Source organism: Silene latifolia, chromosome 3 (genome assembly GCF_048544455.1).
Source record: "Silene latifolia isolate original U9 population chromosome 3, ASM4854445v1, whole genome shotgun sequence".
Lineage (NCBI taxonomy): Eukaryota > Viridiplantae > Streptophyta > Magnoliopsida > Caryophyllales > Caryophyllaceae > Silene > Silene latifolia.
Window position 1 is genome coordinate 79,761,483 of NC_133528.1, and position 72,089 is coordinate 79,833,571.

The 72,089-nt window shown below is 36.7% G+C and overlaps 4 protein-coding genes and 1 non-coding gene across 9 annotated transcripts; 2 read left to right on the top strand and 3 right to left on the bottom strand.

The window, feature by feature from the left end:
* The first annotated feature begins 792 nt into the window (after window positions 1-792).
* On the top strand, window positions 793-899 carry LOC141650555 (small nucleolar RNA R71). The gene has a single exon (XR_012546580.1). It is a non-coding gene; the product is annotated as a small nucleolar RNA R71 (small nucleolar RNA).
* Window positions 900-7,619: 6,720 nt separating this feature from the next.
* Window positions 7,620-8,456, bottom strand: LOC141649253 (uncharacterized). Its single transcript, XM_074457948.1, has one exon. The coding sequence runs from the start codon at window positions 8,454-8,456 to the stop codon at window positions 7,620-7,622; it is 837 nt and encodes a 278-aa protein (XP_074314049.1).
* Window positions 8,457-8,523: 67 nt separating this feature from the next.
* On the bottom strand, window positions 8,524-9,557 carry LOC141649254 (protein FAR1-RELATED SEQUENCE 1-like). Its single transcript, XM_074457949.1, has 2 exons — window positions 9,120-9,557; window positions 8,524-8,907 (listed from the first exon to the last, which is right to left on the bottom strand). Exons 1-2 carry the CDS (start codon window positions 9,555-9,557, stop codon window positions 8,524-8,526), a joined length of 822 nt encoding a protein of 273 aa, XP_074314050.1.
* Window positions 9,558-12,545: 2,988 nt separating this feature from the next.
* On the top strand, window positions 12,546-16,703 carry LOC141647741 (uncharacterized). Of its 2 annotated transcripts, none has more exons than XM_074456053.1 (7): window positions 12,546-12,766; window positions 14,358-14,412; window positions 14,487-14,792; window positions 14,881-14,929; window positions 15,004-15,098; window positions 15,660-15,784; window positions 16,234-16,703. In XM_074456053.1, the coding sequence occupies exons 1-7, from the start codon at window positions 12,615-12,617 to the stop codon at window positions 16,292-16,294; spliced, it is 843 nt and encodes a 280-aa protein (XP_074312154.1). In that variant the 5' UTR covers window positions 12,546-12,614; the 3' UTR covers window positions 16,295-16,703. The 2 variants fall into 2 exon arrangements, with proteins under 2 accessions (XP_074312154.1, XP_074312153.1); XM_074456052.1 differs by having other exon boundaries at window positions 12,548-12,766; window positions 14,358-14,415.
* Window positions 16,704-16,775: 72 nt separating this feature from the next.
* Window positions 16,776-51,710, bottom strand: LOC141647739 (transcription factor BHLH42). Of its 4 annotated transcripts, none has more exons than XM_074456049.1 (8): window positions 51,332-51,710; window positions 50,382-50,639; window positions 47,256-47,352; window positions 26,928-26,942; window positions 21,384-21,440; window positions 20,664-21,165; window positions 17,502-18,280; window positions 16,776-17,105 (listed from the first exon to the last, which is right to left on the bottom strand). In XM_074456049.1, exons 1-8 carry the CDS (start codon window positions 51,439-51,441, stop codon window positions 17,019-17,021), a joined length of 1,905 nt encoding a protein of 634 aa, XP_074312150.1. In that variant the 5' UTR covers window positions 51,442-51,710; the 3' UTR covers window positions 16,776-17,018. The 4 variants fall into 4 exon arrangements, with proteins under 4 accessions (XP_074312150.1, XP_074312152.1, XP_074312151.1 ...); XM_074456048.1 differs by having other exon boundaries at window positions 16,815-17,108; XM_074456051.1 differs by lacking the exon at window positions 26,928-26,942.
* Between the last annotated feature and the right edge of the window lie 20,379 nt (window positions 51,711-72,089).

Sequence of the window (72,089 nt, forward strand, 5' to 3'; positions counted from 1 at the left end):
TGTGAGCTCGAAGATGCTAGTTGGGTCAATTGTGTTTCCAACATCTTGGTGTGAGCTAGAATGTTGTTGATGGTGGTATCCTTTGCTTGGCTATCTTTTTGCATTTGAGTGAAAAATTCTTGTTGATTCTTTTGCATTTGAAGGACCGCTTTTTGGACATCAAAACTTTGGTCATTTTGGTGGTTGTATGGATTTTGATTTTGATAACCTTGGTTTTGATTGTAAAAGGGTCTTTGATTTTGATTTCTCATGGGTGGTGGAGTGTATGTTGTTTGAGGGTTTTGAACATTTTGGCTTTTGTATGAGAGATTTGGATGGAATTTGGTGTTTTCATTGTAAAAATTTGAATAAGGGGTACCGCTTTTGTAAGCTTGGAAAGCATTGACTTGCTCGGTTGTTCCCCTACATTCACTTTGATCATGACCCAAAGTTCCACAATTCTCACATATCCCACTTGGGATTGATGAGGATGCCGTCATGGCATTGACATGATGTTTTGATTTTGAGTTTTCCTCAAGTCTAGCCATAGCTTGTTCAAACTTCAAGTTGATAGTGTCAATGTGAGCACTAAGTTGAGCACCCAATTGAGTAACGGTGTCCACTTCATACTTTCCTCTAGTAGCCTTGCGAGGCCTACTATATTGCGAATTATGGACCGCCATTTCCTCAATCTTGTTCCATGTTTGATTGTCATCAACTTCGGTGAACATTCCATTTGATCCCATATTGAGAATGTTCCTTGAATCTTCATATAAACCATTCCAAAATTGTTGCACTAAAAACCATTCGCTAAGTCCATGGTGAGGACATGAGCGACAAACACCTTTGAACCGCTCCCAAGCTTCATACAAAGATTCTTCATCCCTTTGTTTAAAACTCGTGATTTGAGCTCTTAGCATATTGGTCTTTTCCGGTGGGTAGAATTTTTTGTAGAAAGCGAGAGCTAACTTCTTCCAAGAATCTATTCCAAGGGTGGCCTTATCAAGGCCCTTCAACCATTGCTTTGCGGTGCCGATTAACGAAAAAGGAAATAAGACCCATCTTATTTGGTCTTGAGTCACGCCCGTTTGAGAGATAGCATCACAATAATCGCAAAAGGTTTCCATATGAGAATGAGGGTCCTCACTTGGCATGCCCCCGAATTGGCTCCTCTCAACTAGTTGGATGAAGGCGGACTTGGCAATAAAATTTCCGGTAAGATGTTGTGGGGTAGGAGTACCGTTTGGTAGATTCTCCTCGGTGGGTGTAGAGTGGGACGAAAATTTAGGCATTGTAGGTGGATTTTGTGTGGTATTGTTTAATGGGTTCTCTTCTCCTTCTATTGCGAAAGGATTGACAAACTCACTAGTGGGTTGAACAACTTCACCAACACCTCCCAAATTCCTCCTAACAAGTCTCCTATTATTCGTCAAGGTTCTTTCGATTTCACGGTCAAAAGGTAACAAATCTCTTTGTAACCTTCTAGACATGCAAAATATCAAACAACTAGAAAACAATTAGAACAAACCTTGAGGAGTTTTACTTCCCAAGGTGAAAAAGACACAACTAAAAATAACAAAAGAAATCTAAAATCAATTAAACACCGTCCCCAAACAACGGCGCCATTTTTGATCGGAGCCATTTAGTTCACAAATTAAGCAATTGTGGTCGTTGGTCAATGGTCGATACAAAACACAATTTATACTTCACAAACAACTCTACAAATTAGTAAAGAGGCAAGTAAAGGTCGGATCCCAAGGGACGGGTATTGAAAACGAAGATTTCTATTGCTACTAGTGGTGTCTAGGGGTGTCACAAGTTGGGTTGATGTAGAAGGTTACTAAACTAAAATAGCAATGAAAATAAACTAACAAGGTAAATGGAATAAGGGTGTAAACAATTGATTAAAAGCACTAGGGTGTCATGGGTTCATAGGAGATTCATGGGATATGATCATACAAACATGTTCTCAATTTATAAGCAAGCAATTATTGTTGTGATGGATTGAGTTGGGTTATATCTTACAATCCTAGGAAAGTTTGGGTCCGGAGCGAATCACATAGATTGTACAACACCTACAAGTCGACTTAATCTTTCCTACTTAACACATGCATGATCTAACAAGACTCGAGTTGGGTTATGTCTTACAAGTCAAGTTGAAGAGATAGTAGATGATAATAAATGCAAGGATTCATAGGCTTAGCATTTCATCAAACATAACATGTGCATGTATTAAGATCAAAACAAGCAAGCAAATAAGATATGAAAGCATATTGATTTAAGCATGAATCATCCCCATGTTGGTTTCCCTTAATCACCCATTAAACCCTAGCTAAGAGACTACTCACTCATTATCATATTGATCATGCTAGAAAGGTTGTCAATCATACTAACATAATGAAACATGATGAATAAATGAAAGTAATTAGCAATAATTAAAAAGGGATTAAGAGATTATACCTACTAATGATTCCAATAATAAAGCAAGAATAATAGAAGTACTTGAATCCTAGATTGAGAGGTTGTCAATCTCCCAATAATAACCCAAATAATCTTCAATTACCCAAAATAAAGTAAGAACAAGAGAGAGATTAAGGAACTAAAACTTGGATTAAAACTTGATTAATATTTGATTACAATATTGAAGAGAGATTTGATTGATATTAACTACACTAATTATTGATTAGAAGAACATGCTCCTCTAATTAGACTAATGGGGTATTTATAGTGAAAATTAGGGAGGATGCATTAGGGTTAACTAAGGGTTAAACTAGTAATTACACTTTTAAGTTGAGCAAGGAGACTCCGGTATTCAATGAGAGAAGGGCGTCTCCATTTTGTAACTTGAAGGATGAAACCATGTTGTCTTGTGATCCGAGCGGATGGAGGTCGAGACGGACGGATGGGGCATGGACGATCCGAGCGGATCAAGGCGTAAGACGCTCGGATTGGGCCTGGGGATCCGAGCGGATCACGGGTAAGGACGCTCGGATTGAGTGGGCGGACGGACGGATCATGGATGATCCGTTCGGATTCTTCTACAGCGTCATTCCTTCTTCTTTTCTTTCCTTTTCTTCATAGAATCCTTGGGGATTTCCTTGGGGACTCAAGGATCCTTTCTCAACATTGATCTTCTACTTAGCTATGTACAAAGGCCTTCTAGTCTTGTCTCTCCTTGATGCTTGGTCATTGAATACGATCCATTTAGCCTCGTTTTGCCATGAAAATGCAAGATTCTTACTCCTTTCCTACCAAGGGATCAAAATCTCAAAGAATATGCAAAACAAAGATCTAAAGATAAGAAATGACCCAAATAGGCACTAAAAAGCATAGAAACAATGGTAATTCGGGGGCTTAAATATGCGCCAATTATGGTCGCATCAGGCGGTCCGCCTAATCCAACCCTAAACCCTTTCCCGTCCCGTTTTAGGATACCCGCCTCCCGTTTAAACCCTTTTACGTACTAGGTACGTTTCGAAATAGCCTTGGGTTCGTTTTACATATATTGTGGGTACATTTCGTCTAAATAACCCATTCCCGATAACAAGGGAAAGGGTTTAGGGTTGATTAGGCGGACCGCGTTAGCGGTCCGCCTAATCCAACCCTAAACCCTTTCCCGTCCCGTTTTTGGATACCCGGTCCCCTCGGAAAGGGGTTGGCCTTCCCCTTTTAGGGTTTGATTACGGTTCCGTTTGATAACAAGGGAAAGGGTTTAGGGTTGGATTAGGTGGACCCGCGTTAGCGGTCCGCCTAATCCAACCCTAAACCCTTTCCCGTCCCGTTTTAGGATACCCGCCTCCCGTTTAAACCCTTTTACGTACTAGGTACGTTTTGAAATAGCCTTGGGTTCGTTTTACATATATTGTGGGTACGTTTCGTCTAAATAACCCATTCCCGATAACAAGGGAAAGGGTTTAGGGTTGAATTAGGCGGACCCGCGTTAGCGGTCCGCCTAATCCAACCCTAAACCCTTTCCCGTCCCGCTTTAGGATACCCGCCTCCCGTTTAAACCCTTTTACGTACTAGGTACGTTTTTGAAATAAGCCTTGGGTTCGTTTTACATATATTGTGGGTACGTTTCGTCTAAATAACCCATTCCCGATAACAAGGGAAAGGGTTTAGGGCGGTCCGCCTAATCCAACCCTAAACCCTTTCCCGTCCCGTTTTAGGATACCCGCCTCCCGTTTAAACCCTTTTACGTACTAGGTACGTTTCGAAATAGCCTTGGGTTCGTTTTACATATATTGTGGGTACATTTCGTCTAAATAACCCATTCCCGATAACAAGGGAAAGGGTTTAGGGTTGGATTAGGCGGACCGCGTTAGCGGTCCGCCTAATCCAACCCTAAACCCTTTCCCGTCCCGTTTTAGGATACCCGGTCCCCTCGGAAAGGGGTTCCCCCTTCCCCTTTTAGGGTTCGATTCGGTTCCGTTTCGATAACAAGGAAAGGGTTTAGGGTTGGATTAGGCGGACCCGCGTTAGCGGTCCGCCTAATCAAACCCTAAACCCTTTCCCGTCCCGTTTTAGGATACCCGGTCCCCTCGGAAAAGGGGTTCACCCTTCCTCTTTTAGGGTTCGATTCACGGTTCCGTTTTGATAACAAGGGAAAGGGTTTAGGGTTGGATTAGGCGGACCCGCGTTAGCGGTCCGCCTAATCCAACCCTAAACCCTTTCCCGTCCCGCTTTAGGATACCCGGTCCCCTCGGAAAGGGGTTCACCCTTCCTCTTTTAGGGTTGATTCACGGTTCTTTCGATAACAAGGAAAGGGTTTAGGGTTGGATTAGGCGGACCCCGTTAGCGGTCCGCCTAATCCAACCCTAAACCCTTTCCCGTCCCGTTTAGGATACCCGCCTCCCGTTTAAACCCTTTTACGTACTAGGTATGCGTTTGAAATAGCCTTGGGTTCGTTTTACATATATTGTGGGTACATTTCGTCTAAATAACCCATCCCCGATAACAAGGGAAAGGGTTTAGGGTTGGATTAGGCGGACCCGCGTTAGCGGTCCGCCTAATCAAACCCTAAACCCTTTCCCGTCCCGTTTTAGGATACCCGGTCCCCTCGGAAAGGGGTTCACCTTCCCTTTTAGGGTTGATTCACGGTTCCGTTTGATAACAAGGGAAAGGGTTTAGGGTTGGATTAGGTGGACCCGCGTTAGCGGTCCGCCTAATCCAACCCTAAACCCTTTCCCGTCCCGTTTTAGGATACCCGCCTCCCGTTTAAACCCTTTTACGTACTAGGTACGTTTTGAAATAGCCTTGGGTTCGTTTTACATATATTGTGGGTACGTTTCGTCTAAATAACCCATTCCCGATAACAAGGGAAAGTGTTTAGGGTTGGATTAGGCGGACCCGCGTTAGCGGTCCGCCTAATCCAACCCTAAACCCTTTCCCGTCCCGTTTTTGGATACCCGGTCCCCTCGGAAAGGGGTTCACCCTTCTCTTTTAGGGTTGATTTACGGTTCCCGTTTGATAACAAGGGAAAGGGTTTAGGGTTGGATTAGGCGGACCGCGTTAGCGGTCCGCCTAATCCAACCCTAAACCCTTTCCCGTCCCGCTTTAGGATACCCGCCTCCCGTTTAAACCCTTTTACGTACTAGGTACGTTTTGAAATAGCCTTGGGTTCGTTTTACATATATTGTGGGTACGTTTCGTCTAAATAACCCATTCCCGATAACAAGGGAAAGGGTTTAGGGTTGGATTAGGCGGACCCGCCTAATCCAACCCTAAACCCTTTCCCGTCCCGTTTTAGGATACCCGTCTCCCGTTTAAACCCTTTTACGTACTAGGTACGTTTCGAAATAGTCTTGGGTTCGTTTTACATATATTGTGGGTACGTTTCGTCTAAATAACCCATTCCCGATAACAAGGGAAAGGGTTTAGGGTTGGATTAGGCGGACCCGCCTAATCCAACCCTAAACCCTTTCCCGTCCCGTTTTAGGATACCCGTCTCCCGTTTAAACCCTTTTACGTACTAGGTACGTTTCGAAATAGTCTTGGGTTCGTTTTACATATATTGTGGGTACGTTTCGTCTAAATAACCCATTCCCGTATTATAATGTCGTCTTCTGATGTTAATATGATTTACCCGACTATTTTGTCGAAGATAAAAAAAAAATACTCACATATCGAGAAAAATACATGGCCAAATGGGTGTGTAAGTTGCTCTTGATATAAATCACAGAGAAACTATTCCGCCCTTTTCCAAACCAAGAAAACAGCACTGAAGCGAAAATGAGAAGATGGCATAAGAAGAATCGACTAAAACTTGAAGTATCCAAATCTATCTTTGAACACGATGATTTCGTGTATCATTATCCCTTGTATTAGTTGCCCTTGGGAGTATTAGAGGTCGACAGCATAACAGAGCAAAGAGCAACTCCACGACAAATAACATCATGCTTAGCCACACAAATTTATCCACCGAAAATGAGAATAATGATTCAAATTGAAACGTAACTAATAGACGTGACAACACACGCCAACAGCTAACATTTACAAAATACAATATCCATTCAAATCAAAGCTTCCTCCTACATTTGGACAGTTACAAAATATAATATCAAGGTCCCTAAACAAGACAAACTAACTCAGAAGCTGGCATCGTAGGCAATGGAACAATTTATCCACCGAAAATGAGAATACTAATTCAAATTCAAACATAACTAATAGAGGTCAAAACATACGCCAACAGCTAACATCAACAAAATACAATATCCATTGTAGTTTTTGTTACACCCTTCCTCGCTACAATTCTGCGCATCCCAATCCCAATCCACAACTGTTTCATTGACAATACATACATCATCAAATCATGTAAAATATCATTAATACTTTGTATATATGCCCTCTTCCACTAATATGTAAATTTTTAAAAAAACAAGCAAATCCCTAGGCAATGAAATGCTAACTCTTGGAAGGATCTCGGGCCAGTTCCAGTTCGAGCTGATATACGCAGAGGTTGGGGTGTGGCCTTCAAATCCCTAGGCAATGAATTACTAGCTATAGGAGTATCGAACATGTCTCCCTCAGGACGTGGAATGACTACATTCACTTGTTGCCCTAACCCTAAACTAGAAACAATGGAGTGGAAAATTCTGGATGACGGAAGAAATAGCAGAAGCGCGTTTGTTATGAACTGTACTGTTATGGTAGCTTAATGTTCTTGCTGCTCTTTATCTGATAGTCTGATGATAACATTTCCTGTCGTTCTGATCGTTTGATCCGAAGTGTTTTCTCATTATTTCGAATAAGTAATTAACCTCAGTCTTTTTTTCCCGATAAAGTTTTGTTACGGCATAAAGGAAAGCGCGTTCAGGGAGGTCGGTGAGTGCGCTGCGCGCACTCGCAATTAGGTGAGTTATGAGCCATTGCTTTTTCTCAGGTGCAACTTCATTCTTACTGATTTTTTTTACTGCCAGCAGTACATAAACATTCCTACTGGTTAATGCAGTCCCTTCTAAGTCCCTTCTAAGTTCTAACTGACTAGCTTAATGTTAATGCAGTCCCTTCTATGTACTGCCAGCAGTACATAAACATGCTCTATACGGGTTGTAATGTAAACATTCCTACTGCCAGCAGTAAATAAAATATCATTAGCAGTAAATAAAATATCATTAAAGTACCTGATTATGATTATGAGATTAATTGTTAGGAAGTTGACTCGGGCAATTTCTACTATCATGGCGTGCCATTTCTCCACAAGCACGACATTTTCTAAGAGGCTTAGCGTGCTCCTCCATTGCCTTTTCTTTTTCAAAAGTCATCCTTCTACCAGATCCCTTATTTTTTGCTTGATTTGGAGGAAGAATATGAGCTTTAGTAGGGATTTTAGACCCAAGAAGCGTCTCAATTTGAGTTTTCTTGCTTTTTGACTTCCCACCACTACTTGAAACCAACAACTTCTCATTGAAACTCTGAAGCAATTCGAGTAACTCTTTCTCCTTCTCCTCATCATCCTCCACAAGTGACACTGCGGTGAACACCCCTGACCATAATTCACTGATAGTGTTTTGTCTTGTGTCAATTGACGCACAATCAGCTTCTAAGGACGTCCCTACAACATTAAAGATAGGACGAAATGTTGCATAATTGCTCCACCTCGGCAATAGATATTCAGAAGGTATTTCATCAAACCCCTTATTATGCAACACCCATACACAATGTCTACAAAGTATCCCAAATCTCTGAAACCTCTTGCATGAACACACTAAAGTTTTCCCATCAACATCGACTTCATAGACTTTCTTGCTCTCACGATCCATAACAAATAAACGCTCCACGTCCCTTTCTTTCGTGCTTTTGTTGGCCTCATTACAAGAGTAGCATGCACCTTTCAACTCTTCTTGAAAATCATAAAACACCGGTGGTGTGTAAAATTCAGCACATTTCTTTTCTATAGAAAGGGGAGTTGATAATATAGGAGAGGAGTTTTTAGAATCAGCAGTTAATTTAGAATGCTTCGAGCGTTGAGCATCCATTTCGATCGAAAGCGCATCCAAAACTCGAACAAGTGATAGGTTGGGGTTGGTGAAGTTCCCGAAGAAACTATTCTCTCGATTTCGACCTTGAAGTTGTCCTTAGAAGCCCACCCATATAAGTGTCCCGAAAATATGCAGGAATCCATAATTTGCGGTCCTCAAACATGGATTTCAGCCACTCATTTCCAGACAAATCATGTTTTTCCATAATTGAACACCAACTCGACTCAAATTCAGTTGGCTCAATATCTTCATTCCAAACAATAGAACTTATTTCTTTTAGAAAGTCTGTGTCTTTGTAAATGGTTGAACCAACTTTGTCAGGCAATTTTTTCATGATATGCCACATGAGAATCTGTGTGTTGTGTTGCTGAAAACACATTTTTAACCCCGCTTTAATACCCAGACATTGGTCAGTAATCAGAGTAGTAGGATAACACCCACCCATTGCCTTCATAAAATTGTCAAAAAGCCAGGTAAAAGACTCTTCATTCTCCCGCATTATCAAACCAGCCGCAAAAGTGACACATTTTTTATGGTTGTCAACCCCCGTAAAAGGACAAAACACCATACGGTATTCATTAAAATCGAATGTGGTGTCAAAAGACACAGAATCACCAAAGAGTGCATAGTTCTTAATTGCAATTGGATCGCCCGGAAAACCTTAGTGAGTCTTTTGTCGTCATCAACATCAAAATCAAAGTAAAATGAGGGACACCTAGCTCTTTTTTGCATGAAGCCCTCTATCAGCATTTCCGCATCATATTCTTTGATGTATTTCTTTACATCCCTTGAAAAATTCTTAAAATCTTCTAAGGAAGCCCCTACGTTTTTATATCCCCTAACGTACTCTTTAAACATTCGAAATGTCTTCACAGGCCCCTGGTTAACACGTGAGTTATCCATTATCATTTTCTTATGCACAAGGTTGAGCTTCCTATATGACTTTAAGTGAACCATTGTGGCTGGAGTTACCATTGCATGTGAGTGCACCTCGATAAATTCATACACCTCATACTCACCAAACAGGAAGTCTCTTAAACTTAATCTTGGCAAAGACACCCAACTCTTGTTATTGCCCTCCTCCTTTTTGCCCACCATGTCTGCCTATTACCTTCTTTGTTACACACACGGCTCTTATGTGTAGTAACTCCTTGAATGATTTTACTTGAATCCAATCTCGGAATAAAGCCACAAGCTTTGGCATATGCTTTGTAGAAATCCAACCCTTGCTCCAAATTCTCAAATTTCATTCCAACAAATGGTTTAAGCTCTTCTGAACAATGAGGCACTCCGTGAATCTCACTACTAGCAACAACTTAGGGCTATCCGGAAGACTCAAATTAACAACAATTACTTATAAACTGCCGTCTTGCTTCACACTAACAAAATGCAATAAATAAAACTAAATGATTTACCTGGCACATCATTCACTAATGGCACATCATTCACTAATAATTGATCTGGACAATTAGTAAGCAATAATATATCTTCTTCTGGATTTGTTGAAATATCCATGTCATTAGTATCACCAACTATAGCTGCAGAAACAACGAATGGCCAAATGAGCACTTATTCGCTAATAATTTTGAAATAGTCTTAGGTTCATTTTAAACCCTTTTACGTACTAGGTACGTTTTGAAATAGCCTTGGGTTCGTTTTACATATATTGTGGGTACGTTTCGTCTAAATAACCCATATTTTAGTAGCCTCTTTAAGCTGATTACAACTCACCAGAAGCCTAATACGTGAGCGTAAAATAAGAAAAGACGGCGATTAAAAGAGCTAATACGTGAGGTTCATGAGGGTACGTTTCGAAATAGTCTTAGGTTCATTTTACATATATTTTACTAAGAAAAGACGGCGATTAAAAGAGCTGAAAAGACGGCGATTAAAAGAGATCTCAATAAGAAAAGACGGCGATTAAAATTTTTCAGATTTATCATGAGGATTATTTTACGCTCACGTATTAATTCGTTAATCTTTCGGACATAAGAGCCGCACCGAGTTGTAATCGGCTTAAAGAGGCTACTAATGGTACGCCATCGTCTGCGTAATTCGACGCTCTTGGTCGCACCGAGTTGTAATCGGCTTAAAGAGGCTTGGTCCATCCGGGACTACAAGTCCCATCTTGATGAACTCAGCAGTGTTGTTGCTACCGTTAAGAAAGTGCTCCTTGACGCGGAGGCCAAGTATGATGAGTTGTCCCACGAAACACGGCTCTATGTCCAGGAGCTCGGGGATGCTCTATATGATGCTGTTGATTTGCTTGACAAATTTGTCACTCTTGCTAAGCAAAAACAGCTCATGGAGGATGATAAGTTTACTAAGAAGGTGCGACTTTTCTTTTCCCATTATAATCAGATTGGTGTTGCATATAATATGTGTCAAGGGGTTAAAAAAATCATGCATAAGCTAGACGGTATACAATCATGAAAAGATCACCCAAGCATTTCCCCTGAGGTTATGGGTTTTGTCTCGACCATGATCAGTCAAAATTAGATGTGAAAACAATCCTTACACACAACCAAACAAAAAAAGAAGATCTCTTTTTTGATTTTATGAACCAAATTTGCAGCCATCTCTTTTTAATATAAAATGCAGAATCAATGCAAAAAGAGTGAAAGAATTCGTACCATCTACCATTTGGGAATCATCTTCATCATTTACGGTTTGATTATTGAGGCATGTTCTTGAGTACAAACATCGCAATTAAAATCACAATAGTATCTTAGTAAGTGCATCTAAAAATCTGCAATTAAAATGTTAATCGCACAACAAAATGAAGAATTTGTACATGAAGTTGAAGAACAATTGGTTGAGACTGTTACCATCTTTAAAGAATTTAACCCAATTGAAACCCTAAAAAAACGATTTGAATTTTTCGGTTATTACAAACCCTAATTTATCAAACAATTTGAAATTTCTTCATAAAATTAACCTCATAAACTACTCTACAATCCATATATGTGCATTTATCTAAAATACCAAATCAATTAAATGTAAAATTTTCGATTAAATTATTTTATGAAAAAATAACAAAGAATTGAAGCTAACCTTGTTTGATGAATTAATGATGAGTGAATGTTGTAAATCTAGAAGCTTGTTTCGTAGAGGATAGTGATGGTAGAAACTAGTTTACCAAGAAGAGAATCGCGAGAGGTTGAAGAAGAGAACCATGGAAGCTGTTTCTTGTTTTGTGGAAGAAGATTGAAGCGCGTAAGAAAACATAATGAGTGTATAATGGGTTGGTTAAATGCACGGTTCGTACCGTAAGTTAGTTCGCACGGATCCCGCCTATATATATATATATATATATATATATATATATATATATATATATATATATATATATATATATATATAGTGTTGATCTCATGATATTGGTGATCCATATTCTGGCTATATTACTAAATCAATTGGTCTCCCTTGTGACGGGTCACCATTTGTGGCGGATATTTTGTGAGTTAAAATGGTAACAAAATGGGTTAGTGGAGAAAGGGGACCACATGAATAGTGTTGCAGAGAGAGAAAAAGTGGGTACTTTGTGAGATAAAATGGTATCCGTCACTCAAGAGTGACGGATATGTGCCGTCACAAATGAGATTTTGTGTTACTAAATTGGGAACAATTTCTCAGAGCTAATATTATTATCATAACATGCCAATTTGAAATGTTACCTTGTGAATTTGGAGCAAGCTCGTGCATGTAACGTGTTAAAGATTATGATGATTGGGAGAAAAAATGTTGAGTATTATCTCATTTATCATATACTCAATTTATACAGCGTAATACACTGCATGTATATTTAATATACTGAAAATATTTGTCATATTTACTAGTGTAAATATATATTTTGGGGGAGGGAGGATGAGTGAATCATAGGTTTCGGTCCAATTAGGTCTAAGATCGGACCGGACCGGACCGAATATTTCAGGTTTGGTCTGGGTCAAGACTGAAACTTTTAGGTTTGGTTTTCGATCCACAAAATTCACGATTTTGGTTTTTGGTTCCGTTCGGTTTTTGGTCCGATTCGGTTTGGTCCGGTCCGTCCGGTCTTGAACTGATGCTCACCCATGCGGATTTTAGAATTTTAGATTGAGGTAGTGGCGCTGCAAATCAAAATTTGAAAGTTGGATTAGAAGGGCGAAAGAAGGGATGATGAGAAAATCAGAGAAGAAGAAAACAATGGCGGAGGAGAAGTCCACAGAGATAGAGATGACTACCGACTCCATTGACGCAGCTCTCATATTCCATGTCGTCTATGACGTCTTAGCCTTTCTCCTTTACATGCACCAACAAATTCCCTCGTATGCGCGCCCTCTCTCTCTCTCTCTCTCTCTCTCTCTCTCTCTCTCTACCTTCTTTCGTACCGTTACATAATTTTGATTCTGAATTTGCCGATTTCATTTGATGAAGCTTTAATCAGCTTTCATTCATATTTTTTTATTCATTTACTCCGATTGACTTTTACACTGTATTGATCTTACTGCCCTTGATATTATAACTAATTCTTAGGGGAATTGAACCCGGGTATTGAAACCCTAGATTTTGATGTTGTAGCTGGATTTTCTAGAGCTATAGTTGGAGTCGTAAAACCGGAATAGGCCTTTGTTTGGATGGAAGGATATCGAGAGTAAGGGAGCGGATCAATTTTTTCTTTAGCTACTCAATTTGGGTTGCAAGGGAGGGAAATAGAGAAATTTATTTTCCGTCCTACAAGTCAAATTGAAGTCGTCGCAAAAACGAAAAATTGCTCCATTTTTTGTTCCTTCCTCCTTCTCCATCCCTTTCCTTCACCCCGTTTCCTTTTTCATCCCATCCCTCCTATTATTGTATCCAAATAAATCCTTTAAGATCGAACAAACTTGTAATTTTCTATAGCCGAAGGCAAATCACAAAGGTTTGCTTTCCCTTCATTAGAGATGCATAAATGCATAATAATATATACTCTCACAAAGAGGAATGTAAATCGACATGGGGAGTGCAATTACTATTTTCAGTTATATTGTAGACTTGTAGCTCCCTTATAAGTTGATTATCAGTCTCGTGTACTCCGTATTATTATGAAGTATACACACTCCCCTTTGGGTTGATTTCAGGGATAATTTGGGTGATGAAAACACTTAATTTGAAAGCCACTTTCTATCTGTCTTTGTCCAAATCTGTTTAGAGTCCTGAATTGCATTTTAAAGTAATATGAATGCTGGAATGCTTAACATTAAAATAGCACGACTTCTTTGAGTTTGTGGATACTTACACTGCTTCCAACCCTTTCTAGATGACTATGGCATTATTGGTTTTTGTAAATGGTAATGTTAAGAACAAGAAGAGACATGTCGGCTGTGGTCTATTGTCATGGTATTGACATAGGAAATCCCTTTATTACATTTGAATCATTAGTCACTGGTCATTACCTTTCCCTCATTTAATTCTATTCTATTAAGTAAGCTCTGAATGGAAACCTTTTTAAGCAAAGCTAGCTAGAGAGTCAAGTTACCAAACAATCATGTGAATGACAGGAAATGAATATAAGATCCATAGGCAAGATACCGAGGACGATTGAAGTACTACTTTTCTACAGAAAGGGGACTTGAAAAACATTCTATTTAAATCATACTTTGTGTATGAAAAAAAATTCAAATCAGAAGTGTTATTGGTAACCTATAGAAATTAATGCAGTACAACGGTATAAAATGCAATAGTTGCTCTTTGTGGATTATTCCATTAAGGAAACTAATGAAGAATTACACATTTAAGCAAATATCGTATGGGAATGGTATTGCAATGTTCTGGTATGAATTGTGCAAAATAAATCTCTCTTTATTTTTTAGGGGGGGTTTAGGGAAACTACTTACAATGGCATTCAGTGATCAGTACTCTTAAAATTTCTTGTGGCAGCATGCTGCAGGATATGACTTTTCAATTTGATTCCCTTCAAACTGAGCGCAAGGAGGTGGTATGTTTCATGAGACACATTGGTTTCATTTTACGCTTGAATGATGGCCACTGAAGACGTTTTGATTTTAGGAAATAGTTCTTACACAAAATGCCCACGATGCTTCATTTAGAAGGAAGAACCTTGGGAGAAAAAGAGACATCAAATTGGAGATTAAAAGATTGGAAAAATTGATGAATACAATCTCTGGCCTCCGGACTGCTTTTCAGTATTTGCTTTGTGCAGTTCCCAATGTTGAAAACATTGTTTTTGTTTTCGGAGCAAGTCCAAGACGGCCACATCATGTTTATGAGATTTGCTTTTCTAATGGAAGCAAAAATTTCCTTGCTTCCGAAGTGATGACCCGAACCAGAATGATTGAGGTGGTCTCAAGAAAGGTGGGTGTTGCTATTAAGTATTAACTCTTTCCAATTTCATGATACTTGAGTTACATTTTTTATTTTTAACAAACCTACTGTTTTATAGGTCATACGAGCTCTTATCTCAAAGGGTGTAGGAACTGTGTCTTACTCTGGTACACACCTGATTTAAAGTTTTCTGTGTATGTACAAAGTTGTCAGTGCTTTGAACTCTGTACAATGTCTATAGGTCCTTCCAAGCTTTTTTTGCTCGTCAAGGCTCCAACTTCTTTCAACATGCCTCTTCATTTCCTTCCAAAACGTGAATTTCAACACACAAAAAAGGTACGCGACAAATGCATTTCTTCTAGTTGGCTATTAGAGTGCCATAAAGCCAGTTCAATCTTGCATTTTCCTCTCAAATCTGTCTGACGATAAGATAATCACGATACCAGTTACTTAGAAATTTAATTTGACACTATATGTATTAATATCACTCTTTTACTATAGCCGGTCATCCTTTTTGTTAGTGATCTTTTTTTCTTATTATTTGTGAGCTGTGACCATAGTATCACTGACAATGATCATTTTACTCCTTGATCCTTTTATATCATTAGTGATCTTTTGACAAGTATAAGTGACCATCTTAACTTTCGAGTAAGGCGTTGTTGCTATAGTCTTTTATCTTGAGACCATCTTATAAAAGATATGCTGATTAAGCAAAATGTCCAATTAAACTTTGTGAACTGTTTTAAGTGCGTCATAGAATTTTGTTCTTATTGTGACGGAAACTAGTTAACTCGGAGTCATTATTTGCAATTGTTGTTTGTGTTGCAGCCTTGCAGGTCTTTTTTTCCTTTTTCTATTTTTTTTTCACATTTTACATTACATGTTTCATTTTTGCAGATTGTGCCTTATAGGCTGAAGCTGATATCTCGAAATTCTCATAAGGATATTAGTGCATCATGCCCTGTTTATAAGGCAGCCACTGGCTTCCAACAGCAGCAAAATGTGTCCAGCGATCTAGTATGGTATGAGCAGACTGGCCATATAAATTATTCCCCTTTGAGCTTACAGAATTCTAATTCTAGTTCAAATTATGGAATATTTTGAACGTCTTACTGACTTTTTTTTGGTGGTTATCTGAAGTAGTATGCTATTAATATATCTAAAAACAACGTTAATGGAAGTCACCTGGCTTGATGAAGAAAATTGTGCACAATCCATTTTTTTATCAAAGCAAGAATGAGGGTACTCTCGGAATGTATCTAGAAGTCATGTCGTCATCGGCGTACATCATATGTTTTCATTGTCTGCTATACAACACAAGATTATGTTATTAACAAGAATGTTCTCACTGCTTCGTGCCTAAGTGCTAATATTAGACTTCTTTTATCATCTTAGGAACTCAAAGGAGACCAATTTATGTCCTTGGTATTTATGCAACTATGAAAGTGATAAGCTGAATCTGATCTTGCAGGTTTCAGTGTCGACATGTGATAAAGGGCCTTGCTTTAGGAAATCCTACACCTGAAGAATGATCTGTCTGATCAACATCTTCTGATTGCCATGATGGGTATTTGGCTGATGAAAAATTGTACTGTATGTTGTTTCTATGTTCTCTAGCCTTAAAATTTAGTTGGATGCGCTTGTATGATTTATCAAGTAATCAACCAACAGCCATTTGCAACATCTGGTCAACTACCAGCTGAGGCATCTCGTACAACTATCAGCTAAGCCATCTAGCTATGTTTTACTGATACTTCGTGTGTACCATTGTGCCCCTATCAATTGTCCTGTAGTCATTCGTAAGCGGTAAATTGCTACTGGTACTGCTCACCTCTGTTTGTGAAAGAGTATCTTCTACTTTTCAGATCTTGTTGAATTCTGAAAGAGCTACATCATGTGACTGATTTCAATTTTTGAATAAAATCTAGTATAGTTGTAAGGTATGTTATCTCATATGCCAAGAAAAAAAATGCATATATGATATATGAACAGATTGCTCAATTTTATTCGATGATGGGTAAAATAGAAATTGTATTAGATTATTGTTTTATACATCACTTAAATTAGATTATTGTTCATGCATAAATCATTTATGCTGTTTAGCACATAGACAAACGTAGTTTTACTGCCTTGAGTCTTGAGTTTGGCAACTAGTACTTCATTTATATTATTGTTCTATACATCACTCATATACGAAGTATATGTGTAACTAACCTACAGGTGGGTATACGCATTTGATTGGATGTACTTGAAAGCCTAGGAATCGGTATGTGGTACTATTTGATATACTGCCTTCTTGACTTCAACTATGCTGGCCTTCTTCCCATTGACATTCTCTTTAACCTGCTAATACAATGAAACATAAATGTAATGAAAGTGCCTGCTTCTAAAGCAACATAAATGTCACTCTGTGGTACGGTTTTACATCACATGATATTATGCTACGTAGATTCGATGGCAACTTATATGGGATGGTCTTACACGTAAGACCTAGATAATAATACCATTGGAAGCATAAAACCTTATACGGGAGCAGAAAAACTTATATGGGATGGTCCTACACGTGAGACCTACTGTTGACCCTTAAGGATTACGTTTTTTTTTTAAAACCATCCATATAAGATTCTCCAGTCTAAGGTAAAAATCTCATTATCTAGTGTTATTAGTGTCATTTCTGACTTCTGCTGATCAATTTTATAATTGTGAAATAAGGCATCATAATAGTTGTAATTGTGGTACCTTGCCCCGTAGTTCTGCCTGAATAAAGCCGTCATTCCAGGAGCACTGCACTGAAGTAACTTCCATACACATGTCTCTCAGCTTTAACATAACATCAAGCAGCAATCCCTCCTTGTATGGGCACTGAAGCTCGACTAGAGCATCATTCTCAATTATAGACACCTGTAACACGTCCCTTGTCTCCATCCCCTTGGGCTCACCTTCCACTAACTGCCCCTTCCTTTTCTCGACCCCACGCTTGTTTGTGGGCCCTGTAGGTTCCAAGTTCAATTGTTTTGGCCAAGCCTCGAGTTCCTGTATTTTTTTACGTAGCTGTTTGACATACTCGATAGTGTCCCCTAGAATAGAAGCCTTATCCATTTTGGTCACAAAGGGAACCAAAGACCTTAAAATGATAAACCTTTCATTCAATTTCTCCCTTCTCCTCCGCTCTGCCAGTACGTGATTGGCCGATAACTCCACTTGTGAGGGATCACCCTTTCCCAACCGGTACTGTGGACCTGATTTGTGGATGTCAATGTTGCTCCCCCCTTCTTCACGGTGCTTGGCGTGTAGGTAGGGCACTGTGAAGAGAATGTATTTAAGAAGCCATTGGGATGTTCCTTCCACTTGGTGGTGGGGCCAGATATTCTTGGAACTTGAACTCCATCGAGAGAAGGCGGAATTGCAGGAGTAGGAGAGGTTAGTGGATGGCGGAGAGGTCTGGAGTTGGAGAATGATGGAGACTGTTTGAGAGTAGTGTATGTCTTCCTGGGATAGCTCTTCTAATACAGGGCCATCTGCAAAAATAAAAACTGGTTTACCAACTTTTTTCTTTCGACAATGATGAATGTGACCATCTAGAGACCCGTGAATTGTTAACGTAAACCCTTTTTTACATTACTTACCCTTATTTATTCACAAGGTTTCAGTAAATACATCATAGAGCCGGAGTGTTTAAGGTTTGTGCCTTTAATGGCCTGGTAAAACAAATGTTTATGGTTGGTGTCAGGATCCTCTTTAGTTCTGGTGGTCGGGTACTTCCTTTAGTTCAGTCGATGAGTTATTTGGTTATTCCACCAGACCTCAAGTAACCGGACTCGTATGGTTGAGCCTAAAATTCATATGGAGGTAAAAGCGTAAAGTTCACAGATCTTCAATGGTCTAGGGTTCAATCTTGTTTTGCCCAAATTGAAAAACTAGCAGCAAGTTAGACGAGGCTTTAAGCATGGATGTTAAAAACATTTGACTAAATTTTGGTGGTTTTCCATAACATCCTCAAAATGCTAAATTGAGATGGAATAACACAGCTATGTTCCGAATTGTTGTATTTGTCCAGACCTAATTTATATTATGCCTCAATCTGTGAAAGAGTTTGTTTGAGTGTTCTAAATCATAAAACTAAATTGGATTTGAAAGACAAGAATTGTCAAAAGTATTTTTGGAACCATATTCAAATAGAAAAACATATGTTTAGTATATATACTACATTTAATTTAATGGGATTTTTGATAATTTAAGATGTATGGCGCTTTAATTTGGCCTTGGTGGGAGAAATATGATAATGGTTTTCTGAAGAATTATTGTCTAATCATAACAGTTGTTTTAATAAACACTTATGATGACGGTTTCTATTTATAGCGTTGTTATAACTTTGTATTTTTTTGAAGGGTCCTAAAACTCATACTCCCTCCATTCAACTCCACACTACACATATTTTATTTTCATCCATTTAACTCCACAAAAATTTATGCATTTATGCATTTGATGAGATTTTTGATAGTTTTTATGCATTATACTTTTGTGTCATCTATAATGTTTAACTTAAAACAAAAATTCATATTCTCCTTTATTTTTCTTTTAATTTATTTGAGGTAGAATACTGTCGCCCCCAACTAACCCATAAAAAGTAAACTTATGTTGAGAAAAGCAAGTATATACAGACAATTTTACTATTGCTAAAAAAAGAAGAATAAAACTTGTGGTAGTAAACCAAGTGGTGTTAGTGCAGTGGTAGCTGGGTTAAACCTTGAAGCTTGCAGAAATGTAGGAGTTGAGAGGCCCAGGGTTCGACTCTGCATTTGATGATCGATGATCACTTGGCCATCGCAGCCCGAAGGGAGTGGACATATGGCCCACGCGTGTGGTGGTGCGGGAATGCATGGGCCCGGGGGGACTCAACCCCCTCGTCATCAAAAAAGAAAAAAAAAAAAAAAAAAAACTTGTGGTAGTAGACATGCAAGAGCAAACAATGTGTACGTACTATGTAACATGCATTTCGGAATGTTTGGCATGCGAGACTACGATGTAAACAAAAAGTCAAAAAGGTTATTTAACAGTTGACAAAGAGAAGTAATATTCTCTACCTTTAACTTTTACTGTGTCACCACTTCATAACTCCGTAAATAGGAAACTTAATCAAGTCAGTAGGCCATCAATTCGCGCTTCCTTTTGTAAGACACTCCCACATTCCTTTTGTCTTTGGACCTTATGCCAGTTTCTTAGTAGTACTAAATAACAAAAACAAATTAATTTCACTCATTCTCATTTCAAACGGACTATTCCGTTTAAAGATAGAATTTATGTGACTATTTTTATGATAAAATGTGACCATTTACGACAATTTATTGTTTAGGTAACTTTTTGTCAAAAAACAGTCACATTTAACTTTAATTGAGTCACATTACACATATAGCCCGTCTAAAAGTAGACCTTTTAAATTAATTTATTCTCTTAAACACAACCATTTTTATCTCATTGTCAACATTGTTGCCATTGACAACATAAAGGATTTTTATAGGATAATGCTAAATCGTCATTGGATGGTACAAAACATTTTCATAGACCTTTATATATATATATGGTCCATCATTTTAACACAAATTTTAAAATAAGACGACCTCATACGGTTACAAAATTTGTTCATTTAATGCTAATAATTGAGTAAAGTATAAGACCATCTCACAAAAAAATTACTATCATTTTAACGACCTCCTAGGTGTTGTAAGTGATTTCCATTTTAGTTGCACTTTTGTTGACGTATCTAAAGGAGTTAAATAACGTCATTAGTTAATTATGTTTAGCACGAAGACTTAGTTGAGTTAGATAACAAATTAATTCTTACTTAATAAATAAAGAACAATAAAAGCGCGATTTAATTGCTGATAATACACTAGGGAATACCTGCTTGGAAGCTGCTGTTATTGCTGATTGACGGCCACCTGCGACTCGACTCGCCAGCTCGGTTGTGAAGGTTAGTTTGAGGTAGAACCTGGTGAGTGACTAAGGGAGGGAAATCAGAGTCAAGGTTGTTGGAAGCATCTTCTGGTGACCCAAGACGTATGTCATCTGGCATTTCTAGCTGCATTAACTCGCTTGGTTGGGCTGGGACCGCGTTGGTTTGGGCTTCCGAGTCAGACTCAGCCTCAGCCTCAACATCATCTTCTTCCTCGGCTGCTACAGCTGATGGTGCTGCTGCTTGGAGGGTGTACATTGTGGCGGTTGTTGGGGAGTGAAAGTGGGACCGGACTGAGGAGGAGGGTGTCGGGTTTGAGGTCGAGTGTTCCGAGACCGCGGGCTTTGATTGTATAGGCAGTTGTTTGTTAGGGTCGCGGCTGTGGTGGTGATGGTGATAGTCCATGAAAATTGACTTGACTTGGTGGATGATGAATAACTCTTCTTGGACCTAACACACAACAAATTTAAAATTAAGAGTATTTAGATGAATTAAAAATTAAATGTTCAATACTTTCGATGCATAAAAACAATTTATTGACTACTTAGTAATTATTTGCTTAAAAGTTTTGAGAAATTAATTTAACAATATGAAAAAAAAAACCTCAAATAATACAAAAATATTTAAAAATACTACAGAGATGGACTATGAAGAGAATATTTACTTACTCGTTCAGTAGTGCCCAATTCAATTACACCATCGATCACAGGAATGCATACTACAGTCTGCAAGTGAAATTACCATCAAAAATATTACTTCGTGCATAAAAACTTCCTCCACTATTGTTAGGAATTTGTGCCTTGAATTTGTGTCGAAGACGATTAAATTAAGACAGAAACAAAGTTAAGCAAGTAGCTCTTTGCGGGTCGAAGTCTGACGCCTGAAACTAATTGAGGTGCTTGTGTGCGTGCTTTAGTTTCCTAGTGTTTTCGTTTATGTTTGGAAAGGGTGGGTCCCTCCACCTTTCCTAATATAATATAATTTGGTCTTCGTCAGTTTTATGCGAGGTACTTCGCTACTTTGTTTCTGGCGGGTTTCGGTTGTATTAGGAAATTAATTATATGAATTACTTAATAATTTCCTATTGGTTTATTTCTTATTAGTCTAGATATTTTATCTTGGGTGGAATAAATATATAAAGACCCAAGTTTTATTCTAGGTTAATTAAGAGAGAGATTTGAGAGCACAATAAAGAGGGTCGATTTGTGAGGTTCCTTCTGAAGAAGAAAACTCAGTTTGTTCCGGACTCAATTATTGGTGTTCGTCTGTCTTTGAAGATTGGAGGAGTTTGTTCAGATCTTGGTAGGCCTCAAGATTATTTGTCCTTCGTCTTATTGGGGTAGTCTCTTTTGTTCCTTTGAGACTACTATATTTGTTGGTAGAATAGGATATACTTTTGGCTCATATTGAGCGCGTGTGTCTGGGTCTCTTTGTTGTACTATTTTCTCCGGATAGTGAAATTTGATCTCCTCGCGGGGTGGACGTAGCGATTATTTTCTTGGTGAACCACGTAAATCTTTGTGTCAACTCTATTTACATTCGTTATTTATTGTTCTTATCGCCTTATCAATTAACTGTTTGGGTAACGGGACGCCTCCGTTACAACAATTGGTATCAGAGCTAAGGTTCTGATTTGGGATCGCTTCACATTTGTAATTGTTTTTAGGCGTTATTTGGGTTTCTTGATTTTCGGGTGAAAAGATGTCTTCTTGAATGTTTTGAATGTTGAAAAGTTCTTTGGGAGAAATAGTTTTGGGCTATGGCGATTAAAGATGAGAGCTTTGCTTAGACAAAGCAAGGCGTCGGTCCGTTATCTCAAAGGCAAATTCAGCAGTAGTTCGTCGATGCGAAGAAAGAAAGGCAAAGACAGATCGAGATGTAGTCTTGGAGGAGAAGGCTCATTCTTTAATTACGTTATGTTTAGCGATCACGTTATGGTTGAGGTTGCCGAGTGAGGAAGCTGCTATAGGTTTGTGGTTGAAGTTGGAATCTTTGTATATGACAAAGACTCTAACCAACAAGTTGCTTCTTAAGCAACGTTTATTTGGTCTTCGTATGCAAGAAGGTACGTCTCTCAAGGACCATCTAGACCGTCTTAACTCTATTTTACTTGATTTACGTAATTTAGATGTTAAGGTAGATGATGAGGATGCTGCCTTAATTTTGTTAGTTTCTTTGCCAAATTCGTTTGAGACTTTTGTGGAGTCTTTTGTTGTTGGTAAAGATTCTTTGACCCTAGAGGAAGTGAGGTCAGCACTTCACACTAGGGATTTGCGCCGAGTAGCGTCGGTGGTCTTTGTAGACGGTAGTCTGTAGGGCTTGTTGTGAATTCGGAGGGTTCTAGTAAGGGTAAAGCCAAGTCTAAGGGTCCTCGTAAGAATGTCCGCAATTCCGCAAGGAACCCGGTCATTGGAAAAATCGGTGTCCTAAGTTGAAGGAAGTTTGGTGTTTTCTGTTGCATTGCGCAAAAGGTTGCTAAATACGATTCTGAGGAAGATTATGCTCTCGTTGTTGATGTTGTTCCACGTTCTTCGGATAGTTGGATTTTGGATACGGGATGCGTTTATCATATGTGTCCTTTTAGGGAATGGTTTACTTGTTATGAAGCTTCACATGGGGTTAATGTTGCCATGGGTGACGGGTCTATCCGTGAGGTGCTTGGAGTTGGTACTATTCGGGTTAGGACATGTGATGGTGTTGTTATCTTTCTAGAAGGTGTTAGGCATGTTCCACGTTTGAAGAGAAATCTTGTTTCACTTGGAATGTTAGTTGATCAGGGCTACAGTTTTCAAGGTGATGGTGGATCGTTGTGCGTTGGTAAGGGTTCTTCTGTTACTTGGAGGGGTGTTAAGGAAGGAACTATTTATGTCCTTCAAGGCACATCTTGTTGTTGGAGCATCGGTAATCATTCTTCTGTCTCTCTCGAGTCTAAGTTGGGGCATATGCAACTTGGATATGTGAATGATACTTTGAAGCACATCCAGTTTGGGTCACTTGGGTCACTTGGTGATATTCTGGATAATTCGGGTTTGGATAGCTTTAGTGAGAATGGTAGTGTTGACAGTAAGGTGGAGTCTATTCCGGTACAGGTCAAGCTACAGGGTTCTCAAGACAAGCTATCTACTTTTGTCTCTGCGCCTCAATGAGGCGGTCTGCGCCCCAAGAGGTGGGGCGCTTTGGGGCTCCAGGTGGAGCTGTTGTGGCTCTTGAAAGAGAGCCGTTTGAGGGGTCATTTGAAACTTCGACGGGAGTTTATTCTTTGGAGCTTTTGGGTTAGACTATCTTGTCTAACAATTTGTACCTTTGATGGAGGTAATTTGTGCTTGCTTAGAATGTTGTTTTTGTTTCGTTTCGACTTGAGTTTTGTTGCCTTGGTGTAGGCATTTCTGTGGTGGTCATGACACCTAGTTTACTCAAGTGAGACATTTGTTTTGTTCGTGGCATTTGTGTTCTTTTTGGTACAGTTTGGTACGACGGTACATTAAGCCATGTAGTTTTGGAGGAGATTTTGTTTTGGGATCACGTGTGTGTTGTTTTGGTACACCGTTCCATCTTAGTGACATTTGGTATCTCATATATTTGTGTTGGCGTTTGGTAGCTTTTGCCCTCTTCGGAGTTTGCTACGTTTGGCCTTCCTATTGGTATGAAGATATGTTGGGTACTTAGTACAATTGGTAGTTTTCAGCTTACTACATTGGGTACTTCGTATATTGGTCACATTTGTTGCACACTTGGTTCATTCGTCCGTTTTGGGAGTTGTGTTCAAGTCAGTGGAGACTATCGTGACAGATAGTGACTTGTGGATCGACTCTATTGAAGCTGATTTGGGGTTTGGTTCTTGATTGGGTTCGTGTTTGAATAATTCAAGTTAAGGTGGAGATTTGTTAGGAATTTGTGCCTTGAATTTGTGTCGAAGACGATTAAATTAAGACAGAAACAAAGTTAAGCAAGTAGCTCTTTGCGGGTCGAAGTCTGACGCCTGAAACTAATTGAGGTGCTTGTGTGCGTGCTTTAGTTTCCTAGTGTTTTCGTTTATGTTTGGAAAGGGTGGGTCCCTCCACCTTTCCTAATATAATATAATTTGGTCTTCGTCAGTTTTATGCGAGGTACTTCGCTACTTTGTTTCTGGCGGGTTTCGGTTGTATTAGGAAATTAATTATATGAATTACTTAATAATTTCCTATTGGTTTATTTCTTATTAGTCTAGATATTTTATCTTGGGTGGAATAAATATATAAAGACCCAAGTTTTATTCTAGGTTAATTAAGAGAGAGATTTGAGAGCACAATAAAGAGGGTCGATTTGTGAGGTTCCTTCTGAAGAAGAAAACTCAGTTTGTTCCGGACTCAATTATTGGTGTTCGTCTGTCTTTGAAGATTGGAGGAGTTTGTTCAGATCTTGGTAGGCCTCAAGATTATTTGTCCTTCGTCTTATTGGGGTAGTCTCTTTTGTTCCTTTGAGACTACTATATTTGTTGGTAGAATAGGATATACTTTTGGCTCATATTGAGCGCGTGTGTACCGGTCTACTGTTGTACTATTTTCTCCAGATAGTGAAATTTGATCTCCTCGCAGGGTGGACGTAGCCAGTTATTTTACTGGTGAACCACGTAAATCTTTGTGTCAACTCTATTTACATTCGTTATTTATTGTTCTTATCGCCTTATCAATTAACTGTTTGGGTAACGGGACGCCTCCGTTACAACAACTATATTTAATTTTATAAATTTAATTAAAATAGACCTTGCATATATAAAATAAATGTATAAATCAAATAAAATGAAAGGAGTACGATGAAACAATTAATTCCTATGTACCAATTAATTGTTTAATTATATTTATTATTCGTGAGGAAGATCATAAGCATAAATATATAACTCACAAGAAAAAAAATGGTGTAGGGAAGTACACGAACATAAATTACTGTTCATAAAGGGTAAAATTCGAGTTGTTAGACGTTGGATCTATATACAATCTTATATGATCATTAAAAAAGTAGGGTAGAATAGGGATCAATATCCAATTCAAAGTGATGGTTCGAATCCGATATCTAAATTAAAAAATCCTAAATTTAGATACCATTTCATTTAAATATTTCTGATATCTTATGTTCGGATATCTAGCAAGGATCAGATCAAGATATCCACCGGATACGCATATTTCGGAATTTACAACAATAATTAAGTTCGAAACAATATTATATTCCTCAGTTTTACATGATGATTTGCTTTTGGTTTGCTACATAAGATTTATGTATCCGGGCCCTTATATGTTGTTCTTGTATTTTATCTCTCTTTTAGGTTATCATATAAAGTGTCTAGTAAGTAACTAGTATAGACCCCGTGCAATGTATGCACGGTATCTATAGAGTTTTAATTTTCAGTGTATTATTTATGGAATTTAAATTGACAATTCATTTATTTTTCATGTATCTTCTCATTGTATTTTGATTAGAGAAATAAAAATTTAAATCGTAAGAAGTAATGAAATGAGTATTTTTTTGAAACTATTTTTTTTTACCGAGAAATTAATTATGTTAATTTATGAATATTTACCAATAACATATTTTTTAGCCGCAACTCTTTATCATAAAAACTCAATGAATTTTTAACAAATATTTACTAATAACATATTTTTTAGCCACAACTTTTTATCATAAAAATCAACGAATTTTTATCATAAAGTTCTTTTAAAAAAAAAGAACTTCTTTATCATAATAAGATTAGAGATAAATTTGGGCAGAATGTGAAATATTGAATGTTAAAAATATTTAAATACAAAAGATTATGTCCATTTAAAAATACCAAGCACTATTATAGGAAATATGTTTTAGGCGGGAAAAATTAGAGTTTCGCCTATTCTTACAGTAAATAGGGAATTATACTTAAAACAGCGGTGAAAATTCAAAAAATATGAAAAAAATGGAACATAAACCATGGTGCGAGTATCACCTTCTAAATACACTAATAAAATCAAAAGTTGATGATAAGTTACTCATATTAATCAGAATTTTAGCCGGTCCTCCATAAACAATCCCAAGTTATCATCTTCCCCAAATAATTTCAAGTCGATGTACCGTTGTCTCATTTTTCAAGAATAAGTTAATATTGACAAATTTCGAACATAAATTATACTAATTATTTATTAACAATGCTACCAACAAAATCAATTAGCACTCAATTTATTTCATTTTGAAAAAATAAGATAAAATACCTGTATTCGAGCACTCTGGCAAGGTTCCGTTTGACAAGACAATGTTTTTAATCGTACAAATAACCAAGGCAAAGAAGTTAGATTCTTTTGAATTATAATAAAAAGTTCAAGAAGCTAAGCTAAATAAAGAGAGATTTTTTATATGTCATTTTTCATATTAGATACGGCGTACTTATTTTCTTAAATAGTTTTCAATAATATAATACTCTTTTCGGCTGGCTTTAATATTTATTTGCTTTCTGATACAAAAGCTAAGAAAATAATTATCTAGGAGAAGTAATCAAAAGCAAAATGTTCTAAAAATTAAGGCAAATTGATGTGAAAAGGTAATCAAAAATAATAGTAATCTGAATTATTCAATATAAAAAAAAGCAGGAAATTTAATTTGAGTGGGTGGAAGTGATCGTGGCGTGAACATCAATAATTATATATACTCTTGTAAAACATTTTTTTGTTAAAATAATTAAACGACGGACACGTGTCATCATGGTTCTAAACAAATTTTTTTCCTTTTTTTTAATGCAAGCTTTCCGTTATATTTTTCTTTTAGGTCATGTTTGGTAAACAACATATTCCGCAAAATTTTTAAATCTCAATATAAATAGTAGACTGACCAATCAATCTATCAATCACGTGTTTTGTAAATGATATATTGTGATAACATATTCGTAAGTGTCATGTGGATATTAGATTGATGGCGACTCAATCGACCTCATTATGAGCTGCATCATGAGCACTACCACTTCTCAAATCTCGCTTAATGGTTTCTCTATGCATCCTTTTATCCTTCTCGTGGCATCCGCAAAGGGGATTCTCTCTTCCCCTTTTTGCTCATTAATTATTGGTATGGACGTGCTTTTCTTCCTCATCCGGAATGCTTGTTTTGACAGGAGTTGGTTCCCTTCCCTATTGGAAATCACGATATTTTTTTCTCCTACCTCCTTTTTCTCGATGATATTCCTCTCTTTAGTGAAACAAATTTTTCGAGTCGTATACATTTCTCACCCTCCAGTAGTTCTGTTGATAGATTTATGTTAGAACCGTCCCTTGGCTTATCTCACCCCTCTTCTTTTGGGGTGTATTTGGGGTTTTCGCTCACTGACAAGTAACCAACCATTATGATATTTAACCTATCACTGACAAAGTTCTTGGTAAGGTAGCTTGTTGAAAATTAAAATTTCTCTCAAAGCAGGCTGACTTTGCCTTATATATATCCTCCAACAAAATTTTTATCACCGCATCCATCTCCTCAAATGAAATCATGTCACTCTACATAACAAGTCTTCAGGTGGTTTGGGTATCCGCAGCTCCAAGACCGCCACTCTCACTTTCTCCGCCCGTCTTTACTGGGGAAATCATTTAACTCACGACATTTTCTCTTCCTCTACTTTATTTGGGAAATACATTAATGGTCATCGTCAACCTCTCTTTCGTTTTTTTTTCGTGGCTCTCATCTTTGAAGTTTTGCCGGTCTCGGGTGTGCTACAATTAGAGAGTCTTTAATTTTATCAATTGGCCTGGGGAGTCGATCCATCTTTGGGATGACAATTGGATCTCTTTATTTGGGTCCTCTTAGATCCGGCCATTTTTATTGGCCCTTTACTGCATTCCTCTTATTCCCGCATTATGTCTTCCATCTTGTGTTACGATTCTTGGAACATAAATAATATCGAGCTCTCCCTTCATTCCTTGTCACGACATCTCAATCATTCTCGCCACCACTATACCCTCCTCTCCTTTCCCCTACCAAGCCATTAGCTCTCTTTAATGCTCTAGCAAATTCTCCACCAACCTAACATATTCAATACTTTGTCCCTCCCTTGACCTCTCTTTCTTCTCTAGTTATGGGTCGTTGTGATCTATCCATACTTAGCCTCAGATATTCTTATTCACATAGCTTTTTTGGTGGGATAGACTTTATATAAGGCTACTCTCTCCTCTAAGGGGATGATGCTTCTCCTCTCTCGTGTTTTAAGCAATCATCATCTCGAGAACTCCCTCCACATTCTTCATTCGCGATACACCGTCCGCAGGAGCGGTATGTGATTTTACCCCTCTCATCTAAATTTTACTCTCTCGACCTTTAACTGTAATATGTCCAGCACATCCCAAGGAACTCTTTTCTCTTTCTTCTCATGACGTCTTTGTATTCGACGAAATAATTTCACTTTTAAAACTGTTATCGAACCCATTAAATCTTTTTGGATCTCGTTGGTCTCAAATCAATGCTCAACTTTTTTTTTATAAAATGTAAATATATATTTATAAAAAAAGGATCACTATATTGTGAGAACGGGTTATATGTCGGAATGACATTATATCCCGTCCCACACCATACAACAATAGTCCACCAAGCAAAACACTATCAGACCAACAAAAATAGGCCCCAAAAACAAACAATTATAGGCTGAAAGACAAAAAACAAAATCTGATAAACAAAATCAGATTGTTGTCGACAAAAACCCTAGAAACTCGCCACTCTAGATCTGTTAGAACACAGTTGGTTGATGATGCCAAGTTTCATTGTTATTTGATTGTTTGCTCTTAGTTACAAGTGCTTAGTGTTTGAAGCAATCAAGGACTTCCATAAAGGCTCAAAATGATCAAGATGAAGTCAAGAAAAAGATATCTCCAAAGCCTTAGTCAAATGTTGTAAGAGTAAGTGTAACATTCTCATATTGTCAAGTGAATTGCAAAATCATGCAACAGTGCGATGCACTGTAGTTTCTAATACTACCGTATGGAGGAATTTTATACGATAAGTTTGAGTGTTAAAATCTTTACAAATTTCACATTTTCAAAGGTTTAACATTTGAAATATAAAAGTGAAAACAAATCTGAAAAATGAAATCACGAATCTCTCAAGTTTAATCCTCTAGATTTGCGCATTTGCTTTTTACCGAAATGGAAGTTTGGACTTGTCAAATTTTTAAAGCTAGAAATTGTTTTTTGCCACATTGGTAAATTGTCACATGTTGAGTGTTTGGGGAGTTGTTTTCTGAAAAAGACTAAAGCATTGTGTGCTTAAGTCTAAACCTAACACTTACCATCACTCAAAGGTTACTTATTTATTAATGAATTATATTACTCTAAGTTGTACTCCTTAGATGATCAAATTCACTATAAATAGAGAGTCTTTGCTTCATTTATTACCCAACACTTTCCAAAGCATTTATTGTGAAATCTTGCAAATCATTGTGCATTTAAAGCTTTGTTCTTTAAGTATTTGCAAAACGTTTTCCAGTTTTCCAGTTTTAAAGTATTCAAGTGTTTTTAAAAGCTGTAAACCTCCAAGTATCATTTTGTTGCGCTGTGACATAATGAGTTTGTTCCATGATTCTCGTGTTTAAATCTTAATTGTAATCTCCATGTTCTTAAGTTAACCATTGAGATTCTGACTCTGTAAACATGTGAGATAGAACTTATTAAGTCTTAAAGCCGAGTAGCTTTAAGTTTGAGTTGCAACCGGGGTTGGTTGGCGAGTTATTTTCATTGTAAGGGGTTTAGCAAATTTGAATAAATTTCTAAATAAGCAATAAAATAACGGTTGGACGTAGGCTCAGAGTAGAGGCTGGACCAATTTTTTAAACATCGTCTTATTTGTTCATTTACTTTTACGTTCGTTTACCTTTGCTTATTTCTTATTAATCTCGCTACCAGTTCCGTGTCACAGTCACTCATACTGTGACATACACCTGCTATAACTACTTGTGAACTCATAATCAATTGAGTTTCTCAAGTCGTGTACTTCATTGCTCTTACTTGTGTTACAAATTAACCAAGTTAAGGAGAAAATTTTTAAAGGTACACCTAATTTACTCCTTCCACCTCTTAAGTGTTAATCGTTCTTAACTCTTCAATTGGTATCAGAGCCTCGTGCTCTTGATATTGGTTAAATCCAAAGAGTTGATCGTATAGTTATGGACGATTCAAAACACACTAAGTATCCCGTTTTTAAGGGAGAAAACTATGCCTGGTGGAAACACCGCATGTAGCACTATGTCAAAAGTGCGGACTATGAATGTTGGAAGATCATTCAAAAGGTTCCCCTCGAAATCACAGTCACTAATACCGATGGTACTAGTGCCCCTAAAGACTAGGATAAATATGTTGAGGCTGATTATTGAAAGGTCGAAAAGAACTCAAAAGACATGTTCATTCTTCAATATGGCATTTGTGAACAAGAGATGAACCACATCTCCGGTTGTACCACGACCAAAGAATTTTGGGACACCCTAAGACTTGTTTATGAGGGAACGTCATAAGTTAAAAAGTATCGTGTTGATCTTCTCATGCAACAATATGAAATGTTCAACATGACAAGAGATGAGTCAATTAATAGTTTTTCTAGTATTGTCAATGACCTCAAGTGTCTAAGTAGAAACTTTGAATCCGAGGACTTAGTCCGTAAAATCCTTCGTAGCTTAACTGAAAAGTGGCAATCGAAAGTTATAGCTATCGAGGAAGCTAAAGACGTATCACTTCTCACCCTTAATGAACTAATGGGCTCACTTATAGCTCATGAGCTAACCCTCATGACGCGTTCTAGTGAAAGCTCTAAAGGGAAAGGGCTCACTCTCAATGCTCTCTCAAGTGATGTGGAGGATGTAGATGACGAGTTTGCAATGTTCACTAAAAACATTGTTGGAATGATTAATGGTCAAAACTCTCAGAGGTACAACAATAATACTAGAAAACGACATTTTCCTAAGAAAAGGTCAAGTTCCACTATTGGTTGCTTTAAATGTGGTGACAATGGTCACCAAATCAAAGAATGCCCAAAGTGGAATGACATTAAATCTAAGGAACAACGAGACTTTGCTAAAAGAGATTTTAAAAACAAAGTGATGTCGGCTATTTGGGGAATGTCTGATTCCGAGGAGGACGATATCCTTGAGGGAGAATTAGACGCCAAATTGGGCCTTTCTTCTCATCTAAATAAAGATGTTCTAAAGCCATCAAAGAAAGAACACGTCAAATGTCTTATGGCTCACTCGGTTGATTCAGATTCAGATTCTGAAAATGAGGTAAATAATCTCAAGAAAATGGTTCGATCCTTCTCTAAAGACAAAGTTTGTCTTTTTTAGACCAATTTATTGATAATTGTTGTGTTCAAAATAATAAGATAGAAGCTATGCAAGATGAAATTGAGAACATAGCTGAAGAAAATGTCAATTTAAAAGAGTGTCTAAATGAAGTTGATCAACCTAATACATCATTGTGTCTTGAAAAAAGAGGTTAAAAAGAATCTGATTTTAACTAATTAGGCTGAACTAACTCATGTCACAGAGACCTGCACCATGACATTAGAGTCCAACAAAGAAGTCGTGTCCCTCACTAAACTTGTGTCCTCGTTAACCAAAGAACGTGACCATCTTTTGATTGATTTAACTACATGTGAAAGTCAAAAGGAAGTTAAGAAATTGAGGAAAGAAAACCTTGTTCTCACTAACATTGTTAGCTCGTCAAAAGCGACAATAACCTCAACTGTTGCTTTTGATGTTGAAAAAGCAAACGAGTCTTTAATTAATCAAGTCGATGCATTAACTAAAGAACATGACTCTCTGCTAGCTGACCTCACCTCGTGTCAACGTGATAACAAACAAATTGAATAAATTGCTTTTTTTGCTAAGTGACGAAGCAAGTCATGCTAAACACGTTTTTGACAAAATGGGTCAATTAAATCTTGACCATCTTGTTAAAATAGAAACTTTGACCAAAGAGCTACATGAGGCTAAAGAGTGTTACAAGAAATGGGAAGGAAGCCATAATGTTTTAGAATTCCTAAGCTTAAAAAGAATGATGGTCTTGGTTTCAAATGCAACAGTAACACGCATTGTTGCATCGGAAACCAAGACCCGAGCAAAATTGATTTTCGAAGAAGAAAGTATGCTGGCCTTCCCGAGTATATAATTTGTAACTACTGTGACAAGATTGGTCATGTGTTTAATAGTTATGAAAAGAGAGTCCTTGACTTAGAAAAGAACACTAAAGTGGCTAAAAAGATTTGGATTAAGAAGGACTTGGCAAAACAAGTTTGTGTCAAGAAGGGACCCAAATTTATTTGGATTCCTAAACTAACTGTTTGATCTTTTATAGGCATTAGTGGAAGGCAGCCAGCAATTGGTACTTAGACAGTGGATGCTCTCATCACATGACGTGAGATGAAACTCAATTCCTTTCACTAGAAGCCTACGATGGTGGCATGGTGACTTTCGGTGACAACAAAAAAGGTGAATCACTGGTATTGGAAAAGTTGGTAAGTCAAAGTCACTATATGTCGACAAAGTGTTGCTTGTCAAAGGTTTGAAACACAATCTCTTGAGCATCTCACAATTATGTGATCGTGGTAACATTGTTGAATTTCATGCTAGTGAATGTAGAATACTTGATAGAAAAACTAGAGAACTCATTCTTGAAGGAAAACGTGTTAAAGATGTTTAAATGACTAATCTATGTTTATTGTTCGGTCAAACCCTATCATGCATGAGTGTCCAAAAGAATGATCCTTGGCTTTGGAATAAACGACTAGGTCATGTTAATGCTAAAACACTGAATACTCTCAGAAACTTGATCTAGTTGATGGCATTCCTAACATAAAATTTTAGTTTAAATCACTTTGTGATGATTGTGTTAAGGGAAAACAAGTAAAATGCTCCTTTAAATCCAAAAATATTGTTAGCACTTCTCAACCTCTTGAACTCATTCACATTAATCTATGTGGACCAATGCGCATCATAAGTAAAGGTGGAGGTCGCTATATTGGTGTTATTGTAGATGATTTTTCAAGATATGTGTGGCTACTTTTCCTAAGTTCTAAAGATCAAGCATTTGATGAATTTTTAATTTGGGTGAAAAAGGTCCAAAACAAATTTGGTTTGAAACTTGTCTCTTTGAGATCCGACCATGGAACCGAATTTGAAAATTTATCATTTAAGGCTTATTGTAATGAGAATGGTGTTAGCCATAACCTTTCGGCCACTAACTCCTCAACAAAATGGGGTTGTGGAACAAATGAACCGAACTCTTGAAAATATGGCTAGGACTATGCTTATTAGTTCTAAAGCGCCAAAGAACTTTTGGGCCGAAGCCGTCAACACTTCTTGTTACATTTACAATCGAGTCATGATTAGAAAAATCATTAACAAAACGCCTTATAATTTACTACGAGGAAGAAAACCTAACATCTCTCATTTAAAATGCTTTGATAGTAAATGTGTAATACCCGGATATTTTGGGAGCCACAAAGGATCTTGGGACATGTGAGGGGACCCACGTGTACTCGGAAGTAAAGGATGACCGTCCACTAGACCAAGTAAGACCTAAACTAGACCTAGTAGACTTCCAGTGGACCGAGTAGAACCTCCTGCGGATCGAGTGGCTGGCACTCGGTCGAGTAAGGCATATACTATCAGCCCAACAAAAATTGGCCCCAAAAACAAACAATTATAGGCTGAAAGACAAAAAACAAAATCTAATAAACAAAATCAGATTGTTGTCGACAAAAACCCTAGAAACTCGCCACTCTAGATCTGTTAGAACACAGTTGGTTGATGATGCCAAGTTTCATTGTTATTTGATTGTTTGCTCTTAGTTACAAGTGCTTAGTGTTTGAAGCAATCAAGGACTTCCATGAAGGCTCAAAATGATCAAGATGAAGTCAAGAAAAAGATATCTCCAAAGCCTTAGTCAAATGTTGTAAGAGTAAGTGTAACATTCTCATATTGTCAAGTGAATTGCAAAATCATGCAACAGTGCGATGCACTGTGGTTTCTAATACTACCGTATGGAGGAATTTTATACGATAAGTTTGAGTGTTAAAATCTTTACAAATCTCACATTTTCAAAGGTTTAACATTTGAAATATAAAAGTGAAAACAAATCTGAAAAATGAAATCACGAATCTCTCAAGTTTAATCCTCTAGATTTGCGCATTTGCTTTTTACCGAAATGGAAGTTTGGACTTGTCAAATTTTTAAAGCTAGAAATTGTTTTTTGCCACATTGGTAAATTGTCACATGTTGAGTGTTTGGGGAGTTGTTTTCTGAAAAAGACTAAAGCATTGTGTGCTTAAGTCTAAACCTAACACTTACCATCACTCAAAGGTTACTTATTTATTAATGAATTATATTACTCTAAGTTGTACTCCTTAGATGATCAAATTCACTATAAATAGAGAATCTTTGCTTCATTTATTACCCAACACTTTCCAAAGCATTTATTGTGAAATCTTGCAAATCATTGTGCATTTAAAGCTTTGTTCTTTAAGTATTTGCAAAACGTTTTCCAGTTTTCCAGTTTTAAAGTATTCAAGTGTTTTTAAAAGCTGTAAACCTCCAAGTATCATTTTTTTGCGCTGTGACATAATGAGTTTGTTCCATGATTCTCGTATTTAAATCTTAATTGTAATCTCCATGTTCTTAAGTTAACCATTGAGATTCTGACTCTGTAAACATGTGAGATAGAACTTATTAAGTCTTAAAGCCGAGTAGCTTTAAGTTTGAGTTGCAACCGGGGTTAGTTGGCGAGTTATTTTCATTGTAAGGGGTTTAGCAAGTTTGAGTAAATTTCTAAATAAGCAATAAAATAACGGTTGGACGTAGGCTCGGAGTAGAGGCTGGTCCAATTTTTTAAACATCGTCTTATTTGTTCATTTACTTTTACGTTCGTTTACCTTTGCTTATTTCTTATTAATCTCGGTACCAGTTCCGTGTCACAGTCACTCATACTGTGACATACACCTGCTATACCTACTTGTGAACTCATAATCAATTGAGTTTCTCAAGTCGTGTACTTCATTGCTCTTACTTGTGTTACAAATTAACCAAGTTAAGGAGAAAATTTTTAAAGGTACACCTAATTCACTCCTTCCACCTCTTAAGTGTTAATCGTTCTTAACTCTTCAATTGGTATCAGAGCCTCGTGCTCTTGATATTGGTTAAATCCAAAGAGTTGATCGTATAGTTATGGACGATTCAAAACACACTAAGTATCCCGTTTTTAAGGGAGAAAACTATGCCTGGTGGAAACACCGCATGTAGCACTATGTCAAAAGTGCGGACTATGAATGTTGGAAGATCATTCAAAAGGTTCCCCTCGAAATCACAGTCACTAATACCGATGGTACTAGTGCCCCTAAAGACTAGGATAAATATGTTGAGGCTGATTATAGAAAGGTCGAAAAGAACTCAAAAGACATGTTCATTCTTCAATATGGCATTTGTGAACAAGAGATTAACCACATCTCCGGTTGTACCACGACCAAAGAAATTTGGGACACCCTAAGACTTGTTTATGAGGGAACGTCATAAGTTAAAAAGTATCGTGTTGATATTCTCATGCAACAATATGAAATGTTCAACATGACAAGAGATGAGTCAATTAATAGTTTTTCTAGTATTGTCAATGACCTCAAGTGTCTAAGTAGAAACTTTGAATCCGAGGACTTAGTCCGTAAAATCCTTCGTAGCTTAACTGAAAAGTGGCAATCGAAAGTTATAGCTATCGAGGAAGCTAAAGACGTATCACTTCTCACCCTTAATGAACTAATGGGCTCACTTATAGCTCATGAGCTAACCCTCATGACGCGTTCTAGTGAAAGCTCTAAAGGGAAAGGGCTCACTCTCAATGCTCTCTCAAGTGATGTGGAGGATGTAGATGACGAGTTTGCAATGTTCACTAAAAATATTGTTGGAATGATTAATGGTCAAAACTCTCAAAGGTACAACAACAATACTAGAAAACGACATTTTCCTAAGAAAAGGTCAAGTTCCACTATTGGTTGCTTTAAATGTGGTGACAATGGTCACCAAATCAAAGAATGCCCAAAGTGGAATGACATTAAATCTAAGGAACAACGAGACTTTGCTAAAAGAGATTTTAAAAATAAAGTGATGTCGGCTATTTGGGGAATGTCTGATTTCGAGGAGGACGATGTTCTTGAGGGAGAATTAGATGCCAAATTGGGCCTTTCTTCTCATCTAAATAAAGATGTTCTAAAGCCATCAAAGAAAGAACGCGTCAAATGTCTTATGGCTCACTCGGTTGATTCAGATTCAGATTCTGAAAATGAGGTAAATAATCTCAAGAAAATGGTTCGATCCTTCTCTAAAGACAAAGTTTGTCTTTTTTTAGACCAATTTATTGATAATTGTTGTGTTCAAAATAATAAGATAAAAGCTATGCAAGATGAAATTGAGAACATAGCTGAAGAAAATGTCAATTTAAAAGAGTGTCTAAATGAAGTTGATCAACCTAATACATCATTGTGTCTTGAAAAAAGAGGTTAAAAAGAATCTGATTTTAACTAATTAGGCTGAACTAACTCATGTCACAGAGACCTGCACCATGACATTAGAGTCAAACAAAGAAGTCGTGTCCCTCACTAAACTTGTGTCCTCGTTAACCAAAGAACGTGACCATCTTTTGATTGATTTAACTACATGTGAAAGTCAAAAGGAAGTTAAGAAATTGAGGAAAGAAAACCTTGTTCTCACTAACATTGCTAGCTCGTCAAAAGTGACAATAACCTCAACTGTTGCTTTTGATGTTGAAAAAGCAAACGAGTCTTTAATTAATCAAGTCGATGCATTAACTAAAGAACATGACTCTCTGCTAGCTGACCTCACCTCGTGTCAACGTGATAACAAACAAATTGAATAAATTGCTTTTTTTGCTAAGTGGCGAAGCAAGTCATGCTAAACACGTTTTTGACAAAATGGGTCAATTAAATCTTGACCATCTTGTTAAAATAGAAACTTTGACCAAAGAGCTACATGAGGCTAAAGAGTGTTACAAGAAATGGGAAGGAAGCCATAATGTTTTAGAATTCCTAAGCTTAAAAAGAATGATGGTCTTGGTTTCAAATGCAACAGTAACACGCATTGTTGCATCGGAAACCAAGACCCGAGCAAAATTGATTTTCGAAGAAGAAAGTATGCTGGCCTTCCCGAGTATATAATTTGTAACTACTGTGACAAGATTGGTCATGTGTTTAATAGTTATGAAAAGAGAGTCCTTGACTTAGAAAAGAACACTAAAGTGGCTAAAAAGATTTGGATTAAGAAGGACTTGGCAAAACAAGTTTGTGTCAAGAAGGGACCCAAATTTATTTGGATTCCTAAACTAACTGTTTGATCTTTTATAGGCATTAGTGGAAGGCAGCAGCAATTGGTACTTAGACAGTGGATGCTCTCATCACATGACGTGAGATGAAACTCAATTCCTTTCACTAGAAGCCTACGATGGTGGCATGGTGACTTTCGGTGACAACAAAAAAGGTGAATCGCTGGTATTGGAAAAGTTGGTAAGTCAAAGTCACTATATGTCGACAAAGTGTTGCTTGTCAAAGGTTTGAAACACAATCTCTTGAGCATCTCACAATTATGTGATCGTGGTAACATTGTTGAATTTCATGCTAGTGAATGTAGAATACTTGATAGAAAAACTAGAGAACTCATTCTTGAAGGAAAACGTGTTAAAGATGTTTAAATGACTAATCTATGTTTATTGTTCGGTCAAACCCTATCATGCATGAGTGTCCAAAAGAATGATCCTTGGCTTTGGAATAAACGACTAGGTCATGTTAATGCTAAAACACTGAATACTCTCAGAAACTTGATCTAGTTGATGGCATTCCTAACATAAAATTTTAGTTTAAATCACTTTGTGATGATTGTGTTAAGGGAAAACAAGTAAAATGCTCCTTTAAATCCAAAAATATTGTTAGCACTTCTCAACCTCTTGAACTCATTCACATTAATCTATGTGTACCAATGCGCATCATAAGTAAAGGTGGAGGTCGCTATATTGGTGTTATTGTAGATGATTTTTCAAGATATGTGTGGCTACGTTTCCTAAGTTCTAAAGATCAAGCATTTGATAATTTTTAATTTGGGTGAAAAAGGTCCAAAACAAATTTGGTTTGAAACTTGTCTCTTTGAGATCCGATCATGGAACCGAATTTGAAAATTTATCATTTAAGGCTTATTGTAATGAGAATGGTGTTAGCCATAACCTTTCGGCCACTAACTCCTCAACAAAATGGGGTTGTGGAACAAATGAACCGAACTCTTGAAAATATGGCTAGGACTATGCTTATTAGTTCTAAAGCGCCAAAGAACTTTTGGGCCGAAGCCGTCAACACTTCTTGTTACATTTACAATCGAGTCATGATTAGAAAAATCATTAACAAAACGCCTTATAATTTACTACGAGGAAGAAAACCTAACATCTCTCATTTAAAATGCTTTGATAGTAAATGTGTAATACCCGGATATTTTGGGAGCCACAAAGGATCTTGGGACATGTGAGGGGACCCACGTGTACTCGGAAGTAAAGGATGACCGTCCACTAGACCAAGTAAGACCTAAACTAGACCTAGTAGACTTCCAGTGGACCGAGTAGAACCTCCTGCGGATCGAGTGGCTGGCACTCGGTCGAGTAAGGCATATACTCGACCGAGTGAGTGGCACTCGGTCGAGTGAACCGGTCACTTGGTCGAGTGACACTGTGCAGTACCCAATAAATGATATTTCTGGATTTCACCTTATCCAAACCTTTTATCCCCTTCATTCTTCTTCTCCTTACTTCTTACTCTAAACACTCCCCCCTCTCTAGATGCTCCTTAAACCTCTCCCATGACCTTCAAGCTTGGATTGAAGATGGAACATCCCTCCTAATTCCCGTTCTACCTTTGTTAGTCGAAATACCTCCTTTCTCCTTTGTCTGATGTTAATCTCAATTTGAGCTTTTACTGGGGGAGATTAATTAGCAATTAACTTATGTAATATGGGTAATTAGTGACTAATAATAAATGGTTTCATATTATTATAGTGTAGAATACATTGTGATAGTGTTGTATGATTTGTTTAGGATGAGACGGTTTTATGAGACGGAATCGGGTCGGATTCGAGTAATTTGTGAAGAATGCGAAAAGATAGGTTTATCCTACTCGGTTTCAATATTTTGTATGCATATGTGTCTGTCTTTCCTCATCATTGCATTTGTGAGTCGGTTGGTATGTCACATTGGTACTTGAAGGATTGTTATTCAAAACATGTTGGGATTGAATTCATGATTCGGTCATATGCTTAGTGTTGTTTTATATTTTTCATAATGTGGTTATGGTTGTGTTGTGTTGGAGGTCATTGGTGGTGGTACTTGGCTGTTAAGGAGACGTGAGACGGTTGGTAAACCGTCTTGCGCTCGGGTCGCCTCTTGGAGCTTCCCACTCTAAGAGGAATGTGCACATTAATGGCTTGAGTTAGGAGGGACTCGTGTGGGTGAGACACGACGTCTAGCAGGGCATCCAGTTGGTTTTCGGACCCGGTATATCTGGACATATCCTGGTACCTTATGGTGAGGTGTGGTGTCGTGGGCGTGTCCCTGGCACCGATGGATATGGGTATGTCTAGGCGTGTCCCAGTACCGACATGGTATTTGTGTCTCTCATTTACATCTTAGCATGTCGCATATTTATTTACTATGTTGTGTCTCATACTAAAGTATTGAAACTGAGGTGTTGTGTGTCTGTATAATTGTCACCTATTTTCGGGGTGGCCTGTGTCGATCCATATTATATTTCCGATCATATGGGGAGCAGGTTGAGTGCAGGTTGAGTTGGTATCACGTAGGAGATGGGACGAGCTTTGGACTTGGAGCCGAGTGTCATGTCATTAGAATAGTATAGTAGTCATGAGTTGTATCGTTTATTTCATTTATTCATTTATGCTTATGCAATTCACTAAATACCTTATTTATATTTAATTGTTTCTTAATTACAACTCCGATTTTACCGCCTTGGGAAACCGAGATGGTAACAACCTTCCATTACCTTGGCCGGGTAAGAAGGGGGCGTGACAAAATGCTTTGTTCATAACAATGGTAAAGACAACCTAGGCAATTTTGATGCTCGTATTGATGATGCCGTGTTTGTTGGTTACTCGGACCATAATAAAGCTTACAAAGTTTACAACAAAAGAACTATGAAAATGGAAGAAAGTGTTCATGCAATATTTGACGAATCTAATCTTTTTGCTTCCAATGAACATGTTGATGACGATGAAGAGGATGATAACTTTGAGCTTGGTATGATTCGCCATAAAATGGACGAAGTTTTTAATGAGGCTGAGCAAGAGTTTGAGCTACTGTTGCATGATGATGCTAGCTAAAATTCGGAGGGAACTAATCTTCCCTCATCTCAAGACGGTGCTAGTTCATCTAGGGGGAATGATGATGCAAGTGAGCAACCTGCTCAAACATAAACTAATGAAGAAGCAAGTGAGCAACCCCCTCAAACAGAAATTTCCCCTCACTCACCCTCACATAATAACCCTGATGCAACAGTGACATCAACCGTGACACCAGAACCAAACGAAGCCTCAAACACTTTTGTCCCTAAAAAACGGAAACACCAAAGTTCCACCCTCTCTCAAATTTAATTAGTGATCTAAATTCTGAAATGAAAACTAGATCATCGCTCCAAAACCTCTTTGAATTTGATGCATTCTTCTCACAAATAGAACCCACTAATTTCACCATGGCTCTCGAAACCAAAGGTTACATATGATCTCCTCCTAAATCTGATGCCACAACCCATGCCACTGTGACATGAAAGAAAATCACTTTCAATGAATTAAGGAAGATGACCAGAATATTGGGGTTGAAAATGAAGATGAAAACCATGAAGATGTTGGTAACTTAACTGAAGATAATATATTCGACAATACCCTTGAGCCATTGTTCTTATCACATGTTACAAATGAGAAAATCGTCAAAATCATTGGTGATAACTTGGAGGAAAACAAAGATGACAAGCTCATTCTCGTCAAGCTTGTTCCTAACAAAGAAATCAGGTTCGAGGTCGTTAAAAAAAAAAATTTGCTGAAAGAAGACGATTTCTGCCATAATCAAGGTGAATGTTACGTCTGGTATTTTATCAATTGGCTAGTGATACCATGAAGTCTCTTAATGAACTTGGGAAATTTCGACCTTTCAATGAAGAATTCTTAGAGCATATGCAAACATTTGAGGGGAAAAGTCACGAGGATATTGATGATGCTTGATTAACCCCATTTCTAGCCCACGTATCCATTACCCTAACCCATTATCCATTATCATAACCCTTTTTGGCTTAATGTTTTTCAAATTCTTTGGCAAACTGTACTTATTTTATTTATTGCACCTTGCCTTGCTTGTTGTTAAACTATGTCAAACTCTGTTCGTCACTATGTTTTGCCTTCCCTTGATGATGTCAAGAGAGGAAAGTAGTTTAATTATGTCTTATGTGTGACCCTTTAACTCTTAGGCTTGCGTTCACCGTAAGATGTCTTGCGACCTTGATTAGATGTTCTACTTAGGCTAAGTAGATTGACTCTTTCATACCTTGATCATGTTTTATATGTTTTATGTTGAATGCTTAAAGACCGGCTAACCATGGGTTAAGGGGGAATATCACACATGTTTAAACTTGCCATCATCAAAGGGGGAATTTGTTAGAACACAGTTGGTTGATGATGCCAAGTTTCATTGTTATTTGATTGTTTGCTCTTATTACAAATGCTTAGTGTTTGAAGCAATCTAGGACTTCCATGAAGGCTCAAAATGATCAAGATGAAGTCAAGACAAAGATATCTCCAAAGCCTTAATTAGTCAAATGTTGTAAGAGTAAGTATAACATTCTCATATTGTCAAGTGATTACAAAATCATGCAACAGTGCGTTGCACTGTGGTTTCTGATACTACCGTATGGAGGAATTTTATACGAAAAGTTTGAGTGTTAAAATCTTTACAAATTTCATATTTTCAAAGGTTTTAACATTTGAAATATAAAAGTTTGAAAACAATTCTAAAAAATGAAATTACAAATCTCTCAAATTTAATCATCTAGATTTGTGCATTTGCTTTTTACCAAAATGGAAGGTTGGACTTGTCAAAGTTTTAAAACTAGAAAAGTTTTGTTGCTACTTTGGTAAATTGTCACATGTTGAGTGTTTGGGGAGTTGTTTTCTGAAAAAGACTAAAGCATTGCGTGCTTAAGTCTAAACCTAACACTTACCATCACTCAAAGGTTACTTATTTATTAATGAATTATATTACTCTAAGTTGTACTCCTTAGATGATCAAATTCACTATAAATAGAGAGTCTTTGCTTCATTTATTACCCAACACTTTCCAAAGCATTTATTGTGAAATCTTGCAAATCATTGTGCATTTAAAGCTTTGTTCTTTAAGTATTTGCAAAACGATTTCCATTTTTAAAGTATTCAATTGTTTTTAAAAGCTGTAAACCTCCAAGTATCAGTTTGTTGCGCTGTGACATAATGAGTTTGTTCCATGATTCTCGTGTTTAAATCTTAATTGTAATCTCCATGTTCTTAAGTGAACCACTGAGATTCTGAGTCTGTAAACATGTGAGATAGAACTTATTAACTCTTGAAGCGGAGTAGTTTTAAGTTTGAGTTGCAACCGGGGTTGGTTGGCGAGTTATTTTCATTGTAAGGGGTTTAGCAAGTTTGAATAAATTTCTAAACAAGCAATAAAATAACGGTTGGACGTAGGATCGGAGTATAGGATGAACCAATTTTTTAAACATCGTCTTATTTGTTCATTTACTTTTACGTTCGTTTACCTTTGCTTATTTCTTATTAATCTCGCTACCAGTTCTGTGTCATAGTCACTCATACTGTGACATAGACCTACTGTACCTACTTGTGAACTCACAAGCAATTGAGTTTATCAAGTCGTGTACTTCATTTCTCTTACTTGTGTTATAAATTAACCAAGCAAGTTAAGGAGAATATTTTTAAAGGTACACCTAATTCACCCCCTCCCCCTCTTAGGTGTTAATCGTTCTTAACTCTTCACAATCACTCTCTCTAACTTCTTCATGAGCTCTCAATCTATTCCCAATACCTCATTCTCCATAAATGAGCTTTTCAATCCACATCAATTCTTGTCTCCTATATTTACCCCAATTCATACTCCTAATACGCATCTTCATCTCCTCAATAATGATTCGAGCAAGCTTATTGGAGCGAAGTAGGGTGAGTTCATGCTTACTTAAATTACGTTGCCTCCATATGTGGTAGCATGAGTAAGAGGGGTAGAAAGCATGATGTTGGTAAGGAATCAATGCTCAACTTGGTTCCTTACCAACATCATGCTTTCTACCCCTCTTACTCCTATTACCCTTATCACGATATCATTGGAACAAAATTAACATAGACGCTCCTTTTTGCTCACTTCTTTCGTGACGATATAAGCTTTGTTGTTCGGGATCCTTTTGGGTAGTGGTTAAAAGATTGGTCTTTTTGGAGTTGTGTTTTTAGCTCTTTTGTTGGGAGAACATTTTGCCTTTAATAAGTTCGTTCTCGAGTTTACTACTGCGGGTTTCCCATATTCATTTTACTAGTTCGGTTTGCCTTGTGGCTACAATCTTTTCATCAACAATGTGTATTTATTATGTGTGGTAGGTAGTGCTATCAACATTGTTTTGGATGTAGGAAACTATTAAAGAGCTCACCAGATTTAAAGATCATTCATGAAGTTAGACATTTTAAAAAGTTACTGTAGGGATTTTTGGTATGACCACACACAATAATAAATATAAGAATTGGAAAAATAACAAGGACATAATATTTACGAGGTTCACCAACTTGGCTACGTCCTCACCATAGTCGCATTAGAAATTTTATTGATCACTCAATTGATATACAATAAGGAATGAGGATACAAGTTACATAGACTAAACTCTCCTTTTATAGCTAAATCCCAAGCTATAACTTCCATGTAACTTATACTATATTCATGACTCTATCAATGTACAAGTAAGTTACTGGTCAATTAGTAACTCATCTTCATAATGTTTTAACAAGAAACATCTACTCCATAATGGAGGGATTTAACTCTAACAATCTCCCACCTCTCGACAATTATGGAAGTAACACCAAAACTTACTTTCTTCACCTAATGCGACCATGTCTTTGCTCATGCTAAATGCAAGAGCTCATCCAAGGTAATACCCATCCTTAACCATTTACCATTCAACTTTGTTCCTAAAGGCAACCATACTTGTCGGGCTTCACTCATCGTTTTCCGGGGCGTGCACTCCCACCTAAACGAAATACCCTTACATGCCTTATTAGAACTTCTTGAATTTTCGTACACATTTGAGCGTGCCAGTTTCACCTTGTGCGTTCTCGGACCACCTTCTGCCTTCAAGCCACCAATTTTACTCCCACAGTGCTTAGTGTAAGGCCGACTATGCATAGTTTTCGGATCCCACAACAAGTCTCGTGAACCAAATTCATTCTTCATCCCTCCCGCAGTTACACTACACCCTGCAGTGGTGTACAAAGTTCCACTCTTAGTCCCACGAGCTACCACTATAACTTTCTTGACTATTTTCCAGGAACTTTGCTCAAAGACAACCTTGTAGCCTGCTTCATCGAGCTTTCCAACAGATATCAATTTCTTTTTCAAATTTGGGATGAACATGACATTTGTTAGCTCCCACCTACCCTTAGTTGGGGTACGTATCTTAACATCACCTTTTCCCATAATCGACACCGCTTTACCATTTGCCAAGTAAGCAGTACCACACCTTCCACCAATAAATTTATGAAAGAAATTTTTATCCGGAGAAGCGTGAAATGATACACCAGAGGCTAATACCCAAGACTCAATCGGATCTTCGACACTCACTGCCAAAAAATCAATTTCATCCTCCACACCGAGCGCTTGTCTATCCAATTTTCCCACTTCTTTTTCCATGGAATCCGACTTAACGCCAAGGAAGATGTAGATTCTTTGAATACAAATAATTCGTTATTTGTATTTTCCAGAAAGCAAAATCTTTTCCATCGAATTTATCGAACAAAATTTTGCCTCCTTCCATTATTGTGAATTTTAGTGGATCGCTCTTCCCTCACCCGTCCAACCGGGCTCTGATACCAGTTTGTAGGGATTTTTGGTATGACCACACACACAATAATAAATAAAAGAATCGGAAAAATAACAAGGACACAATATTTACGAGGTTCACCAACTTGGCTACGTCCTCACCATAGTCGCACGAGGAATTTTATTGATCACTCAATTGATATACAATAAGGAATGAGGATACAAGTTACATAGACTAAACTCTCCTTTTATAGCTAAATCCCAAGCTATAACTTCCATGTAACTTATACTATATTCATGACTCTATCAACGTACAAGTAAGTTATTGGTCAATTAGTAACTCATCTTCATAATGTTTCAACAAGAAACATCTACTCCATAATGGAGGGATTTAACTCTAATAGTTATCAATGCTATTGCAAATAATTCTGGTTCGGATCTTAGTGTAGCAAGTGCCAACTTTACGTGGGATGCTCCTCCCTCCTTTATATTGAACTTTTGTATCTTTGACTCGGCAGTTTGTCTCGAGTTTTCAGTGGGATCTCCACCTTGGTTCTTTGCAAACTTTCTTTAGCAGTTTAATTTAACGTTCCACTTAAATAAAAAAAAAATAGCATACTGGTTGAAATCTACTATTTTTGAATATGTTGCTAATAATAACATATTGTAACAACATATTCAATTTATATATACATGAAAATTATCTAATTATTTAAAAATTATCTATCATATAATCTGCTAATTACCATAAATCTTTTAATTAATTATGCTAATTTAATTTGGTAGTGAGACGTGTTATTAAAATCTGTTAATCGTATTCTTCTAACGTTATGCGCTATTAAAAATATGCTACTATCGTTTGCAAAGTATGGGCTTAATCTTTTCTTAAAACGCAAATATATATTTTTCTAAGTAAATTTTTTTAGTTGACATGGAGTCGGAGGTGGAGTTGGACCTCCCCTATCCAATTTTAATTGCAAGTATTCCATGATTCCCCAAACGAGAAATTAAAATTCAGAATTAAATTCCACATGATTTTTAACAATTTATGTAATTGGATTTAAAATTAAATTACAATATTTTAATTTGTACAATTAAAGGCATCCCAGTTTTTTAAACACTATCTTAATTCCAATATGGTGTGTTTGGCAAATATTGTATTCTCAAATAATTCAGATTTGGAGCAATTTACATGTTTGACATACCTATTAAATTTACATTTTTAAATCCCTACCAAATCCAAGTAAGGCTAAAATAAACCCATTTAAAATCCACTCTCTAACCTCTCATTTCCAAATCTTTATTTCACTCTGTTAAATTAAAAATGAGGTATTTTAAATTAAATTCTTGTTGTCAAATAATTGTAATCTACTTGGTTATTACATGAGTGATATAATAAAATGACAAAGGTATGTAATGTAATACCTTGGCAAGGATAGCTCTAGAAAATTCTTTGCTGTCAACCTCATTAGCACCAGTTAGCCATGCATGTTGACCTTTTGCATATGCTCTCCCTGGTAACCTGATTAAATTATACTTGGTCGTCACCAATTCACATACAAAGTCTTCCACTTTCTCAATTCACATTCAAAGTCATTACCACTTTCTCAATTAGGGTAATAACAATAGAAAAATGTTATACGAAACTATAACCATTGTTATAGCCCTGATTGAATTATATATATCAAAATGATGCTACTGAGATGTTTTGGCAGGACTTTGCTCCTACTTTTGATTCGAATCCTTGTTGGCTCGGTGGTTTGTGTCGAGTTATTGCTTAACGGCTAACGCCCGTCCTTGAGACCCTATTTGTATTAGTGGATATATTCATCTGATAAACATTATCTCACAAGTCACAATAAATATTAGCTATAATTTATTTATTTTAATGTGGACATGGGAAAATTAATTCCATGAATCTAATATTCATTGTTATTTCTATAAACTATTATGTACAAAGTTGATATAGTTCTAAGCACAAACGTTGAAATATACACCATCGATCTAACTCCACAAATTGTTACGTACATTTAATTAAAAAACTACCCACAAAAGAATAAAAGTGTAAACAACTGTTGAATTAAAGGTAGTATTATAGTAATAAAATAGGGATGAATATTGTAGGGAGAACAAATCAATTACGAAAAAAAAGAAAGAAGAATATGTAATTTTGATATAGCCCGTAAAGGTGCAGTTTAGTGGTTAAAACTTGAGTGAAATTCCCATGAAACTCGGGTCCAAGCTTCCTGAAGAGCACAATTTTTTTGATATATTGTGGTAACTAGTGAAAGCAGCTTGTCGTTGGGTCGATATCATAAGAAGGAAGTATTAAAAGCTTGTTGATAGTTTTGGTTTTAGCCATAGGGTTGAAGTGGTCACTGCAATTTAGGCCATAAAAAGCATAAGATGCTAACTGCAATTACTCCCAATTATGCACACTCTTTATATACTTGTATACTATAACTAACCCTCCCTTCTTTAAACCCATTATTTTCATAGCAGTCTTGTATTATGTCTCATACTTATTACACCTTTCTTCCAAGTGTACTTTGTCTTATCACCTTTCATTTCACATTTTCATACACTACAACTACTTCTTTGAGACAAACTGGAATGTATTCAATTGCTATATTCACGTACAATCAATTATACATGTACTTTAAAACAGTAACTTCAATTGTGGCCGAGGGCGACCGGTATATATATATAGCCGTGTTGTTTCGACAAGAAATTTGAAAAAATGTTTCAGAAACAATAAAAAAGGAAAAAAGAAGAAAATTTCGAGAAATAAATAAATCAATTAGAATTAGTAGAAACTATTTAAAAACTTTTTGAATAAACCTTGTATGATAAAAGCATCTCGTAGACGATCAAATTAAATAATAACTTACAACGTTAGAATATGCGTGTGATCGCATTTTGCAATTTTATGTTGTTCAACATATTTAACGGTATCTGAAAAATACAATATTCTAAGAAAAGTCTATTGAAACTTTTTTTACTATTTAAAATTTTATAAATCGACATCTAACTATAGCTAATAAAAATCTATAGATTGGTTAATGGCTATTAATATTTCTTTTTGGATGATAAAGGGACATTTATTTACTGCCAAGGTAGCTTAGGCTATTCATAGAACTTAGTTACATCGCCTTCTAAAGAAGGGACTATACATTTCAGCAAAGAATACGGAAAACAAGTAATGCAGCTGAGCAAAAGTATGATTCCAAATTAGGGTAGCTTTCTATAGTGGAAGAAGTTGGGAATTAAACTCACATAACAAAACAACCAACAAATGGTAAAAAGTGACTCCTTTCCGAAGACATAACAACAGTAAACATTCATTAGCCTATATGGACTATTCAATGGGTAAAACATAAAATAATACTCCTATTCTAGTCATTTGTTGTCTTTTTTTTTTTTTTTTTTTTTAGTGTCTCAGTCAATTGTTGTTCTTTTTATTTCACTTGTCATTTAGTAATTGTTCCCCTCCTATTTTCTTGGTTTTTGTGGCAAAACCAAAGGAAAACAATTGATTGGGATGGAGGGAGTATTCCGTATATCTGAATCATTTGTTTATACTTTTTATTCTTTATAAAAGATATTTTAATCACAGGTAAACAAATAACTGAGACAAAGCGAGTGATTTATACTCCAATTATCGTAAAGAAACTAATCGAAGTGTATACATATTTTGGTAATTTTACGGTAGTAACCGTATTCTTTATGAATACGGTTCAACAACATCAGAATCTTTTTGGGATTAAGGCTTTGTTGTTGTTGTTGAACCCTATTCTTTATGAATGTAATTGTTTTCTTTTGTTGAAAACTTTTGTAATTGCCTCTGATTGCCTTAATGCGGTCACTACTATCATGAGTAAGGCTCCCCCTCGTGGCCAATTTGCTAATATTATCTTTGAGTGTAGGGAATTGTTGGAGGGCTCTCCTCGTTTGAAGATAATGTTTGAGAAGAGATCGGCTAATGGAGTGGCGGATGCACTTGCCAAATTATCCTTAGATGATACTAGTTTTTGTAATGGTTGTTTTAATTGGAACTTTGCTCCTCCTTTTGTTCTTCGGTTATGTACTAATGACTTTATGACAGCCATCGAGCAGCTTCCCCGGCTCCGACCCGCCCCCTGACGTACGTGAACTTTTCCATTATTTAATGTTATGCACTCGTTTTCCAAAAAAAAAAAGAAAACCTTTGTAATTTAGTCATTTCAATTCGTGTACTTTGGATTCGATGGTTTGTATAGAGCTCTCCCCAGCTGGCCCCTCTCCTTGACTCGCCTTATTGTTTGTAAACTCCGTTTTTTAATTTAAGCTCCTAATTTCCCCAATAAAAAAAGGAATCTCCTAGCTTTGCCACTAATTAAGAAAAGAATGGGTTTGAAATTATGATTTTCTATGTTGAAAACTTAAAATGTAATGTGCCCTAATAAAAAGATCATCTAACTTTGCTTACATGCTATTGTGTGACGCAAGCCATTTGTTTACATCTCAACTATGCGGGTTGCGGTAAAAAAAATGGTGTATTTAGTTACTTACCCTACCCCAGGAGGGAAAGAGAATGAGACACACATTAGATAGAACCATTCTGTCTCCGTTAAATCCTCAGGTGACAATGCCGCAGTTGGACGTCGACCGTGCTGATTGGACTCACCGGCCGATAACGAGTCGTAGAGTTCTCTTAGTTGCTGACTTCTTTGAAAAGATACTTCCTCAGTGGTTACGTCCATTGATGGTTGCACAGTTTTCCTCGTCTTTATTGCGCCGTTGTAGTACCCAGCTGCCCATTGCAATATTCTACATTCACATAAATATCCAAACATATATATCAGGATCTCAAATAATACGTAAGGGTAACAAAAAGAACTCAATTTATTTTGAACCGCAATTTCTTTGTTACTAAGCGTCGCAAGTATAACTATTATAAATATAGATGTCATCTATTTTATCTATTAAAATTATTTGTTGATCTGAACTTCCATGATTAGGATTCGGAATTCAAAAAATACTATCAAAGATTCAAAGTTGATTCTTGAAAAATTACTCGCTAATTACTAACAAGAAAAAAGATGTGAACAATTTAAGAAGCTATGACATCCAGTAGGTCTCATTACATGCTACCATGTTTTTCTGAAACCTTCAGACACCCCATATGTGACCATTTAAAAATGGTCACATTTTTACCTAAGTCATCATTAATATTAAAATTAACAATGATTTTTGGATAAACTAGTATGACCTTATTAAACTCAATTAGTGTTGATTTGGAAAGTTTTACAATCTCGTTGTAAATTATTTTCATTTACAACGGTTATTATAAACAAGAATTTTTTGTACGAAGTATTAAACCAGAGTAACCTGATAAAAAATCTCATCATTGATAAAAGATTCTGGTAGTTAAATAGATGATAAGAGGTTTGAATGATCAGTACCACGTTCCAAGTGATGACAAAAAAAGAATAAGTAGAGATGAGATAAAATAATAATACCCTTGTTGAGGGCAAAATTGCCAAAAGAGAGAGTAAGTCCATTGAACAGCTTGAACAGCAGACTGTAACATTTGCTGAAGTTGCACATCATTTGAAATCTGAACCGCCATTCAATATTTTTATTCCTATTTTACCCTCCTTACTAACAACTTTACGTTTCTTCAAATCAAGATATCATAGTGTGTATGAGGAGAAGAATGGTGAGAAAATAAAGAATGTTGAGAATCATTGACTTGCAGATGAAACACAAAAGTTGGTGATTTATCCTTTTTCCATTTTTATTTTTATGCAAATAATGGTGTAGTTAGTTGGTATAATTGTAGGGTTTGAGTTTTTGTTAGGAATAGTTTAGTGAGACTTTTTGAGCGGAGTTGTGAGTGTTTTTGACTGGTCGCTACACCAGACAGTTTTAAGTGATTTTTGTTGACAACTAAACTAGTTTTAAGCCCGTGCAAATTGCACGGGTTATTTTTCAAACATTTGTTCATTTGTTATTATCAAACATTTAACAAAATTAGATAATATTGTTACCTTTGCGAATTCACACACATAGATATAATATAAAATACATGTAAATATTAAATCTAAAATTTAATATTCATATATCAATGTAAAATAATTATTAAAAAAATATTAACAAACATCTAAATTACAAAAATTATGATTTAAAAAAATTATATTAAAAAAACTTGATGTTTATATTATTAAACGATATCCCTATTATATCGTATATATTTAGTGTATAATAATATCTAACCTAATTTAGTATATTGTATATTAGGTTTTCCTCCTTTGTAGGCTTTAGTTAGGGCAACTGTTTCTTGAGCTCTTGTATTTAAAGTCATGTATCTTTTGTTTATCATTCAATCAATAACAACGATACATTCTACCATCTCCCTTGTGTTCATATTTTATCATGGTATCAGAGCTTAAATCGCAAGTTAGAGACGGGACATAAAGAACATCTTTAAGAGTAAAATTGTCATTCAACACAACTTTTCCATGCTCCTGTGTCACGATTTGTGAGCCATCGGGTAGGCTGACTGTGGAAGCTCTGCCTCGCCAAATATCAACAAGTAAATCCCGCCTTCCTGTCATATGATGTGAACAGCCACTATCAAGTAACCAGTGACCATATCGAGTATCATTCATACCTGCGTTTTTCTGACCACCGTCACTTTTATTAGCCAAAAGCGATCGCAATTGAATGACCTCGTCTGGAGTAAAAGCTTGCGCCTCATCATCAGTGACAGTAGCTGCGTTGGCTTGCTGGTTTGAGCCACCACGTCCTCTGCCTCCCTTTCCACGTCCTCCGTTTCTGCCTCGGCCACGGCCTCTTCCTTGGATGCGCATTTTTTCCCAACATTTATCTTCCGTGTGCCATAATTTATTGCAATATGTGCATCGAATAACATTCGTAATAACATTCGTGCTATCACCTTCTGTTGTGGAATCCCCATTAACTTTCGCTGCCATGGCTGCATCGATGGGTTCTTCCTTTGCTTTGGTGACTGCACGATGACGTTCTTCTCGCAAAATTAGGGCATACGCTCTCGTCAAAGCAGGGACTTCATCCTCCATCAACAAATTAGACCGGATATTGCCATAAAGAGCACCATCAAGACCCATTAGAAACTGGTGAACCTTCTCTTCCTCGCGCTCTTTAAGCATTTCCGCGGCTGCTCCACAGGTACAACGTGGTACTTTGCTGTAATTCGATAACTCATCCCAAAGCGCTTTTAATTGAGTATAATACTCGACTACGGACTGGTTCTTTCCTTGCTTGCACTCGTTGAGATCACTCTTGAGTTGGTGTACTCGTGGTGCATTGCCACTGGAATACCTGTCCCGTAGTTCCTTCCAAATCTCAACAACAGATTCGGAAAAGGCTATACTAGGATGAAGTTTTGGGTGAATCGCGTTTCGCAACCATGCTTTAACCATGGCGTTGCATTGCCGCCAAGCAACGCTCTCAAGAGTATCTGCCTCTCCTTCCTTAATCACCGGTTTCTTTACGGTACCCTCGATGAAACTCAACTTGTTTTTAGCATCGAGACCGTTTCGTACCGCATCCGCCCATAGTTGATAATTATCCCCGTCAAAAATATTTGGGACAAGGATAGATTAGGGCTTTCACTTGGATGAAGGTACAACGGCGAGGAAGGTGGTATGTACTCGTTTTTGTAATCGGATTTAATGTGAGTTCCGTCTCCCTGTGTCATTGTGATAAATTTTGTGGTGGTGTAATTTTGTATTGATCGAGAAAAAAAAAAAGAAACCAGGATCAATGAAGCTCTGATACCAAGTTAAATTAAACAACGGGCCTGGGCCGCACCCAAACGGAGGAGAAAGAGTCCACAACGTAGGCCCAAGAGGGTTCCACTCTAAAACCAATTGGCTTTAGAGTGGAACCCTCTTGGGCCTCTGTCGTGGACTCTTTCTCCTCCGTTCGGGTGCGGCCCAGGCCCGTTGTTAAATTTAACATATATCTTCTACAATATATGTCATGTACGTATTGAATACGATTAAATAAAGCGGTAATAGTAAAATCGATTTATTTTATAAAACAATTTATCTTTTTCAGTTTTAAAAAACCGTTAAAAAAGGTGGCATACACAAATTTTGACCCGTTTTCTTACCATGTTCCGACCTGAATCATACTCGACAACTTTACCATACCTTGTCAAATTGTAGTTTAGAATATTTGTCATGTCAAATATGGGTCAAGTCGGAACATTAACCCATGTAGTCCATGAGTGTGTGTTCAATACAACAGCTAACAAAGTGAACTCCTTATATAAACTCAACTACTAAACAAATTTTGCTTATGAATTGATTTTTTTATTATTTATAGTTTTTTAATTGTTGTGTCTATAAACTTATTTTATAATTTAATTGATTTTTTATTAGTTTTATAAGTATGATTTATATTATTATGATTATTATTATTATAACTAATCAACACTAATTTACAATTAAATCATCTTTGCGGTGTGTTTGGGAACCTAGAATTATAATTTAATTCCGTAATTGAGACATTTCAAGTATTTGGGAACCTTTAGAATTTGAAAATGAACTTAATTCCATATCAATTCTAACCTAGTTAAAATTTGAGTCTCTCAACTTCCTACCATATAGTAATCATTTCAATCCCATCACTATTTACGTTTGTTTTGTCATGCAAATTTCATCACAATATTTTTATTTGTGATATTTTTTTCGATCGCAAATATTTTCCGTGACAAATTTTTTTTTTTCAAATAAAAAATTTCGATGACCACACCCATATGCGTCATTCCAATTCTAAATCATGGTTTACCAAACAATCTTTTAGAATTAGATTTGGAAGTGAATTCAAACAATTTGATTTCTACAATTGAAATCATAAAAATGAAATCAATTTATTCGTGTTTCCAAACATTACCTTGAATAGAAGTTGAGTATTAGTTATCTTTTGTAACTAATTTGTGAGTGGGAAAACAATAATAAATGAATTTTTAATTTTGTACTTTGTAATTTATCTTTGTTCCTTACTTTCTACAAAGTCTATAATCAAAAAATGTGAAAATATCTGTAAAACTTGAAAGAAAAATTTACTTCATAAAGCATATTATATAGATTACTCGTACTTAAGAAGGTGTATAAATTAAAAATGCTATCTTATATTAAATTTGTATAATAACGTGTAATTTAAGGGCATTGTAATATAATACTACGTTCACATTGGCTAATAAATGGATAAAGTAGGAGTAAGTCTCTTGTAAAACCAATTTACAATAAGACATTGTAAGACAATTTGAAAAGTACTCTAATGCCCCCCTCGACCAAACATAATAAGTAGTGGGAGATTATTTTATAGGGATCAGTTAAATAAATAAATTTATGGTTTTACAATAGCATTGCTGTACAACCGATGTACATAAGATCGAGACTTTTTGATAAGGTAGTACTCCTATTATCATACAAAGTATTATGTACGTCTTTTAAAAATCACGATATCATAAGATCTCTCTTGCTCCAACTGAGAAGTTGGAGGTTCGATTTTTAACAGCGACATAGTGCGCTCATTTGAATAAAAAATCATGATATATGTAACACCCCCATACTCCAAGTGCCTTACCAGGACCACTTAAGGCATGGAAGTGCTACCATCTCGATTTCCCGAGGCAATGATAATCATAAGACAATAACGAAACATACTTAAAAGTAAATAATGTTTAAAGTGATTACATAACAACTCCAAAACTGATAAAAAGAAATACAAGATTCTCAGACGGTCTACTGCTAAAACTATCAAAGCTAATAAACATCTCTGACACGGCGGAAGACTTCTAAGCGCCACGTGATGACTCATCCCGGCTATCCCATACGCGTCATATCATACGCTCAATAATCGCTCACCACCCCGAATGGATCACCACGTTTTTAAAACATTAAACGGGTCGAGACTAATCACACAATTTATATAACCAACAACAAAAACAACACAGCTCAAACGGTCACACACACAATCACACCCGCTCCAATCAATCTCTCACCGACCGTCCCTTTGGACACCACCCGAGTGGGGGACCGCAGCCGTACCCACCAAATCGCCGCTCATCATACCGAGCGATAACCCTGTCCCATTAATGTGCACATCCCCTCCCGTGGCGGGTTCCACGGAGGGCGAAACTAGGGCGTGAAGCCACTCCCGCAAGTGACTCCACTCAGCCGAGAACGCATCTCGAGAACCAGAGACAAACAATCACAACCATTAAACAGCAATCAAAACCAACAACCGACACAACACGAATACGATAATATTCAACAATCACAAAACACCAACAATGCATTATGGGACTAATACTGAGTAGGAAAACCCCACCTGGAACAGCAACACAATCAGACGGTCTCAACAGCTGTATCAAAATTCCTCTTCTACGAATCCTCCTCCTAACATATAATCACATAATCACTAATTACACAAAACTACCACAAATCCCCAATTCCCAAAATTAGGGTTTAACGAAACTTAATTAAATATAACAAATTCGATACGTAGATCTTACCCTCGACGCAAGGATCACAAAGATGTAAAGAACGATGAAATCCGACCTCTCAAGCTCCGGGATTTGCTAACAATGCGATTGATGTGAAGAACGTAATTTGATTTCTCTTTTCTCAGTAAATAGGTTTTAAAAGTGTTTAGGGAAAAGTGACGGAAGTAATATATACCTTAATCGCATTATTAACAAAACCCGAGAAATAACTCCCCGTAAACCGGCTACTCGATCGAGTAGCTAAGGTACTCGATCGAGTGCCCCCTTACTCGATCGAGTACCCACGTTACTCGATCGAGTACCCAACAGGTCAGAAATTATTATAAACTGCCACTCGCCCTTACTCGACAGAGTAAGGCCTACTCGATAGAGTACCCAGAGACTCATAAAACCGTAGTATTACAGTCTTCCCTCCTTAAAAAGAACTTCGTCCCCGAAGTTCAACCCATACTCAAAAACAAACATGCTAACTCGATCAAGACACAACAACGTAACTGAGAACTCAAAACAAAACTCCAACCAACCATGAACTCATAACACCAACTCCACTAACTATTCCTACCTCCACAACATGGCTCACGATATCGTATCAACTCCATTATATCTGTCTCAACACTAACTACATACACTACCAACTTCCATCCTCTAACGCTGCTAGCTCCATAATATATCATCCACTACCAAATCCCATATCAAGACACTCATAGACATCAAACGGAACGTTACATTCTACCACCCTTAAAAGGAACTTCGTCCTCGAAGTTTACTCACACTCATAACATCATCATCCAACTGTCATGACCTTTAATAAAATCAAAACAAATATCCGTCCTTTATGCTACACCCACACTCTACTTCCAAATATACTACCATATGTACAACCATCAAAATCTCTTTTATCGCATCCTACTCTTGTTAAGATAAATGTTACGTCCTCGTAACTCACTAATACTAAATCCTAGCTATATCGTCTCATTATCCTCATCACCACCGCGTGTCAAAGATAGCCACCTATAATCTAAACACTCGCCATGCATATATCCAAAGCTCTCTTACTTAAACATTTCTCATATCTCAACTCATTCGGCACATCACCTAACCTATACCAAAAAACTCGTAGCAAACTCACCATACTAACTCTCCATTATTACTGCAAAATAACATACCTCTCTATGTAAAGCACCTATCTCCCAAAAGCATAACTCACGATCCACACTCGTTACGTACACTCACACTAGATCCTCAAGTTCTTTCCGTGATTACCGCAAAACTCATACAGAACTTAACATGACACTAATTCCCCCAAGACCCTACACTCACCGTCTCAACAAAGGATTATGAACCACCTGCATCTTTCAGGTCATTACCACACTTATTTTACGAATCACTTGCCATTACCATGTCCACTAAAGCCTTATCTAGAACAAGATCAAAAGTACTGTAACAACTTCTTACAACTGTATCCCATCAACAGAATATCACTATACCATGACAACAACGAAAACATATACAACTCCCTTTCATATCATACTCTACCCTCATTCCCAAACTGAAACTGGTAAGAAACATCAACAAACAAAACAACAGTCTACATGTTCAACCAAAACTCACAAGGAACAACAGCAACCAAAACAACAATCTATGTATGACTGGTATGTACTTTCGAAACTCGAATCATAATCATCCCGCCTACTCCACCACAACCGGTGACGGCATCGCAACACCGCCACCAACAGCCACACCGCAGTGCGAAAATACCCGCATCACAACACTAAATACCGTGCCCGGATCACCACCCGAGGCACCACAACCACATCGATAGACATCACAACATACACAATCCCATAAACACTGACTTAATATAACATCTCAGACAAGAAAAACCTTACTCAAGACTGCTTTACTAGATCACAACACCATATATCATACGGAATAACAGACAAGAATCTCATGCATACCATCCATACCCTTTTTACGGAACAAAATATATCATGAATACATACAAGCATAACTAGCCATGCCAAAGCAGTCAAATCATTACCTTTTTAAACATCATTCCATTACGTTATCGTATCCAACATGTATTACAGAACATTCAGATAAAAACTTTATAATTATCACACCATACCACTTCTTGTGAGGTCAGAACCTCACACGAACATTTATATATAACATAGACCCATAATCACATCCAACCAGTCAATCCTGATCACGTAAGTTACCACCAGATAAAAATTACCCCTCACCCGAGCATAATTCGTATGCCCCTCATAACACATTCTCTCATTCGCATAACCATCACCTCATGCCAAATATAACCATACCATTAATACTCAACTACTAACAACCGCCTCATATAACCACATCTTATACTCTCTCACAACCATACATATCAATCTGGTCTCTACAAAATCAACCTCTTTAGGATTGCTACCTTTCTTATCTATCATCACCCTTAACCACTAGTGACAACACCTCAACACTACCACTGTCCGGACATCAAACCTCTTACACTCATCTCTAAACATCACGATTTCTTTCCTATCTTTGGTTAACATCCCACACAACGAACATCAAATCCATCAACAAAATTACCTCAACATTCTTCCCAATACTATCCTTAATTGTATCATCATCTAACTCTCCACCAAAAATCTCGTATCGTGCAAATACTCCACCAACTTCATACTCCCTTAATTCCTCTAAACTCATGATTAATCATGTTGTCCTGACACTTCTGTATAACTATTAACTTACTTACTCTTGACAGTATCATACATCTCGACGATTCCTTACTTTTATGTCACATAACTCCGGTGAACATTTTTTTCAGCTTACTTTTATCCTTCTTTTCTTTTTATACTCAACAATACCATTTAATAGCTCAACTTCTTATTACTTCTACCTAACTCTTTAGTGCTCCAATTACCTTCTCATCGCTCTAAAACCCAAATCCCATTATTTCATATCGATATCATCTCACTCTTTCTTACCATGGATCTTCTCTTATTATGCTATCACTCACACTTGCCTCTAATCTATCCATGAAATCAACGTTCACTGTTCAAACAATTGCATCTCCTTTGTACCTCTCTAGCAATCAGAATTCATTTCATACCGTTAATTGCCCAAGGAAATCTCACAGTAGTTTCATCTTTTAATAAACCAAATCTCCCAAACTCACTCACTGTGTACAAATATACCTCGCGACATGTCCCCATAAAGTTCACTATATACCACTCTTCTCAACCCCTTTAAAACGAACTTTCATTATGTATATCCTTAACCCACACGAGTCCTAACCATCTCCCTCCATAATTCTTTACACACCTCAAGCTGCCACTATCCACATCCTTACTTTGAATCTTTTTATTCTCACGTTCCTTAGACTCACATCATCCCTTGCCCATATTCACTTGCTTTTACGTTACTCAACACACAATCATATCACTCATCTCGTCTCAGAAAACATGCTCTATGTCTCTGTAACACCCCTGATTTTCGACTAAATTAAAACTAACTTTTACATACAAAAATGGCCGAAATACAAGGATATTATAATTAATATACAAGGTCCTTTATTACAAATTCTTTTAAAAATAAAATAATACAAAATTAAATAAAACTTTTACAAATCTTTAAATAAAATCTTGTCTTGAAATAAAATCCTTTTGAACTGCAGCGGAAGTAACCTGAAATAAATCAGAAGACAGAAAGGAACTACCCCCATGACGAGTAGCCCCGAAGGGAGAAAACACGTCAGCCGGAAAGCTGAGTAACAGATAATACCTCAATATAAGCAGCTTAATTTTGGTCATGGCGTGGAAACACAGACATGTAAAAATAAAAATAAACAGAGAGAATAATAAAAATACTCCCCGGTAACTTATTTCATACTCAAACCTACTCCATAATATAATAGACACTCTCATCCCAATAATTATCTCAATCTCAACTCATTACTCCATCTCACTCATTACTCCGTCTCATAAAATAATACTCCAAAATAACCACGTATCGTATTCTTGTCGTCGGCCCTAAGACCAAGGACAAGGGGTGAGTGAACTGGCGGATAAGACCGCGAAACAATACTTCCATCTCAATATCGATTTCAAACTCAAATAATTCAATAACTCAATAACCATGGTCACTCTGGACCGTAAACATAACTAGGCTCAAAGGCCCCATAACTCATAACTCAATACCAGTAACCAGATTTCCATCTCAATTTCAATATCGATATTGTCAAATATTCCATTAAAGGAACTGCTCAACACTTAGAGTAAAACTCCAAGCTACTCACCCGCTAGCCAAGATCAAAGGAATGACAATTCAAAATACAATATAAAGAAATCCAAACTTCTGATCCCATATCCTGTGATTGCGGCTCAAAGGTTGTGACAAACTCAACAATAATAATAATCAGGCCATGCATCCTAGTTTTACCCAAATAAGACGTAGCACTCAAATTACAAATCCACGTCCTTTCCTATGATAATTATCCATGTAATTTGGCGTATAATTTACGCGTACCCATATGTGCATTAACCAGTATGTTTTCTTTAGCTCACAAATCTAATCCGAGGTCAGTACCTTTTACCAATCGCACACAACCACAATTTATCAAAAATCTACCCGTTTCCAATACTTCATTCACAAATCACAACCCATCTCCCAATAATAAAATTAACTTATATAAAATATTAACTATTAAGTATAAAGAACAATTAATAGTACTCCAACTCAGATAAAATACTCAGATAAAATTTCGGGACACATAAAGTAGTTAAATTGATAACAGTTAACACGTTATTCATACAACCTCGAACAATAATAATAATATTAGGATCGGTAGAATCGTGTTACCTCGCACTAGAAAGCCTGGCCAACAATACTCAGAAACGGTCCAACAATCAACCATCGAACTAATCAAATTAATGGAGAGGGAAACATGCCCACTTTGAATTCAAGGTATATAAATAATGAATCAAGTAAAGATATGATGGAAAGTTGAAAGTGGTGGACAAGAAAAGAAGTTTGCAGGAGTAGGAATATTGCAGATTTGAAGACATAAACACGCATAAAGGAAAAACATGGTTTAGAGGCTTGACGGCTGAACAACATAGTTGTAAGGCATTTAAACAAAAGACGGACTATAGAGTAAAAGAGCCCTAATAAGATTCTTAGTCGGTTGATTTTTCTTTCCAAAACTAAACAGAATTTGGAGACTAGCTTAAATATTAAACTGAATAATTTTATATTAAGATTAATAATAATATATATTAAAATATTTGGGATATTACAGTCTCAATTGAGCCATAACGATCTTCCTTTTCTTTTTCCACTATCTATCACCACCACGTATAACTCATGTCCTCCCACCGAACTCATACTCACCACAGGTGCCACTCACTACACCACAAGATTGGGTAACTTACGCGTCAAGACCAACGTACATGTAAAACAATGCATAAAGAAGCAAAATAACAACTTTGAATTAAACATAACCTGCAACGAAGTCAAAAGATAAGCATATGACCCAAAACAGGGGTCACTAGATCGAGTACAGGCCACTCGATCGAGTAAGTGACTTACTCGATCGAGCAGGTGAAGATCAGAAGCACGTAAAACAAATTACCAGGGCCACTCGATCGAGTAACTGACGTACTCGATCGAGTTCCCCCCTACTCGATCGAGTACCAAGGCTACTCGATCGAGTACCTACGCATTTCTCAGCACTGTCCAGTTTTCGTAAAACAGCCATAACTCACTCATTTCTTGGTCGTTTTGGGCATGTGACCTATCGTTAGAATCGTAAAAGGACAAGCTATCACCTCCAATTGGAATCACATTAAAATCATTTATGTATCTCAAGTTATAACAGTTTAAAGACAACCTCCCAATAATCGAAAACACAACTACTTGATTTTACTTCCCAACAACTTAAACGACAACATGGTAAACAAAAACAACTCGATGCTCATAAAACCAGTATCCCTAACCACATGTTACTAACTTCAAAAGCCAAGCAACAAATAACTCGATGCACATATATCATTCAACTTACCAATCACATATTACCCACATGTTTTTATTATATAACTTTACGTAAATAAAATCACAATTATATGACATCAAGTATCATATTCACATGTTACTAGCATGACAACCTTATAAAATCTCTTCCATCATACAACATGCGTTATAAAAAAAAAAATATCACATTATCATGCAACAATTATCATCTTTTTCCACCAATTATTCATGCTCTTACTCAAACTTTCAGCTATATAAACTCGTACAACACTACCAACAACATATATGTATACATAACTCTATGTATAACTCAAATCAAACAAATTTTCTTTCCGTATTTCTATAATGCCATATCGTAAAACAACTATCATGCTTTCAATCAATAACTTACGAAATCACATCATCACCATCTTTTCTACACATTCCCCATTCTCAACATACATACATCCACTGATTCATGCCACACATCACTACATAGGTACACAATACACAAGGTAAACACATAGCGATCCCGACTCATATCCCATAGTGACCGGTTCAAAATTGTAGGGCGAGTTCGCGACTTTAGGACGTCTCTCAAGTCTTTGCATTAGCTCCTACAACTTTTACCCCGGGTTCATTTTATTTGACTCCCTATGTTTATTGGGTTCATTGGTTACAGGTTTCAGGATCGTCGCTCTGATACCATTTTGTAACACCCCCATACTCCAAGTGCCTTACCAGGACCACTTAAGGCATGGAAGTGCTACCATCTCGGTTTTCCGAGGCAATGATAATCATAAGACAATAACGAAACATACTTAAAAGTAAATAATGTTTAAAGTGATTACATAACAACTCCAAAACTGATAAAAAGAAATACAAGATTCTCAGACGGTCTACTGCTAAAACTATCAAAGCTAATAAACATCGTCTGACACAACAGAAGACTTCTAACTGCCACGTGATGACTCATCCCAGCTATCCCATACGCGTCATATCATACCGCTCAATAAATCGCTCACCACCCCGAATGGATCACCACAGTTTTTAAAACATTAAACGGGGTCAGTACTAATCACACAATTTATATAACCAACAACACAGCAAACAACACAGCTCAAACGGTTACACACACAATCACACCCACTCCAATCAATCTCCGTCACCGACTGTCCACTGGACTAGCCCTGCCAGTGGGGGACCGCAGCCGTACCCACCAAATCCCCGCTCATCATACCGAGCGATAACCCTGTCCCATTAATGTGCACATCCCCTCCCGTGGCGGGTTCCACGGAGGGCGAAACAAGGGCGTGAAGCCACTCCCGCAAGTGACTCCACTCAGCTGAGAACGCATCTCGAGAACCAGAGACAAACAATCACAACCATTAAACAACAATCAAAACCAACAACCGACACAACACGAATACGATAATATTCAACAATCACAAAACACCAACAATGCATTATGGGACTAAAGCGAGTAGGAAACCCCACTGGAACAAAAGAACACAATCGAGACGGTCTCAACAAATTTGTATCAAAATTCCTCTTCTACGAATCCTCCTCCTAACATATAATCACATAATCACTAATTACACAAAACTACCACAAATCCCCAATTCCCAAAATTAGGGTTTAACGAAACTTAATTAAATATAACAAATTCGATACGTAGATCTTACCCTCGACGCAAGGATCACAAAGATGTAAAGAACGATTAAATCCGACCTTTAAGCTCCGGGATTTGCTAACAATGCGATTGATGCGAAGAACGTAATTTGATTTCTCTTTTCTCAGTAAATAGGTTTTAAAAGTGTTTAGGGAAAAGTGACGGAAGTAATATATACCTTAATCGCATTATTAACAAAACCCGAGAAATAACTCCCCGTAAATCGGCTACTCGATCGAGTAGCTAAGGTACTCGATCGAGTGCCCCCTTACTCGATCGAGTACCCACGTTACTCGATCGAGTACCCAACAGGTCAGAAACTATTATAAACTGCCACTCGCCCTTACTCGACAGAGTAAGGCCTACTCGATAGAGTACCCAGAGACTCATAAAACCGTAGTATTACAATATATATCAACATTATTTTGAATTTTAATGCTTACCCTTGAAATTGGGTGTATTATTTATGTTTTTTGTATAATTATGAAGTCTTTTTTATTATGGTAGTATACTATTAAATTTTAATCTACTCTTATTGAACTTAAAAGAAAAATTTGTAAATTAAAAAAAGTGGGGAAAAAAATTGAATTCGTTTTGCATGTGCTGAAGACAGTTACTCATCGGCTAAAATATTAAATTTGCATAGGTGACATCATCATGATGTCAGCAATATATTGCAAGTTGGAATTGGAAATTGGAGACGTGACTTTTTATGCGGGTCCTAGTTTACTGTTTTTTCTTTCTTTTTTATTTTTTTTAAAAAGTTGCATATGATGATGTGGGTGAATGAGAATGAGTTAAATGTTATTGTATTTATAAAGATAAGATATGTACGACAATTAAGGGTATGTTGTACGTGGGGGTTAGATTTCGTTTGTTACTTACGTATGCTAAATGGAAATAAAAATATAAAATTTGCCTAAAAAGATTGAAAAATTCAATTCTGCATATGATTAGACAATTTTGTAGGACTTGCTTAGTGACGGGTTAACGAATTACTGGTGTAGGACTTCCTTCTTTTAAGAGGGCATATTCGACCATTGATACAAAGAGAAGGGGTTCGAACCTTCTAGCGGGTTCTAGTAATCATGTGGTAGGGGAACTAAGATAAGGGTGGTCTGTTTGTTGCTCGTGCCTCACCTTACATGAGTTCCACCCCGTGGTTGGAAGCAGAGGCGGTTCTAATGGGGGTGCAGGGGGTTCACCTGCATCCCTTTTGTTCTGAAATATTTATAAGTTAGTTTCAATAAGAATCATCAAATGTTTAGTGGTCCGGTGGTTAGATACTTAGTTTCTGTTTGTATGGTCATGAGTTTGACCCCTATGATTGCCATTTTTGCTCTTTTATCTCATTTAGTTATAAATTGTGACTTTAATGCTATTTAATGCCTAATTTTAGCCCTTCATTTTCAAAGTTGTATTAGTTATAAATTCGTTCTATTATTTTTGTTGTTTTTGGGTAGTTTCATCAATTTTATGTAAAATTTATGTTAATGAAATCAAGAGTTAAAGTTGTAGTTTTAATGTCGTGACTTTCAAATATCCTCTTATTTGTTATAGTTACGATAAAATATTATGTACTAAAATATCTATTGCATTTTACATAAAGAAAAATATCACATTAAAGAGCTGTATACTTACAAGTTTATACAAAGTATTTTATTTATACCTTCTGGAATTATTAGGATCCAAATTTTTTCAAATTTAGTGTTTTATGTTAGCCTCACGAATTTTTTGTATTTAAATTTTAGTTCCCATCGCCGTAAATCATTGTTCAGTTTTTGCATCCCCTATAATCAAATCCTAGAATCGCCCTTGGTTGGAAGGAATGCACAATAAGGAGGGAGAAAGTTCACCTCGGTGCGAGAATTCTAAGCTTTTCGAACATGTTAAGGCTAAGTGTTTTGACATAATTAGATACCGAAAGGGTTGGAAAATTAGATAAAAGAGACCGGTTGTGGTGGCATTGCTAGAGGCCGCGATAGAGGGTACAAATTAGGGTAGTGTGTTATATCCCATTTTAGCTGCAAGGCACCGTTAGATCCCGTGTTTGGGGTTTGGTGTAAAAGGCTATGCTGATTTGGGATGTGCAGCTCGGTAATAAGGGGCTTGAATGCTGGATCACAACTCTAGAGGTTTGTTTTGTGGTGCTTAGGCCAAGGGATTATGGCTTGTAATGTAGTTGGGAATGGTGTCTCAGATTTGGTGGAATCCGAGTGCAAATGGGTTGGAAAATGTTGTGGATTCAAATTTACATGTGTGGACCCTAATGGTGGGTGTAATGACACAAACAAGTTGAATGAATTTTCAAAATTACCGAATGTTTCCCCGTGATTGTTTCGAGAAGGACTAAGGGGTATGAAAGGCTACTAATGGTATTAGCTAACCATTTTGGCTTTGCATTTTGAATTTGATAAATGAGTGTTTGATTCTCGGCTCTTCGTTTTGCCATTAACTTTGGCTTTTGTAGTGTGACGTTTGACACGATTTTGGTGCATTTGATTTGACACTTTGGTTTTTGTCATCATTGAGGTTTGGTGAGAACATTGGGTAGTATTCTATTCATATTCACAATCATTATAGAGCTCCAATCTAATGGATCCTCCTGCAGTATCACAGAAGTATCAAACTACTTTGAACGAATTGGGCTTACCAATTGATTTGGATCATGATAACATTTTGTGAGAAATAGGTCGGTCTTTTCTCTTTGTGAGAGGGTATGATTTTGCGGGAAATTGGCTTGTCTCCCGTTATCGATATTGGAACAAGGAGCTAGTTTGAGTTTGTCATAGAACCATCTAAGAGCTTGTATTAAGATGAGAATTACACAACAAGCGTGCTGCTTCCTATGTAGGGATAAAGATGAAACTCATCAACATCTTTTCAAGGAATGTATTTACACTAGGAACTGCTATAAGGAACTCTTTGATTAGCTAAATGTTCGAGTGCAGATGAGAGGTGTAACTCATGCTAAACATATGCAAAGGCAAAAAGGTGTTATGCGGTCATGCGAACAAGGCTATGACAAAGATCTCCGGATTAGATTAACATGAGCCGACCTGATGCTGAACACGGGTCTACAAGAAACCGTGATTGGTTCCCCGGGTTAAGACTAGTTGTGTTCGACTTTGAACTTGATTCGAGTGTTGAATTTAGTGGTACAACGCCTAGACAAACTGATGCAATTGACGGGAATGGGTATCCCTTAGAATTGACTGACCATAATATAATAAGTGACGAAGTAGAGATACCGTCGGGGGAGGCTGTAATCCCCTATAATCTAGTGCAAGACAATGGCGGAAACATTGTCGAATTAGGATTAAATAACACACCGATAAAACTAAATAAATCAAACTCGGATTAAAATAAATATAATCCACGGGAAACATCCCCAAAAAAGTAAGTCATACAACTGCCACTTTTGCTAAAAAGGGCGAAAATCAAAAACCTCAAAAGTGTTTAACAACAATTCAAAGCAAAATGAAAATAAAAAGAGTAGGATCAACTACTCCCTAGCTCTCACTTGAACCCCGACAAAAATCAACACCTGTTATGTTATATACATAACAACCACAATCAGTGGGGAGTAACTGAGGCGTTCTCTCAGCCACATTTCACTAAGTTAAAGACAAGCAAATGCTAGAACATCACTTGAAAAATATTCAAAATATTAATAAGTCCAAAAACTTCGATAAATATGAACAATTGAAAATAAATTCAAGCTCAAAATGCAAGTATAAAATTTCATTGTCTTTATACCTCTTATGGAGAACCAGCTTAGTATTTTAGTATAGGTTTTTCACTCGGACTATGTTACGGTACCGATGTACAAATCTAGTTTCGGAACCTAGTGCTACGCTGTCGGTGACCAACTCCAAGTTTTCGAGACTCGGTGTCACGTTGTCGGTAACCAACTTCAAGTTCTCTAGCTAGGCTACTCAACCAATAGAGCGACGTCTTACTCCGCAGTGCGAAGCCCTAGTCTAAGGTATGTACAAATCTCCTGAGGTCCATTTGACACCCAGTTCGACCACTGATGACCAACACCAGTCCTATTAGCTGATGGCAAATCTAAGCATGTCCTAAGCTATTACTCTAACCTCACACCTAACTGTTCCATAAGTTATTCAAAACCGCTTCATGAATATTTATTATTCAAAGGCTTCTCATAGAGAAGTATCATTATAAAAACTTTACAAAATTAGTAATCCTTCCAAAGGTAGAAACTCTTAACTTAGTAACAACCAATGTTGTCAGAAACATTTTACGAAAAGTTATAGTTTAATCTATTTCCAATTCTATTTAAATACAAAGTAATTATTTTTAAATAAATAAAATAATTTAACGGGATTTTCATTTAGAAAAAGATTATTTACACATTCTGGAAATGTATGTAAAATGACCAAAATATCTTTTTCATAAATTAGTTTCAAAACCATTATTTACTCGGTTTATCTAAAACAGTGTTTTATTTTTATAAAATCGATTTTAACTCCGATACTCATGAAATTTTACGTGGGCACCTTTCATAAAACTATGATAAGAATGTTAAATTTCGTAAAAATATCTCTCCATTTGATATTTTAACCGAATTAAAAACCGGTTTATCGTTAAAACCGCAAAACACCATTTTAATAACTAAAAATAGTTTCTGGCCAATTTAGTTACAAAGAAAATTTGTATTATTCTGAAATGTCACAAAATGGTCAAAAATAAATTTCCCAGACACCAAAATCCGTAATTACAATTTATTATAATTGTATCATTAAAACATCCAAAACTGTATTTGATTTATTAAAAATATAATTCAACCCAAAATAATTTTTAGCAACATTTATATCATTCTATAATGAATTATTAGAGCCATTAGCATAGGTTTAGTAAATTATAAAAATCAAAAAATGATTTAATACCTAGTGAACATCAAATCGGCCGAAATATACATTAAATCTCAATAATTATTAATTAAATCAAAAGCTCAAAACTTTTATGATCCTAAGTCTTAAAATATGTCATAGTACCATAATAAAATGATCAAGATAAAATTACACCATGAATAGTGATTTAAAATCTTAAAAATCGATGTATTGTAATTACAACAATAATAACATCAAATCTAATAAAAACAATACTAAAAATGATAAATTCCTAAATAAAATATATTTTGACATATAATTAAATATCAGAAATTTTCATGTCAAAATAACAAAATTTCGAAACATATAAATTATATAGCATAAATTGATTAAAACAACGATAATAACCAAAAACAAGCAACTACTCAACAATAACTAATGAAATGCCGAGTCATGCCCTTAAGAGTTACCTTGTTCCAGATTCAAAACAATATAATGCTTCAAATAGATCTCCTTGAATCTCTACAAAAACATAACATACATATGTGTAAAACATATGAATCATTAATCTAAATTAAGAATTTAAAGAGTAATGAATTTACCCTTGAATTAGGAGTATTAATGATGGAATTAGAGCCATAATTGAAGAAAATTAATGGTGGTTTTGATGAAAAATATCACGACACAATACAAGAGAGGATGTTGGGTTGTTTTTTTCTTATTTTGTGAACAATAAATGACGTAATGAATGTACACTAAATAAAAATAGTTTAAGAGTAAAAGAATAAGAATAAATGAGCACAAAATCTCCTTAAAACCTCACAAAACAACCTGCTAAAAAGAGTTAGTCAACCAAAAATATCTTCTCATAAATTTTGTAAAATAATTAAAAGTAGGATAAGAAATAATATCTTAAAAACTTAAAATAAATTAAAACAAGTTTAATAAATAACTTGTCAAAAGGCATAATACACGGTCCAAATAATAATTAGAGCTAAAGTCGATTTTAAATTTAGCTTATAAAAATGAAATTTAAATATAAAGTCGGTCCAAGAAGAAATATGACTAAAATATGACTTAAAACGAAATTAATCAACGAAAACAAAAACCGATAAATTAAGAATTAAAACTAAATCTCATAAATAAAAATAAAATAACTGAGGTTAGAAAATAGCGGTTGTTACATGGACAATAAATTATAATAAGCTATATAAGAATATATCTATCTTGATTGAGAGGTTTTTTTTCCTGTTGAATTAATTTAATTTCTCTTGGGAGGTGTTTTGGTATATTTTAGCAAGTATTTTTATTTAGGGTTAAACCGGTCTTATATGCTAATCGTATGATTTTGTACGTATTTGAATGATTGTGATGCGTGTAATAAGGAGCATAAATAAGGAAATTGACACAAGAGATTCTGGTGACGCGGAAAACCCGATGTAGGAAACAACCCGGGAAGGAGACGATATCCTTCCATTATTCTACTAGCAATCTGTAAACTAGGTTACGAGTACAAGAGGAACAAGACGACTGAGTTGCTAGTGTATGAGTCTTATGCGTGTGGCTATGTGTTCATTATTGAATCTTCTCCTTTGCCTCCTTTTGTCTTATATAGGACTAAACCCTAGTAAGGTTTAGTTTACTTGCCTTCCAAGGTAGTCGTCCTTCATCCAATGGGCCTTCTCTTAAGCCCCCCTTGATTCGCTGCACGTGACCCATGGACCGTATCCCCTCTAAATTAACAAGCTTATAAAGTCTCTAGTTCAATTTCTCTTCATTGGCCCAGTATGCGAAATAGGGCCCAAACAGGAGGTTTTGAAATCATATTAGGGATGGATTGGTTAAGCAAAAATAGGGCTTATATTGATTGCTATTAAAAGAAAGTGTCTTTGAGATGACCTAAGGGTGTAAGAGTGTCTTATAAGGGATTTGTAGTAAAACCTAAGGTGAAGCTTATTTCAAAAATCACCTTAAAATGTTGTTTGAGGAAGAGAGGCCAATTGATCTTCTGTCACACGAGGGAGACGCGTGTGGAGGAGATAGGTGCGGCGGATATCGACGTGGTGAGGGGGGTTCCAAGACGTTTTTCCTGAAGAAATTCTAGGATTGCCACCTAGGAGGGTGATAGACTTTAATGTTGAACTGAAACCGAAAACGAGACCTATTTCTTAGGACACTTATCGCATGGGACCTAAGGAGTTGGAGGAGCTGAAGAACAGTTGAAGGAGGTGTTAGATAAGTGATATATAAGTGTAGATACCCGTATCCGTCGATATTGGAATTTACAGAAATCCCGACAAAACTCCCGATGATGATAGGACTCATGTTTACTTACATCGCTCATTAGCGGATTTCGTTTTCTGATGTGGGACAACCGTTATTTGACGGTTTTATAAATTAAATGAAATTTAAATTATTTCGAAATAAATGAAATTTATTTCTTCGGTTTTCATTATTTTCGAGTTTATTTAAAATTTAAAACTTTTATAATTTATTTGAAAAATAAATTATTCATCAAAGTTTTTATTTTGAATTTATTTGAAATTAAATATGTGATGGTTTCGTATTTTTATCGCTTTATTTTAATTCGAATAATTGATTTTTCAAGCGGTTTTAAACGAGGTTTTTTGAGACGGTTTTAAGCTCAATTTTTGAACGGTTTTGAGCACGAGTTTCGAGGGTAGCTTTGGCACGTCCCATTCCCCCCATGGTCCCGAGTTTGGACCCCCATAGACACCACCCATCCCCTTCCTTTCCTTCCCCAAACCCGACACCCAAACAACCCACCTAGAACCTCTTTCCCTTATTTTTCGAGCCCAAACCCGCCACACAAACCACCATCCAACCTAGCCTAGATCACACCAGCACCTAGCCCACTAACCCAACATCTATCCCAACCCAAACCCACACCAAAACCCGCACCAAACCCGCAACCCCTAACCCAACCCGTACCCTGTTTTGCCGCGTCAAAATAGGGGGCAACCTGTCCCAATTTCGAGCCCCATCCAAGACCCTATCCTTCCCTCGTCTCTCTTGCTTATTCCCCAAGTAAGAGAAGATATTTTGCTTATCCAACCAGCTCGCACAATCTTCACAAAACCAAACACAATATCCTTGTAACACCCCCATCTACCAAGGAGCCTTAACAAGACCTTCCTTAGAACATAAGGACG

Excerpts from the sequence above, each read along its gene's own strand:
- LOC141649253 (XM_074457948.1), bottom strand. The coding sequence starts at position 8,456 with ATGGATGCTCAACGCTCGAAGCATTCTAAATTAACTGCTGATTCTAAA.
- LOC141649254 (XM_074457949.1), bottom strand. The coding sequence starts at position 9,557 with ATGGTGGGCAAAAAGGAGGAGGGCAATAACAAGAGTTGGGTGTCTTTG. Across the intron at positions 8,908-9,119 it reads ACGACAAAAGACTCACTAAG|GCAATGGGTGGGTGTTATCC; the intron begins GTTTTCCGGGCG and ends AATTTTATGAAG.
- LOC141647741 (XM_074456052.1), top strand. The coding sequence starts at position 12,615 with ATGATGAGAAAATCAGAGAAGAAGAAAACAATGGCGGAGGAGAAGTCC. Across the intron at positions 14,793-14,880 it reads TTGAGGTGGTCTCAAGAAAG|GTCATACGAGCTCTTATCTC; the intron begins GTGGGTGTTGCT and ends ACTGTTTTATAG. Across the intron at positions 14,930-15,003 it reads AGGAACTGTGTCTTACTCTG|GTCCTTCCAAGCTTTTTTTG; the intron begins GTACACACCTGA and ends CAATGTCTATAG.
- LOC141647739 (XM_074456048.1), bottom strand. The coding sequence starts at position 51,441 with ATGGCGGTTCAGATTTCAAATGATGTGCAACTTCAGCAAATGTTACAG. Across the intron at positions 50,640-51,331 it reads CAATTTTGCCCTCAACAAGG|AATATTGCAATGGGCAGCTG; the intron begins GTATTATTATTT and ends ATGTGAATGTAG. Across the intron at positions 47,353-50,381 it reads TCTTTCCCTCCTGGGGTAGG|GTTACCAGGGAGAGCATATG; the intron begins GTAAGTAACTAA and ends TAATTTAATCAG.